This window comes from Scardinius erythrophthalmus, assembly GCF_964197995.2.
Source record: "Scardinius erythrophthalmus genome assembly, chromosome: 20".
Classification (NCBI taxonomy): domain Eukaryota; kingdom Metazoa; phylum Chordata; class Actinopteri; order Cypriniformes; family Leuciscidae; genus Scardinius; species Scardinius erythrophthalmus.
In genome coordinates, this window is record NC_138240.1 from 36483633 (window position 1) to 36551692 (window position 68060).

The 68060-nt window shown below is 41.0% G+C and overlaps 2 protein-coding genes across 2 annotated transcripts; both read left to right on the forward strand.

Moving 5' to 3' along the window:
- Positions 1 to 11728: 11728 nt before the first annotated feature.
- Positions 11729 to 26074, forward strand: LOC308680507 (N-acetyllactosaminide beta-1,3-N-acetylglucosaminyltransferase 3-like). The gene is made up of 2 exons (XM_081348644.1): positions 11729 to 11833; positions 24719 to 26074. The coding sequence occupies exon 2, from the start codon at positions 24727 to 24729 to the stop codon at positions 25879 to 25881; it is 1155 nt and encodes a 384-aa protein (XP_081204770.1). The 5' UTR covers positions 11729 to 11833; positions 24719 to 24726; the 3' UTR covers positions 25882 to 26074.
- Positions 26075 to 53431: 27357 nt separating this feature from the next.
- Positions 53432 to 65220, forward strand: LOC308680500 (zinc-binding protein A33-like). Its single transcript, XM_081348636.1, has 7 exons — positions 53432 to 53661; positions 54437 to 55243; positions 58472 to 58567; positions 58776 to 59006; positions 59084 to 59106; positions 59188 to 59306; positions 64213 to 65220. The coding sequence occupies exons 2-7, from the start codon at positions 54842 to 54844 to the stop codon at positions 64716 to 64718; spliced, it is 1377 nt and encodes a 458-aa protein (XP_081204762.1). The 5' UTR covers positions 53432 to 53661; positions 54437 to 54841; the 3' UTR covers positions 64719 to 65220.
- Positions 65221 to 68060: the final 2840 nt, after the last annotated feature.

Consider the following 68060-nt stretch of genomic DNA (forward strand, 5'->3'; position numbering starts at 1 on the left):
TAGAAGAGTCTCAATAAAGATAAATGCACAAACTGCATTCACATATGCACACACAGGATACACAAATGCACACACATGATTCATAAATACACACACAGGATACACAAATGCGCACAAAATTCACAAATGCACACACAGAATTTAAAAAGCACAGAAGATTCACAAATGCATACAAAATTCAGAAATGCACACAAAATTCAGAAATACACACACAATTCAGAAATGAAAACAAAATTTACAAATGCACACAAGATTCACAAATGCTCAGGACAAGATTCAGAAATGTATTTCTGATGCACACACAAATATATCTTGATTTACAAACTGCTTGCGGTCTGTGAACTTCACTGCATTTGTGTGTGAATTTTGAGACTCCCCTGACTTGGCTCGACACACAAATGCCTTGTTTTAGCCAATCACAAGAACGCACCCCACGTGGGGGATTGTTTACTTGTAAGCCAATCACATGAAGTGTGGGCGCGAGCGAGCGAGGTGGGTGGAGTTCTGCCAGTTGGTTGAGACCATTTTTTACAGTCTATGGTTGAGGCGGTGGGCCGGACCTCGAAATTACGAATTTAATACTTACCTCTCAGCTGTGTACGTTTTTTTTTTTTTTTTTTGCTGAGGCCATGTAATAAAATCGTATAAGTACTGCAGACATTGTTTCCAACTTTGTTGTTTGCACATTTGACGCAAAATGTCCTTACAAACTCTTACTTTTTTAAACCGGCAAGTAAGCAGGAGTACTAATCATAACGTTAGAAAACCTCCCGTTTCCTTGACAACCAATAAATAATGAACACAGTTTCTACAGCGGAGGCAAAGTAATCTTTGTCAGTGACCAAGAAGCTGCGTTCTTTAAATTTTAAACTGAAGTAAAAATTAGGTGTTTTATCCGTTTAGCCTCAAATGTAAAAAGCCCTGTAACTCCTTTCCCAGACAAGTTGGGCAAAGTCTGTTCAATGTAGCCTAGGCTACACACAAATTATTTTTATTAATGCAATGGACTGTTGCCTATGGCTTGCTCAGTTGGGGATATTTAATTTAATTAATCAATCAACAATAATATTGATCAGCATTACCAAACGTGGACGTTTTCCACTAGAAACAAACATTGATGTATTATTTTAATTTAATACTGTGAAGCTGCTTTGATACAATCTCTATTGTGAAAAGCGCTATATAAATAAACTTGACTTGACTGTAACGGCACAATGCACATCCGTATGTCATATTTTCCTAATGTCTGGTACTGTTAAACATGTTTTCACGTGAATGAATAATGATATGCAAGTGATGCATATGACATACCCCCAAAAAAAAAGGTTGTTGCTCAGAAGTCATTCTGAATAGACACATAACCAACATATATTTAGAAATCCAACCCTTGAGAGTTTACATTTCAAGTCTCAAAATTAATATTGATATATATATACACGCTTAAACACAAACAAAAACAACAAATATTAAGAATATATTTATTAAATGTATAAAAATTTTATGTGAATTTAGGATTGCAACTTATAACCACAACTAAAACATGGGGATTTTTTAAAGACAATCATCCCGCACATCCTATTCTATAATAAAATCAGCTAATCGAATATTTGAAAATCGTGCCTTATCCCTAATTAATATAGTATTATTGTGTAAGTGCATGACATGACAAGTAGCAAAGGCAGTGTAAGTGGGGTCAAATGTTCATAGCAAATTTAAAAATAAAACAATGTAGCAGCATCATAGTGTAAACTACCAGTGTATTTGTGCAAGAGTCAATCAGCTGCCCTTAGGTTACTGGAGGGTGGGGGTGGAAGGAAGAGGCTCTCTATGATTCCCCTATAGAAAGTTAAGAGGATGGATTTTTGGGAGATGAGCCTTCCTCGACTGTGGGAGGAAGTGCAGAGGCTTTTGGAATTTCTTGGCCAGGTTCTGTTGGTGGTGTCGATAGATCGAGATGGGTCATCTGTGATGTGGATACTAAGCAACTCTGTGATCTTGACCTGCTCCATCATGGTGCTGTTGATGTGATGATTGTCAACGATCACCTCTGTAGTCATTTGGGTGTGGAGAGATATGATGTTGTCCTGTCCGTGTTAGATAAACAACTGAATTATATTCAGATAAATAAACACAGAAAGCGCACATTACTAGATAATATTCAATCACATTTTTCATCTTGACATTTGTAGTAAGACTACTGCAGTTCTGACCACAAATAATTTTGTTAAATAGCTCAAAAACAGCCATCTTTAACTAAAATATTTTTCCACCATATTCCATCTTATACCTGTTCTGTTGTGTAGGTGAAGCCCAACCACTGACAGATGTACCATGCACAGAATTGTGTCATTGTATAAACTGACAATCAACCATAATTGGCTTAAATAACTCCATGACTACCACTATAAAGTTGATTTGAAATCATTCTTTATTTTGGTTTGCACTCTTTTTAGCTGATAATTAGTCTAGCTTACTTGTAGCCTAGGTAGCTTGCTGTAACCAACCTCGACATACCCTCCCGTTTACCCCGTGATTCTCCCTTAGTCAGACTTATTTCCTGCTGTCTTCCCGTTTAAAATTTTTCCCGTAATAATCCCGTATTTGAAAACTCTTTGCTTAGTTTATTGTGTATGTACCGAATTATTATTTTGGATTAGCCTAAGCAGCATACCATTATAGACCTAGCTTTACTGCTCCACTTACCAACATTCTTTCGTGGCTAACGTTACTGTTCTCATCAACAACAACCAGTGATGCGCGGGTTGATCCGAAATGAGTGGGTGCCTGCGGTTACGAGTCATCCAAAAATATTTTTAATGATATTCGGGTCGCGGTCGGTCGGATCGTTTGAAATAAAGATGCCAATTAAACCTTTGTAATTGATATAGTTCTAGACACAATTTTCTATGAATACGTTTTAAATTTAATTTACACTTTATTGGCTGAATAACTGGCGCGAAGATGACGCACGAGCTCAGTCTGCAGGTAGAGATGGAGGCGGCAAGAGAAAAGGTGAAGACTGGGGAGTGGAAGCTCCGCAAATACACAAATAGAAAGAGCAAAGGGTGGGAGACATTTGCCGAAATAATGAAAGATGATGACCAAAGTGCTGGTTTTGTCATGTGTAGGCTACTTCTTGCGATGCTATTTACACATTTGATAACCACAAAACTGGCACGACCAACCAGGCACGGCGCCAGGATTCCAGTTTTGGATAAGCCAGACCAATTGTGGGTGGGCCTTAAATTAAAAACGTTAAATAAAAATAAAATAAAAAAACGTTATCCAATCACGGAATAAAAAAATATTGACTAATATAGCCTACTGTTATATTATCTGTGCGTATACATAATATAGATTGTAATAGCTTGATGCTCTTTAAATATTGTGTTGCATTGTAAAAGTAAATCCGCGATCGCTCTCCATGGTTCTGACCAAAGAAGAGAGCTTTGGAATCTCCATTATGAATATACCTGGGCTGCATTTTCCGACAACATTGTCTCTTAGCGCGCTGCGATAACTTAACTAAAGGTATACTACCACTAAAGGTATATCATTGCTAGGCGTCTTCAGGGCTATCATCCACTCGCGAGGCAGAGGCGCTGAGAGGCAGAGGCGCTGGCGCCCTCCTAGCAACGGCGCTGTTTTTGGTAAAACATGATTTTGACGACTTCATTAAGTTTTGTTTTATAGAAAACTCTTTTTAAAAGATTTTCGTTTTGTATAAATTGTATCTTAATTTTGATCAATGTTTTATCAATCAATTGCCCGTATTTATTAAATAAGAAGCATATAGCAGACAAAATAAGGCGCTGGTACGCGATCACTGCATGTGAACTGGAGGGCGCCGAAACTCAACTTGTGCCTCACAGATTTGATAAATATAGGCTATATATTACAGAAAGCTTGAAATGTCTACTTTTAAACGAAAATATTCAAACCAAAATAAATAGGCTATACTCTCTGATTATGTAGGCTAATCCATATGAAATGTGCATTTCTCTCTGGCGTTCATGGCGAGTCGGCAATCTCCGCATTGTCAACTTCATATTTGCAGCGACACAGAAAACACCAGTTTATTACTAAACAATTAAATGTCTCCTTGCTAATTTAGACACATTCATAATCATTACTTCAACCGGTTCTTTGTGGCAAGCTTTAAGCGTGCGGTCATTACGCGTATTCCTGTAGGCTAGCCTTTAAGTAATTAATTTAATATAAAGGGGCGATTTGTCCACAAATGGCTTAAATGAACAACTAGTCGACAAGAAAAAAAAATAGTCGGAGGCAGCCCTTATTCCACATATTGTCGAACCAGCAGGCCATCTGGGTTGGGCGAGCGACCGTGAGCGGAGCGGAATATTCAGAAATGCGCTCTCCGCTCACGAGCTCTGATCGGAACAAACCCGAACCTGTCTGCTGAACTTGCGCAGAAACATCAAAATAGACAATGCCAGCTTTTTAAAATTGTTTTTAAAACTAAACATTTAGACTATTTTAGTTCAAATTATGAGCTTATATTGACGATTTTTTATAATTCTTGACAAAATTAGAATATTAAGTTATATTAATAGCTACGATGAGCATTATAGCTACTTAAAAAAAAATGCGGGTCAATATTTTCTTTTTCGTTTTTTGCGGTCCGAGTTGCGGGCGGGTTAGTTGAAAACGTCGGTCGGGTGCGGTTTGTTTATACATTGACCCGCGCATCACTGACGACAACACTCACGGCGAACTATAGCTTGCAGTCTTAAATACAACTTATATGAAAAGCATTAAGATATAGGGGTGTATAATCATTGTAAAACAAATCTTACCTTGACGTTGTCTTGCCGAGACACACCGGTCTCTTCACGTTGGGTTGTAGACTGTACTAGACTCAAAACTGACGCGACGTCGGTTCAACGAATAACGTGATTGGCCAAATCTATTCAACAAGGTAACAACACAAGCGTTGATTGGATCTCACTCCGGCCAACGTTTGTGATCAGCTAGCGAAATGAAATCTATTTTTATACTTTAATGTGCAACAATTGGCGTTGGAAACAATCATTAATCTTTTTGTGAATTATTCATACAGACAAAAATGAGCCACACAGCTGCTGAGTAACTGTCAAATCAAAAACTAAACGAGATAGACGGACTTGGCCCACCGCCTAAGAAGCCGGTCTAAACCAACTGGCAGAACTCCACCCACCTCGCTCTAGCGCTCGCGCCCACACTTCATGTGATTGGTTTACAAGTAAACAATCCCCCACGTGGGGTGCGTTCTTGTGATTGGCTAAAACAAGGGACGTATCTGATTGGTCACAGGTCATTCCCTGTTTAAAACAAGGCATTTGTGTGTCGAGCCAAGTCAGGGGAGTCTCAAAATTCACACACAAATGCAGTGAAGTTCACAGACCGCAAGCAGTTTGTAAATCAAGATATATTTGTGTGTGCATCAGAAATACATTTCTGAATCTTGTCCTGAGCATTTGTGAATCTTGTGTGCATTTGTAAATTTTGTTTTCATTTCTGAATTGTGTGTGTATTTCTGAATTTTGTGTGCATTTCTGAATTTTGTATGCATTTGTGAATCTTCTGTGCTTTTTAAATTCTGTGTGTGCATTTGTGAATTTTGTGCGCATTTGTGTATCCTGTGTGTGTATTTATGAATCATGTGTGTGCATTTGTGTATCCTGTGTGTGCATATGTGAATGCAGTTTGTGCATTTATCTTTATTGAGACTCTTCTAGCTCCATAGACGAACGGTGGTTTTAGCGTTTTTTTAACTCAAGCCGTCAAACTGATTTCATCTGAAAAGAAACGCCATTCCAGGCCGGAAGTAACTTTTCAGATTTTGATTAAAGATTACCACGGCAAAAAAATAAAATAAATAAATATGTGTATTAACTTGCACGGATTAATTGTTCACCACAAGACTAGTAATATGCGCTAACAAAGTAAATAGGGTCAGTTTTGATTTCATGTCGACTTTAAAGCACTTCACTCCCAGCTTGGTGCACAAACTATTCAGCTCATTTATGGGAATTTCTGTGATTCTGGAAACAGTCTTGTGAGAGGAATTCCACCTTGTGGAGGAGGTACCAGAACCTTTCTCCGGCTGACTTCATGCACTTGTTCTGATGCAAACGTTGATCGGCTTTGCCTTTGTCCAAAGAGCTGTGCATTTTGCTATAATCCTAAACACAGCTTTGGTGTTTGTACTGGAAGTTAAGTATTTCTCAGTATCACCTGTGGAAATTAGGTTGTTTGTATGTGATGCACACCTGTAGTGTGGAGGAAGAGTCAGCTGACCATCATCATTCTCAGCAGAGAGGGCTTCTGTTAAATCTGTATATGTGACACCCTCATCTTGCTTCTGCTCCTCCTCTTCATCAAACTCAGAAGTGACAGTCTGATATGTTTTGAACGCCTTGATGAAATTAGATGCATTGTCTGTTATTTGTTAAGAAATCCATCTGATGAGTGAATTTATTCTAATTCTGCAGCAATAACATCATAAGTGTGTCTGCCTCTCAATCTCTTACATGCTATTGCAGCTTTGTTACGATTCAAAGTGTCTCTGTTCATCCAGTGAAGTGTTACACCCATATAGCTTCTGTTATTTGCTGTCCAGATGTCAGCGGTAGTGGAAACGAAGTCTTCCTCTTCCAGTGCAGCCTTTAAGTTAAACCAACAAATAATTTTTATAGTGAGTATATATTCTGTTCTATTAACCAGATGCATTATTATTGAGACATACTGTAAATGTGAACTAACTAAAGGTATAGGGGCCACGGTCTTAATGTGGTCACATTTACCATTGCTCTGCAAAATTTCACGACCGGTATCCAGTTATTTGGGAAAAAGTTTGCCACGTTGCTTCAGCTCATTTTCACTAAATTCGCCAAGCTGACCAAGAGAAAGCTGCTTAGTGTTTCATACATCTCTACACTATTGACAAGTGAAATTTCTCTGGAATCTGGAATCAAGTATGCAGTGCTGAGAATGGAACACATACTTGCGCTACGTTCTGACCTAGGGGAAGTCTCTCTCTTCAATCCAACACAGAAGTGACAATTCATCGACTGACCACTAGAGACAGGCTGCAAAAGAGAACTTTACAGCAGAAAAAACGTTTACATGCTGGTACAGGTTTTGGTCTATATAGCTAATTTTACCCTTCATGACAACTGTGAGGGGGGTGATTTTTTTTTTTTATAACTCATCCATTATATTAAGCCGTAAAGTTCTGCATAATTAGGGGGGTGGCCACTTGAGTGACAGGTTGATTGCCGCTGATGTCACTACTAGCGTTTGTCTGCTGTCTGTTAGCGTCACATCACCTCAGCTAATCCGCCTCTTTTCCCATTTTCATTAATCCGGGAGTGACGCGCTGCCAAGATGGCGACGGCCGGCTCCGCCCACTTTGGCCTCCAAAATGGCTCTTCAGAATCCTACAGGTGACGTCACGGACACTAAGGCCAATATTTTTTTATAGTCTATTGTTCTGACGAGTCACAGGCGGTCAGTTCCGCGAACTGGTTCTTTCGGACAGTTCGTTTCAATGAACCAGTTCAAAAAAACGATTCACTGGTTAGTTTATGTAATCACGCAATGACATTACGCAATTCTCTGATTAAAGCACCCAATAATTACTTTCTAAAGCTAAAATTTCTAAAGCATATAAAGTGAATAAACATAAACCATGAGAAACCATAAAGCAGTGTTATTTTATCTGGTGTCTCTCTTCTCTTGTAGTTTAGAGGCTCAATCCCTGCGGCGGCTGTGAAGCTCCATCTACCCCTGTCCTGCCCGCTGTCAGCAGCTCTGGGTCCCATCATGCCTCACGGCATCACCAGCGGCCGTCGCCCGTCATCCAGCGGGGCGGATACCTGATGCCCACCGCCCCCTTCGCCGGGATGATGCCAGCCCCTGTGTATCCACACCAGTGGTCCGGTTTGCCCAGTCCGGTGGGAATGTTTGGCACGGCCGCTATGGTCCCGTATCAGACCATGGCCAGCCCGGCACTGCAGACATTTCCTCTGGTGGTCAAAAGCCCAGATGCCCCAATGTGCCCCAGCAAAGCCAGGACTGCATGAGCGCTTCAAACACTCTTCTGCATAAGGCTAATCAATGCACACTTGCAGATGGATAATCACGCAAACTCAAACTGACTGGGAGTTCCTGCAACACGTTTTAACTTGGCTTCAGGATCTAACCATAATCTCTCCTCAACGTCTGTGTGCTTTAGATCACTGTTGGATGGGAGACGCGTCTGTATGAAGCTTTTGAGCCTGTAAATATGAGGTGTGTGTGAGTTTGTGTGTGTGTGTGTGTGTGTGTGTGTGTGTGTGTGTGTGAATATGGGCATGAGAAAAAATGCAGACAGTATTTGTCACAGCCGGCTCTGAGCCGTGAAAAATGAGGGCGTGACGGACAATGAGGACTGGATGCAAGATGCAAGTAAAAGGCTTTATTAGCTGATGTAGACAACAACAGGTCAGGCGAACACAAACACAGCTGAAGACAGGTGACGCAGGGACTTTGACAGGCAACCCAGTGGTGGTGAATGGTGATCGGTGATCGGTGATCTCAGTGAAGCAATGCAGGAATCCAGGAAGACGACGAGGAACAAGAAGAATCCACAACAAGGAAGCCAGGAGACGAGCACGGAACAGGGAACACACACCGGGGAAGCCACAACAAACTGACAACATGAAACACATCACTTACTGAACATATAAAGGGACAAACAAGTGGTAACAGCTGGCGCTGCTAATCAGTGGTGATCAGCGGCCACGCCCACACACATACACTCACGAGATGAGAGAGAGACAGTGAATTCATGAACCGTGACAGAGGGAGGCAACGAGAAACAAAGCGAATTAAGAAGTATTTATTAACAAAAATAACGTTTACAACTCATAACTAAATAAGAGAAAACATCACTACAGAAAACATTCCGCTCGGAACATAAACGTAAATAAAGAATAAGCTATGTAATTAACACAAACACAAAATACACGCTCCAAAATACAGGCCTGCAAACATAAATTCCCAAACTAAACTAATGGTGCCTTCACGTGCTATGGTAATTATGGTAAATACCAAAAGCCGACGTGGAAAATGCACATGAACACCCCCTCATGTGGGATTTTCCACTGGGCAACTCGTAGAATATTTTGATGCACGAGTTGCCGAGATGAGATAACCTTTGACCTTTTCAAAATGGCGGAGAGCAACGCAAGAGTCGTGAATACTGGTAGCAGTTTTTGTAGCCTATACAATGTTGTGTCATTAACGATTGTAATATAATGCGTTAACACTCAATTTTCAACTTCGCCACCAATGTCGGCCATCTTGTCCGAAGACACAGGCTCGGCAGACGTGACGTGAACAGTCTCTGTGGCGGCCATCTTGTCCGAAGACACAGGCCCGGCAGACGTGACGTGAACAGTCTCTTTGGCGGCCATCTTGTCCGAAGACACAGGCCCGGCAGACGTGACGGATCGCTGGGGTGGTGCAGGCAGTGCGAGCAGCTCGGGCGGGGCCAGTAGAGCATGACACCTGGGCGGCGCGGGCAGAGCAAGACGCCTGGGCAGCGCGGGCAGAGCAAGACGCCTGGGCGGTGCGTCAGGGACGGCAATCACCTCCGGGATGGTCTCTGTGTTTGGAGCCACCGGACTCGGGACCACGGGACTCGGGACCACCGGAAACGGGTCCACCGGAACTGGGACCACCGGAACTGGCATGGAGGAAGTCTTCCTCCTCCTCCTCCGTTTCAGGACCTGAATCAGGCATGATTACAATCGACAGGTAAGGAGGCCTGGGAATGCCGTGAGGCATTCCTAGGAGAGGGGGTACTGTCACGGTTGAGTTATGCACTGTTTCCTCTGTGTCTCGTGTCATTGTTTGTTTTCATGTCTGTGAGTGTGCGTGAGTGGGCGTTGTCCCGCTCGCGTGATTGTTCAGTGCTCCAGCTGATAATCATCACACTCACTCCCCGCTCCAGCTGCCATCAATTCCCGCTCTCCATTTATACTCACTCATCTCTCCATTCCAGCGTCCATCCGTTGTTTGCCATCCTGTGTGTGTGTGTTGTGCCGTCTCATCCGGATCTTGTTCTTCCTGTGGATCGCGTTTTCTCTGTTCACCGCCCACGAGCACCGAGCACTGGGGATCTACGTATTCACCGCACCAGCGCACTTCATCACGTGACCATCGAAGTCCCTGCGAGAGTGAGCCTGATTGTCTTCCCCCTGAGAGTGTCTGTTTGCCTGTTTCCTGAGAGCGTCTGTTTGCCTGTTTCCTGAGAGCATCGGATCACCTGTCCCCGAGAGATCGTTCAGCATTGACTTTTGAGTGTTATTTCCTTTGAGCTTGCTGTTCGTAAATAAACACTTTTTACCTGCATTTGCTTCCAGTATTCTATCATGACACAAACTTGTGTTAACCCCATCTCTTTATGATGTTCTGATGCAGAGATATAGGTCTTGCAAAATGGTTGCTAGGGTACTCTGTTTGGTTGCTAGGGAGTGGCTTGGCAGCTGCCAATCATGAAACTCCAAAGGCTGCTTGTCAGTATTTATGATATAAACCAACTCCCATGCCTCTGTGACATTCAGAATAGAAGATATCCCTCTCGGATTTTGGTTGCTAAGGTGCTCGACAATGGTTGCTAGAGAGGGGCTAGGAAGTGTTGAGGTGATTCATGATTGGCCGTTTGCTGCCTTGAGTGAAACGAGACCACCCTCGTGTTTCTATGACAATTCAGGCCGGGGATATCCATTTGATCTCTTTCAATGGAAGTCTATGGGATTTGTTGCTAAGGTGCTCTAAATGGTTGCTAGGGCGTGGCTTGATAGCTTCACAATGATCCTGAGAGACTGATTGGTCGTCTGAATAAAATGAGGCCGCCCCCTTGTCTCTATGACACTGTGATCCAGAGCTACGTTCAATACAAAATCCCTATGCAATGTGTAGGACGGCCCATTTCATGGGCTGTCCAACACCATTGTAAGTCAATGGGAAACTTTGGGACGCTCCTGCCCCCCAGGGGTGCAACTTTTACCCCATTGTGAGGTATGTTCTTACAGAGCCTGTCAGCCTCTTCAAATGTGGCAAATCACATGTTTCTGTGAAATCCTTGCTCAGTGCTCAAAGTTCGTTGCAATGTTAAGTCATTGGGACTTTTTGGGGCGCTTTTTCGCCCCTGGGGCGGACACCGCCCCCGCCCCCGCCCCCCTCCCGATCGCTTATAAAAGTCATAGCACACCTCTCCTCAATGAGCCGGTCGATTTGACACCTCATTCATGGATCTGTGACAAACGGTGCGGGACGAGTTACGCGCCAAACTTTGTGTGGAATAATAATAAAAAGAAGAAGAATAAGTATGAGCAATAACAATAGTGATGCCTTGCTTTCAGCAAGCACCACTAATAATATATATATTTAGAAAAACAGTCAGAAATATGTGTTGCTTTTTTAGTCTCAGAAGAAATCAAATAATTTGTAAAAAAATATATATTAAAATTGAATGATAAAACTGTTTATATTATGGTATGATTCTTGCATGTAGCCTATATGTTAAATGGAAAGAAACCGTTTTTCAACTACATATATATATGACATTGATGGTGTTGGTCATCATGCTGTAGGTAGGCAGCACACCAGGGTTTGAGACCCTTTCCTCTAGATACAGCAGTAACACAGAGGCTCCTGTTTATTTCCTTGTTAGGAGGAGAGAGTTTGAGCAGTGAATACAGGGTGGGGATGGTTTTTGACATGAACAAAACCTAAAACAGACTTACTTGTTTAGGCGGTGTCCGAAGAAGTTAACGATCAGGTAAGATAAATATGGTTTCTATCTGCTTCGTTTAGATGTCTAAACTATTTACCCAATGCGACGACAAGAATGCATGCCACTGTTACTGTTTTATAGCTAAATCTAATTAGGGCTATTCTTAATTTTATGGTATGATTCTCTTATGTAGGCTATTGTGTGTCTTATTTAACAAAACAGTTTTGTTAATGAGAGGAAAAAACTTCGGTTGCCTCTATGACATTAATAGACCAAAAAATAATACTAATTATGTTTTGCTAGAATCCAGACACTGAAGTGCAACAACTTTGTTTTTTTAAAACTTCCTCTTTAACGATTTTACTTCTGCAATCCATTGCTTCTCAAACTACTCTACAGTAATGCTGTTTTAATGTGTTGTAGCCTACAGTTAAATAACTGATCTACCCTTAACTGAAAATTCTAGAAGAAAGCTTTCTTTAATCATTATTTACAGTTAGCTGGGAGATTCCTTTAAAAATGCATTTCTGAGCAAATGATTGATTAACTAAGTACGTAATTCAAACACCTAAAAATTAAGATGTTATTTAAATGTAGCCTGTACGCCAAAATAGTGTTTCCAGTTAAACAGAAGGAGAATGGTGGATTTTCCACACTTAGGCTACACAGCTCTCTGGAATGCGTTATTCTGATTTTCAGGTCGATATAAATTATTTATACCTTTTAAAAAAACACAAATTTAAACCCAGTTAACTTTCCGAGTTTGTCTGTTGTCAATATGACCAGTTGCATAAACAGAGCCACTATGTTAAGCCTGTCTTAATAAATATAGCAGGGGCGATTCTAGGATTTCAATATTGGGGGGGGGGGGGGGGGGGCTCAGCCACTTATTATAAAACATAATAATTTAATAGGTATTGTTTGTATACTAGGGTGGGCATGAACAATACAGTTCTACACTGAGTACACATCAAGTCAATCCCTGCATATTTAATACATTTTAAATCAATTTTTAATAACTAACTATTCATTAAGAATTTACAAACTTTATATTATTGTAATTGTATAGATTGCTAATTTTGTAGTGGTCTCTTATTATTAATTTTTTTTCATAGCTGAATATGTTTATAAATATACACACACCTTATGGGAAAATATAACCTATCTATCTAGAGACTGGGAATTTGAAAGTGAAAATTATACTGCATTCATGCTTTTTCATCATGGGAGAAAAAATGTAAAACATTTAAGAGTGTCATTATAGAGAATCCAAAACCAAGCATGAAGAGCAAATTAGTTATTGGCTGCTAGCTTTCATATATCATTTATAACGGTGTTATGTTTTCCCAAAACAAATGTAGGATTATTGATGATAAGCAATACTGAATGTTTGGCCTGTAATGTTCCCAAAATGTGCCCTGTAAACCTTTAATGTTGTAAACCGGAAATGCTGAGGTTCTCTTGTGTGCTATTGTTTGCTTGTGTAGTGCAGTGCATTTTTATTGTTGAGTTTCAACATTCCTCAAACCAAAGGTCTGCATGTAATCGAATATGAGACAGATGATCAACTCCAGCAATTTTGTTGACAAGAATTTAATGACATTAAGGTGTGTTCTGAAATTCTGAAAATTCCTCATGTTGTTTCAAACCTGACTTGAACTCGAATTACAGTTAGAGTCAGTCAGTTCAGTCAGTTGACAGACAGTTCTCAACACTTCCATATAGGCCTAGAAAAATGAGTAAGAGGATCCAGCCTCGAACTATAGCTTTGGATAGAGAAACATAGTATGTATAGTCATATGGATAATCAGTTGATGCCTTTCCCACAAGTTTTGAATAGGTTAACAGTACAGAAAATTGCAAATACCAAAAACAATAACAACAAAAACACACACATTAAGTATGCATATGCATTGTTGACATCAGACACTGCAGTTGTCTTTTACATGTCTCACACAGCTGTCATTATAAGGGCAGAATAAAATGAATGAGAATAAAGTTCAAAATGAAAAATCTCTTTCTACAAAATATAACTTCTAACTGTAATGATTTTCAATTCATGATATAATAAAAGTGGGACTGTTAATCCAACCCCCTTCAGTAGAACACAAAAGTAGATATTTTATATACACAATATATTATTAAAAACACAAACTTTTATAAAAATACACATCTACACATTATATAATCATAGTAATAAGAGAAACGGAGGAGCGACTGTAGTGAGGCGTTTGTGCAAAACTGCTGAAAAAGTGCGGGTGTTGAACCCTCTCACCGGGAAAAGTGTGGGTGTTAAAACACCCACATCCCCCACGGGTGCGACTTGAAGTGCAAGATGTGAGACAATTCAATTCAGAATGTGCATGCTGTCTATCAAGACGTTGGTTTTCGGAGCGGTCGCTTTGGATGTTTCGTTCATGTTTTACTTACATATACGATTTACAGGGTTGCCAACTTTGGGACTTTTGGTTGGAGTGAGACTCCGCGTAACCCTAACTCTAACCCTAATTTTAAAAACATCCGTCCTTTACTTATATAGCCTAAACCCTGATTTATGGGAAAAAAACGTTTTTTCAAAATGTACAATTAATTTATTGATTGCACTATAAAAAAATAAAGATAGAGGTGATTAAATAACAAACATGTAAAACAACAACATCAAAACAATAAAAAATCTCAAAACGATCTCGAAAAAAGATTTGTTCATTTTAATGAACGAGATCGAACAAACGAGTCAGTAAAATGATCCGAACTTCGCATCAAGTGACAGTCTGTTCCTGGTGTCAGTCTTGTTTAGGCCAATAACGTACTCGGTTACCTAATATAACCTCGGTTCTCTCTAGAAGAGGGAACAAGTATTGCGTAAGTTGCTTACGCTACGGGAAAGTCTTCTTTCTTCGAGATCTGAAGCCAAAAATCATCCTTAATTTTGTATTCATTGTCAACGCAGTGCGGCAGCCGGCAGACCATGGCAAGCTGTATAAGCGTGCTCTTTGGCTGCCCGGCGGCAACTGCTTAAGCCTACCAGTGAGCCCTGCGCTTCGCGCCCTCCACACCCTTCTAACCGTCAAGATGGGTGTGGCCAGTGTGCATATAAGCAAGGGCTCGTAGGCTGAATATCTGGTTTTCACAGTCTGAAGCGCAAAAGCTCGTGGCGCGACACGGCAGGTTACGCAATACTCGTTCCCTCTTCTAGAGAGAACCGAGGTTACATTAGGTAACCGAGTACGTTCTCTTACGAGAGGTTCTCTCGTATTGCGTAAGTTTAGCTTACGCTACGGGAACCCCTTGTCAACACCGTGTGCGCCGAGCATCAGTGCATGGAGATCGGGAGATTGGAGGGAAAGCATACAGTGGGAGGCTGGGCCAGGTCTGGGCCAGCGCGTCCTCGCTTTTCGAGAAGAACATCGGGCAGTGGGCAGTTGTCTTTTGACGCAAAGAGGTTGACTTTCGCCCTGCCGAATAGGCGCCAGAGTGACTGGACTGTCTGAGGGTCCAGAGACCATTCTCCCGGGGGAATGATGTCTCTGGACAGTCTGTCTGGGCCGACGTTCAGGTGGCCCAGCACGTGCGCAGCTCTCAGCGAGCGCAACGAGTGATGAGCCCACACGAGAAGGCGTTCTGTCAGCTTGCAGAGGTTCCTGGATCTGACACTGCCCTGTCTGTTCACACAGGATACCACGGACATGTTGTCCGAACGGACTAGCACGTGGTGATCCCATATGAGTGGGAGGAAGCGCTTGAGCGCGTTCTCGACCGCTATCATCTCCAAACAGTTTATGTGGAGGCATTTCTCCTGGTCTGACCACAGGCCGAAGACCGGTTTGCCCTCGAAAAGAGCGCCCCAACCTAAGTTGGATGCGTCCGTCGAGATAACTTTGCGGTGCGAGACGGCTCCCATTGTCACTCCCCGCTGGTACCAGTCGGCCGCTAACCAGGGCTTCAGTGCTGAAACGCAGCTCTGAGTCACTCTGATTCGAATGCTGCCGGAGGCCCAGGCTCTGTGAGGCACTCGGGCGTTCAACCAGCGTTGCAGCGGGCGCATACGTAACAGACCCAGCTGAAGCACTGCTGCAGCTGAAGCCATACAACCCAGCATCCTCTGAAATGTCTTGAGAGGTGCGGTGCTGCCCGACTGGTAAGACGCACGCGCTGTGTCGACAGGCGGGCCGTCATTGCCTAAGAGTCCAGTTCCATACCCAGGAAGGTTGACTGACTGGGCACTAATGAGCTCTTGGTCCAGTTGACCGTGAGACCCAGGCTTTCCAGGTGGCTGAGAAGCACTGTTCTGTGAGCGATAAGCTCTTCCTCTGACTGTGCTAGAATGAGCCAATCGTCCAGATAGTTCAGAATTCGCATTCCCTGACCCCTCAGGGGAGCGAGAGCTGTGTCCATGCACTTAGTGAATGTACGGGGTGCTAAAGACAGGCCGAACGGCAGGACGGTGTATTGATATACCTGACCGTCGAAGGCGAATCTCAAGAATGGCCTGTGACGGGGGAAGTATCTGGATCTGAAAGTAGGCATCCTTCAGATCGAGGGAAATAAACCAGTCTCTCGGGCGAATCTGCGCGAGGATCTGCCTGGTTGTGAGCATTTTGAACAGTCTTCTCATAAGAGCTTTGTTCAAATGTCTCAGATCTAAAATTGGTCTGAGAGCTCCATCCTTATTTGGAACGAGGAAATAACGGCTGTAAAAGCCTGACTCGCTCAGAGAAGGGGAAACCGGTTCTATAGCCCCTTGCACAGAAGTGTCGCTATTTCTGCTCGAAGTAGATGTGCTACTTCCCTATTCACTCTCGTCTCGGTTCGCGCTAGAAAGCGCGGGGGGCGGCAGGCGAACTGCAGAGTATAGCCATTTTTTACTGTGTTCAGCACCCATTCTGACGCGCCTGGAATAGCTTCCCACGCTTTCGCGTGTGCCGCCAGGGGCAGAATGGCCTCCAGGCTCTGATTGCTGCGTACCGCGGGCTCGAGAGCTAGATATGGAGGCACGGGCGCAGCGTGCGCACTCTCGGTGCTTAGATACGGCGGATCGCACACAGCGACAGCTGGCCGTTTTACACACAGTGTCCCGGTGGCTTTGGACGGGGAACCTATAGTGTGAGGCGCGGCGTCAGGGGCGAAATGTTCGTTAGTATGTGTGAGCGCCCGAGGGTTGGCACATGACTTACATTTAAAACATGACCGGTCGTAAGAGGCCGTGTGACAGAGCGGGCAGTGAGTAGGTGTGGGCACGGAGAAGTGGACACGTAACCTACTTTTAACACTCGAGCGGCTTCTGCCTGCTTTATGAGTGTGGGCTCTGTGAGAGACACGGGATTTATAGTGCTTGTGTGCAGGGGTGAACACAGAAACGTGGGCACATTCACTGCATTTGAAACACATACGGCGTGAGCTGTGCAACCAGACATTATGCTCATTTGAGATTTCTCTGGGTCGCCGTGAGAACGGTGGTTGCGCGCAGGCGAGCGGGTAGATATACCGGCTCGTTGACTGCGAGGTGAACATCTGCAGTAGCCGTGGCAACGGGGACTGACAGAGCGTGAAGCTTTGACGGTGGTCCAGCCGCAGCGGGACTTAACAGTCTTTTCTTCCCTCGTGTTTAGACGCTCATAAATACTAGAGCACCATGAGTAGGAGTGGTGCGAGAGGTGGGTTCGCTTTCAGTATGTAAGAAAAACTGGCCGCGAGCTCGGAGAAGCGAACAGCATAATTTTTTATCTGCCGCGAGAGCCGGGATCAAACTCGGATCTCTAGCGCAGAAACCTATGATTCCGCCACTGGACCACGGGGGAGAACACAATAGCTTTCGGTCAGCGCGAGCATATAAGAGAGATATATATATCGTCTCTCTCTGCGATCATGTTTGTTTGCAGGCGTGCGTGTATAAAAACAGGCTCGTTTACTGCAATAGTAATATTTCCAGCCGCCTGAACTTAAGAGGGGACTGAGAAATGTGTGAGAATTGGCGGTTTGTCCAGCCACAGCGGGACTAAAACACTCTCTCCTCTTTTCGCCGGTGAGTGAGGCGCGCGCGCTGAACATTGCTCGTGACCGTCCGCTCTGTCATCCCTTGTGAACGGCGCAATCTGCGCGGCCCAACAAGAGGGAGAGCGAGTTCGCTTTCTGTATGTAAGAAAAGCTGGCCGCGAGCTGGAGAAGCGAACAGCATACGTTTTTTATCTGCCGCGAGAGCCGGGATCGAACCCGGGTCTCTGGCGCGAAAACCTAAGATTCCACTATTGAACCACAGGGGAGAATACATTAGCTTTCAGTTAGAGCGAGCATATAAGAGAGAGCGTCAACATCTCTTGTGACGGCGTTCGCTTGCAGGCATGCGTGTATTTATAACAGGCTCGTATACTGCGATATGAACAATTCCAGTCGCCTGAACTTAAGAGGGGACTGAGAAATGTGTGACAAATGGAGGTAGGTCCGGCCACGGCGGGACGAAAACACTCTGTTCTCCTTTCGCCGGTGAGTGACGCGCGAGGACGGAGTAGCTTTCTTGTAACGTAAAGAGAGCTTCAAGACCGTCCACTTCTGCCATCCCTTGTGAGCGGCGCAGTAGCGCGGCTCAAACAGAGGGAGGGTGTCTATCTCATTCGCCTCATCCCCTGACGCGGCGGCGCGGGCGAGAGCCGGCGGTTGAGCGGCTGGGAGGGGGGGCGGAGAGGGCGAGAGAGAAGCTCGAGGGAGAGGTTCCGGCGAGCTCCTCAGTCACATCAGTCTCCGGTGGTCTCTGCGAGCGGCGCTTCTTCTTGCGTGGCCCGGCAGGGACAGGCGGAGCGACAGCTTGGTCGAAGACTTCAAGTCGAGCCCATAGGGTCGACATTGAAAGTTCTTCGCACTCGGGGCAGCCGCCTGTAGAGAGTGCGGTGGCGGCGTGCTCGCGGCCCAGGCAGAGAGCGCAGATGAGGTGGCGGTCTCCGTTGCTGAGCGGGGCGCGGCACGAGCCGCAGGAAAAACGAGGCATTTTGACAAAAACGCCTCGTGCTCTTTTAGAACAGTGAGAGAAAGTGTGTGTCGCAGGGCGAACACACACAGCAGTAATAAAAGGATATGTCGCCGGATAGCGTAGCAGGCACGGATGGCTGAAGGCGGCGAAGGCGGCCGGCTTCTTCAGGCGCTGTCCTAAGCTTGCTGGTCGCTGGTTTCAACGGCGGCGGCTCTCAAGATCCAGCGATGCGAAGAGCTTCGCTGAAGACAAGAAAATCAGATATTCAGCCTACGAGCCCTTGCTTATATGCACACTGGCCACACCCATCTTGACGGTTAGAAGGGTGTGGAGGGCGCGAAGCGCAGGGCTCACTGGTAGGCTTAAGCAGTTGCCGCCGGGCAGCCAAAGAGCACGCTTATACAGCTTGCCATGGTCTGCCGGCTGCCGCACTGCGTTGACAATAAATACAAAATTAAGGATAATTTTTGGCTTCAGATCTCGAAGAAAGAAGACTTTCCTGTAGCGTAAGCTAAACTTACGCAATACGAGAGAACCTCTCGTAAGAGAACTGAAAAGGTTCGCTCAGCATCCACATTTGACTGTGGCAGGCTAAACTCAATCTGGGCAACCTTTGATCATTTTTTTGATCATCACACAAAATGGGGGGAAAAGTTTTTGCACTTTAAAAAAAGCAAAAATGTTTTTCACAATTTTAATCACATTTCCTGCATTTACATACCTTTAGGGACTATGGTGATACAAAATCCAGGAAATAATCAAGTTGATTATAATGATAAATTCTGCCAAAAAGAATATAGTAGGCTACTAAACTATGTATAAGAAGAATATGTCTTTATTGTTTAATAGGGGCCAATTGCCAAGACTTGAGACAATCATTTTATAAAGTCAAAAATGTTCACCATTAATGTTTTGTGTGCAAATAAAATTTAAATAATGTGAGACTCAATTTCCACTGTAATATAGAAACAACATAAAGACAGTATATTTTAAACAATTGTTTAATGCCATTTTTTTTTATTAATAAAGGCCAGTATCACTGACTGTAGCTACTGATGTCTCCATGAAAAAGATTTTTTACTTTTGAAAATTATAACAACTTTCAATATAAGTGAACTTAAAACTTTCCTCACATAAACCCAAGAATAAATGTAATATTTACATGTGCCCTTCCTGTGTAAAAGGTATACAATATACAGAAATTATTAATTAAATTCGATTAATCCTTATTAAAGCTGCAAGCGTTCTGCTCAAGTCAAGAGCAGTGAGTGATTTTCTCTGTTCCCTTTGTTCTTTGGTTAACTTTACTGACTACAGAATTAGTGGCTGCTGTCACTTTAAAATCTGCCGCTGCTGACAGGCTCTCACGCATCTCATTTTCTCATTTACTCTTGTTCATTTAAGACTTTATGTAACTAATTTAAGACTGCTTATTGTTATGAGGATACTCGACAAAACTGACATTTTGGCATGTGTTATTGTTCGTTCAAGCGCGAAAGAGAACTGCCCAGCAAAACTGATTCTGACGCGCTGTCTGTGCGCTCGATACTGGCGCGAGTCTTTCTGTGCGTATGTGTGTGTGAGTGTGTGTGTCTGGACATTCACAGACAGCGCCATACCTGCTCATTATTATTATAACTTTCAGTGAGGTATTTTTAGTGTGTGCAAGCGACGTTCCTGGACGCGGCTGCGCGCATTGACGCAGGCAGGCTCTCCGTGTCCTGCTCGGTCCTGCTCCTCTGTGGCGATGGCGGCGTGCGGTTAAAAAACCATAACAAACTAATTATCTGCTTACCTTGATTGTCATCCAAACTTTCAAACGCGCATCAGTGGCTCCGACTCCGAACTCTCTCTGAACTTCTCACACGCAACTGACGTATCAGGTGCAACTGCAAGGTTGTCAGCGAATCAACGATCAGAGAACACTGCAGTGAGAACGTTATAGGCAGATATTACAGCTGTGGGCCTTAAACTCCTCTCCTGTAATTAATACGCAGTGGTCTAGTCGTCAACAGAAAATTAATGGATTGAGAGGGGAGAAAAATGGATTTTGGCGTGACATTTCTTGCGTGTGCGAGATTGATGCTGAAACCGTGAGAGTCACGCCAGATGCCTGAGAGTTGGCAACCCTGGATTTAGTTTGAATCCAAATAGCACGTGCTGATAGCCTGACAAGCCAGACCTACATCAAGATGTTAGGTCTGGCAACTCACCATAGACACGGCTCAATCCGACTTTCAAATTCCCTCTACAGCAATAGGCAGGCGCGTCGTTAGACATGGGCATCCGGGGCTTCAGCCCCTGATGTTTTTTTTTATAGCCCCGGATCTAAAAAAATTTAATTTATTTATAATTATTATCATTTTTTAATAATTTTGTATTTATTTAAAAAAATCGACCGGGTCTTTTAAACTATCCTTCGGAATCAATCATGTATTAAAGACGATTAAAATGTGTTCAAGCAGATCAAAGTTACTATGGTTACTCTCACACAGAGACGCACCACGTGAGCGATTTAGCTATCCAAGTTCATCTCCAGGATTTGCGCGCAACAGCAAACAATCTCACAGCAAAAAAAAAAAAAAAAGACGCAGTCAGCACTGCCGCACAGTCTTCTGTCTGACCAGATGTTGTCAGGCTATAGGCTATGCCAGTAAAACTCAGAAAAACTAACTTACTGTCGTGTCAGCCGTTTGCTCGCGGCGCGCACTCTTCAATCACGCGCAAATGCGGCGCGCCCTGCATCACGCAAAATAAACTACTAGCATGTAACGTCGTGTTCTGTCGTGAATTAATTATTGAAATAACCAAAAGGTAGATTAAAGCTGCATCAAAACTCTATGTCGGGGATTTTGTATTCCTTTGTAGACTACATAAATGTTACACATTTTGGCGTAGCCCTACTCATTTTTCATTATTAATCTTCTAATATTTTATCAATATTGCAAAGTCATCAAAACTGACTAAATATTTTGTGACCAAAAATGTGAAAAATAGGCCTACATCTAGCCTAAATGATCGTTCATGACATTCTTTTAACTATAAGCAACCCAATTTGTCTAGATCTGTATTATTTCATTTGTATAATGAGCTTAAATATTGCTGCGCAGTCGTGTGATTTAGTCCGCTTGATTAACACTATAACAATGTATTCCTATTTAACTCTGATATGTAGCCTATATATATAAGGTCCTCGAATGTGTTCGAATATTTCACCAGCATCAGTCTTTTCACAGTTTGTATCACTCCGCTTGTCTGTGTTTGCGCAACTTGCATCATTAAGCCAGTAGGTGGTGACAAGTGACTGTCTTTATGAGTGAACAATTGAAATTTAATTTAACTGATTTAATAGTGCCAAAAACATTGATTAACTCAAGAAAGAAACAAGTTGCTGAAACCAAACTTTAATGCTAAAAAGTTTACATCTATGCAAAATAATCCTCGAAAGATTTCTCATTTAAGGCCATTCCTGTTTGGAATATGTAATTGTGTATTGTCAGCTATGCAGAAACATTTTGCATTTCCATTTTCTAGTGTGGATCATTCATTTCAACATTTATCCTCATTCTCATGTTTAAGAATCTGTTATCTGCTTGACAAATCATTTATGTATACTGCCCACTGACATGCTTTTAAAGCTATTGTTATCAAAAAACGTTGGCCTTCAAACACCTTAAAATGCACATATGTAGGTCCGAGAAATCCAAATTTAGGTCCGAGAAATCCAAATTTTCTCGGGAGAGCATACCCCCGAACCCCCCTAACTACCTCACATTTTAATGTGTGTGTCTGTGTGGTAATATGGGCTGGTGTGGCAACAGTGCCAGGACTGAATTTTTCTGCCCCCTGCATATATAGGCCTAAAATATACATTATTCTATGTATCGAATCGTATCTTATTACCCACCCCCAGCCCCTGATGTTTCAGACTCAGCCCCTGATGTTTTTAAAACCTAGAAACGCCCCTGGCAATAGGACAGCGCTTCAACCAACCAACCAGAGCGTTTTCCCAACAGCGGAGCTAGTTGATAGATTCAACTTTTGCCATATCTGGCCGGCAAAACTACGAACACATCTTCCTTTTTTTAAGAATGACTTAAGTGCCGTTCTTTGCTCTTTTCTCAAAGAAAAACCTAACTCCAAGTCCTCCAGAGTCGCGGCCAAAGCCGATTCGAAAGATGTTTGCCAGCAGCAGCCATTCTTTGTTTTAAAGTGCAGGTAACCGTCGCAACTCTGTCGTCATTATGTTAAGCCCGCCCTCGCCTACTCTATAGACGACGTGATTGGCCTGACCCAGTTTAGGTTTTTGCAGCTCGAAAGTCAATGGAGAGTTGCTAGACTACCCTGGCTGCAAAATACATTTTGCTGCCGCTAGGGTGCGTCTAGATTTCTAGGCTAACGTGCTGAGTGAACGATCAGCAATCAAAAGCATTAAACAGAAGTGCTCTCTCTCTCTCTCTCTCTCTCTCTCTCTCTGTGCACTGATCAGCTCGTGCGTCACAGCTATAGACATTACCATTTCGTTTAATATTCCACTAATAAGATACATTTACTTCATAGACAGTCTTCTTTTTTATCCCCATTATATACCCTCTGTTGTCAGTGTTTCTTTGTCTGGACACAAACACTGTTTACAATCTGCCTGGTATACGCTGATTTCACGCAGCCGCCATTTTGAAATCGAAAGTGAGGCTCCGGTGGGAAAAAACCCGGAAGTAAAGATAAACAACAATGCCTTTGGACTACCAACCTGAAGCTGCTGCCGCGATTTACACTATTGGATGTTTATATCCAATACAGGATATGTATATAGTTCATTCCTGCTTCTTTTTTTACTTTTTGAATTATATAAAAAAAATATTTTATTTCTAAATAAATTTCACTGTATATAGTATAAAGTATGAAAGAAATGTATGTACAGTTTTAGAATTGACACAACATCATTAAACACAACAATACGCCATCGCATTCATGACTCTCCTGTGATTAAAGGCGACACTTCCGGTTTTCTTCCCACCGGAGCCTCGCTTTCGATTTCAAAATAACGGCTGCGTGAAATCAGCATATTGGTTGTTTGTATCTGAGCATTTTTATGAGTACAAGTACATGAGCTCAGTATTGGGCCTGATACCGTGCATCCTTATATATCATTAATTTCATTAATTCAGTTTCATGGACAGCCTCGAGTTAGTATTTTATAATTCGCTCCGTGCACGGCGACCGTTGACGTTCGAACTTGAGTGTGTGGGCCAGTACTTCCGGTGATCTGACAGCGAGAGCTAGAGACAACAGCGACCGAGGTCCATTACCACAGAGATATTTTTTCACAATGAGTGTTTTTAGGATTCAAGAGAGGTGACTTGCCTTTCAGAGGGTGACAGCCTCAGCACTTCATCGTTGTGTGCCGTTATGTACCATTTCGTCACGTTACAACAGAGAAGTCAGCTTTCATGCGTTCCCCGCCCGCTGACGCTGTGGTACGGGCTGAGTGGATGCAGAAGATCCGGAGGGATGACTCAACCCGACCAAATTTTTAAATGCATATAATTTTCAGTGTATTTCACCTGTGCGTTTCTATGCTTTCTATTACTGCATTTTTATTTATTTATTTTTATTTTTTTATTGCAGCATGAGTCAAATCATCTTCTGTTCGTGAACAGTTGTATTTCATTCATTAATCTGACTACGCATCCGTGCATTTAATTGCCATTGGCTCGTGTGATAGTAATATGGATCTTAGTAGTATTTTAAGTTATAATTGATTCTATAAGCAACTATAAAAGATAATTTTCGGCTGTCTTCGGCTCCCTGCACCGGGCGCAATGCGAAACCGGAAGTGTCTAACCGCACACTTGCTGACCCAAAATCCAAAATGGCGGCCACATGCAACTAGTCTATTAGGTCTGAAAAATCCTTATTGAGAGAACTTTTGTGTTCATACTGTGAATTGTGTCTCTTTTCCTAAACAGGTGCGAAGATGAGAATGAAAAAAGCAGAGAAAATAGCATTAATTCTCACAGCTGCTGTGTGTCTCTTCATTATTATGAACAAAAACGACACTGAAGACGACGTTATATCAAATAGCAAAGACACATATGAGATGCTCCGTCATCAAATCCACTTGCCCAGATCCAAAACTGTCCAGCCTTTGTCTTCACGTTGTCAGCAGAATATGTCGGCTTATAATGTGACTGGATTTTCTACTCTGCCAGGTCATATCCAAGATTTCTTGCTTTACCGTCACTGTAGGAATTTTCCCATGCTGCTCGACCTGCCTAATAAGTGTGGCGGACCCCTGAACTCTGCAGATGTCTTCCTTCTGCTGGTCATCAAGAGTTCTCCAGAAAACTATGAGCGGCGAGAAGTCCTGCGGAAAACATGGGCTAAGGAACGACTGTACAAAGGTGTGTGGATCCGTAGAGTCTTCATAATCGGACAAACGAAAACGGGCTTCGAGAAGAGCAGGTTGAATAAGCTATTGAAGCTGGAGAACAATGAGAACAAGGACATTTTACAGTGGGAATTCAATGATTCTTTCTTTAACCTCACACTGAAGCAGATCCTTTTCTTAGAGTGGATGGAAAGATGGTGCCCACAGGCTAGATTTCTCTTAAACGGGGACGATGACGTCTTTGCCAATACGTTTAACATGGTTGAGTACCTTCAAGGTCAAGAGGACAATGATGGAAGTAAACATCTCTTTACCGGGCACCTCATCCAGAACGTAGGGCCTATTAGACACTCTTCAAGTAAATACTTTGTCCCAGTGCAGGTTCAGGAGTCTGAGAGCTATCCTCCTTACTGTGGTGGAGGAGGCTTTCTTCTCTCAGGCTTCACGGCCAGAACAATCTACAACATGTCTCACTCTATAATTATATTGCCCATTGATGATGTTTACATGGGAATGTGTTTGGAAAAGGCTGGTCTCAAACCCACATCCCACTTTGGTGTAAGAACCGCTGGTCTTCATGTCCCAGCTGAGAACGTTGACACATTTCACCCTTGCTATTACAGAGAAATCATTTTAGTCCACAGATTTCTGCCACACATGATTTTTGTGATGTGGGATGAAATACAAAACCCACGTTTGCAATGTGGAAAAACAAATTCCTCTCTTCAGGGAAGCCCATAAACAAAAGAACATGGTGTGTGGTTCATTTTAAAGGGAAACATAATAGCTTGCTGGAATTGATGTAATCAATTTTGGTTTTAATCAATGAATTAACTTTTAATGTTTTACCATGTCACTTCTCAAGAAAATGATTTGGTGTATTGTATTGCACTTTAACGGAAATAAAAATGGTTGTTGACTCCTTTCTCAGCAGAAGAAGTTGGAGTCTTTATGGTCTTTATTCTTTCTTGTAAATGATTAGAGAGTGCTTATGGAGATAGAAATCTATATCTTTCCCTTTTTAAATCTAATTTTATCAGGATAGTTAATTAAGTGTAATATGAAGTGGCATACTCTATGCATTAAATGATTGCTGCAAAAGCAAATTAAGGTTTTTACACCTCTGAATGTTTTTAGATGTATGGTGCTGAACTGTAACAAAGTACAGCAGGATAGAATCTTTCCATCATTTCAGTTCTTTTGAATCAAAGCGGTACGCAAATTCAGATGGTTCATTTGAATTATTAATTTCGTGAATCACGAATCAGGGGTGCGTTTCCCGTACAACTATATAGCTCGCTGCTTAACTACCATAGTACGATGCATCGTTGGAGAAATCAACTAGCTAGTCACGACTGTTTCCCGAAACCGTATGTCGCAAAGTATCGTTCAACCACGTTGGTTTATGACGTCTCGCACGTAGTGGACTAATAACTTATTTTAATTAATCTGTTTGAGATCGAATTAACGCTAGATTTTGTCATATAAGTTACAGACATGGCATCTGAAGACCATTTCTAATTTTTCTCAGTTATTTTGCTTTATTACCAGACTCAATATTTGGCTCGTTCTTACATAGTAGAGCACGTTCGCACATGCGCAGTCTTCAAAAACGGTGCTTTAAATCTCTTGACAAACTAAAAGAAGTAAATTACATTTGTATGTATTCTAAATAAATATTACGGGTTGTACTGAATGTCAGCTTGCTTATTTTGCTAAAGATAAGGATTTATTCAGTCTATATCTCATGTAAACTAGAAACTCTGCTTCTAACGACAGCTCGAGAGCTGGCTTTCCAACCACACAAGTTTGCGATGCTGTTTGCGAATGTTCGTTGGAACGATGGTTTCGGGAAACACCAAATCGTTCAACTATGCTGATAATGACGGAACTTGCGACCATAGTTGGCTAACGATGCTTTCGGGAAACGCACCCCTGAATCGCAATATTCAATGGACCACGCGCAAGTCTTTTTAAAGAGAAGTGTCTGTTCAAGTAAGCTTTAATGTGTGTTTTCAAATTATAAATAGGACATCAATTATTTTGATAGGCTACGTTTTGACATGTGATAAAGTTTGTTAATGGGACAACTCTCTTGTTCTCTAGAAATGTTTGTATTAATAAAAGGTGAATACCAACTTCAAAGGTCAAATAGTTATAAAATGCTGTATCATTTGCATTTTTTCATGGTGTTGTGTAGATGTATCTTTATTCTCTTAGTTTGCTTTGTTGTTTTATGCACTAGAGATCCACTGAAGTAGGACTCACTCACTCACTGAATCATTCAGGGGTGCGTTTCCCGAAAGCATCGTTAGCCAACTATGGTCGCAATTTCCGTCGTTATCAGCATAGTTCAACGAGTCGTGTTTCCCGAAACCATCGTTCCAATCGTCCCTTAACGACAGCTCTCCACCTGTGGTTAGAAGCAGAGTTTCTAGTTTGCATGACATGTGGACTTAATAAATCCTTATCTTTAGCAAAATAAGCAAGCTGACATTCAATACAATCTGTATCTTTTATTTAGAATACATACAAATGTCATTTACGTCTTTTAGTTTGTTAAGAAATTTAAAGCACCGTTTTTGAAGACTGTGCATATGCGAACGTGCTCTACTAAGTAAGAACGAGCCTATGACTGAATCTGGAAATAAAGCGAAATAACTGAGAAAAATGAGAAATAGTCCTCAGATGCCATGCCTGTAATTTATATCAAAACATCTAGCATTAATTCGATCTCAAACAGTTTCATTAAAAGAATGTATTACTCCACCACGTGCATGACGTCATAAACCTACGTGGTTGAGCGACCACTTTGCGACAGTATGGTTTCGGGAAACAGTCGTGACTAGCTAGTTGGTTTCTTCAACGATGCATCGTACTATGGTAGTGAAGCATCGAGTTACGTTGCTGTACGGGAAACGCACCCCAGAGCAGTTCCCTTGAGTTTACTCTTACATACTTCAGCAGCACCTCACCATTGTCATAACCAGCTGTGCTGTTATTTATAAAATTACTTGTACTTTTCATATTGATTTAGTATCAATTAGCTAATACTTACATATTTTTCTTTACTTATTTGAGCCAAACTTAAGTCAGACTCCATCAATGCATCTTTATTTTTTATCTATGAAGATTGGATACATTATGCGACACGGAAGAACAATCAAAGATGGTAAAATATGAGGATTTTTGTTTTGTGCAACACAGTGTTACACTTTGTTCTTTCTTGGGTGGAGGATAAGATATTGCAATTTATGATAAACTAAATGACAGACCAGTGGTTCACCCGAATCTCGGCAGAACTTTGATCAATCAATTTTGCCAGGATCGGATGAACCATTATACTGTCATTTAATTTGTCATAAATTGCAATATCTTTTAAGCGATTTGACATATCGGCACAAAATTAGACAGGGATCATTCTCAACATGTCCTGAAGGTACCTGAGAAGTTTGAACTTAGCGCCACTTAGTGTTCCCAAAGTTCACAACATTTTAACATTAGAAAAAATATGAATACAAAATTTCTGATGTCAGCTCGGTCCAAAGATCATCTGAGCCAATTTTTGTAAGGATTAAACCAAATTTGAAGGAGTATAGGGGAAAAAAACTGAATACTGTTCTTTTCAAACTGGAAACTACTATAATGGGTGGAGTCTTATGTAAGATGTTGAATGTGATCAGCATGATGAGAGGAATCAGGTACGTTCAATTTAATTTCGGATTTCAAACTGTTTCAATTATGAATTTTGAACTGGTGGTGGCGCTGGTCCTAGAGACACCAAATTTGGTCAGATTACTATTCATTACCATCCTACAAGTGGACAAATTTTCATAATTTTCCTATAAGGTTCATAGGGATGCCATAGACTCCTATACGAGAGAAATAATAATAAAGAAAACCAACAACAATTCCAATAGGGACTACAGCCCATTCAGAACTGGGCCCCTAAAGACTCTGGGTGTTTCATTTTAGCAAAAGTGTACAGCCTGCAAAACCAAGGTTAAAACTAGTTTAGACTATAGACTTTTAATTAAAATAATGTCAGAACTTTTTGCAGGCTTTTTGTTAACACTTGACCATGAATAGGCTTTAGAAAACCAAGCCAAGCATTTAACTGCTTCACATCATGAGTTCCTCCCCCAAGTTTAAGTTACAGGAAAAAAGAGAAATTATTTATTCTCAGTGAACAATTTAGCCCCAAAAAAAAACATCAATGGAAAGCAGGTTTATTGTTTTGAAAAGCACAAATCTTCATCTCACTCCGTCCTATCAAAACCAGTTCTATAAAGCTCTTATGTAAAGCTATAGCAGGTATTGTATAAGAGAAGGCTGTAAAATGACAATGCACTTTTGACAAATTAGGGAAGTTGTGAACTTGGGATTTGCAAATGGATTATTCTTTTGAGGCAGATCTTTTCAAATAATGGCTTGATCCAGTTCACAAGCTAGTGATTTGTTCACGAATAGGACTTATTCGGTTCTCTATTTCATCTTACTGATTCATAAAATAACAAACATTTTGGCCTATTTCAGAAGATATATAACACAAGTCACAAGGATTTTTATGAATATTTTATGATGCTTGTGCATTTTTGCTGAAGCATGAAAGCCTCATTCATTGTATTTGCTGGAAAAGAGTAACCTGAACAAATCTTAACTTAACTGTAACAGTCTCTTGAGCAAGTTTGTAAAGTATTAACTCTGTTAGACAGGATTATGGGAAAAATATAACTCATTTCAGGTGATGCAAGTTGCTTGACTCTCAGACACATTCTGACTCCATGAAGTGTTGCCTGGCGTCTGTCTGTGCTGCATGCTCTGAGTTCACACTCTTTGTGATGCTAAGCAACTGCCTTGCTGACATCATTTGGTGTGGCTTCCTGAATTTTATTTTTGGGGGGGTCCCATCTTAAAATGAGGGGGCAACTAATATATATAGCTTAACACCTGCATACATTTAAAACAGTATATTTACTTCACCGTTTCAGCAGAACAGACATAACAGCCTACAACATAGCTCAGCGATTATAAAAAAGTGTCAATGATGTCATCATACTCAGAAAATACAGCACATATATATATATATATATATATATTAGGGCTGTCAATCGATTAAAATTTTTAATCGCGATTAATCGCATGGTTGTCATGAGTTAACTCGCGATTAATCGCATTTAATCGCACATTTTTTATTTGTTCTAAATATACCTTAAATTAATACTTTTCAAGTTTATAATACTCTAATCAACGTGGGCATTGATAAATATAGATGCTTTATGCAAATGTATGTTTATTATTGAAACCATAGTCAATATAGCATGAAGACGAGACATGTTTCAAAGGTCATAGATGTTTTTCAAAGAACTTGTTCATGTCTATTAGACACATGTAGAAAGAAAAAAGAAATACCAGGTTCCCATTACTTCTCTTTCTTTGCACTGAGCAATTTACTAACACAAACATGTTTAGATTTTTGCATGACATGCAGGGCAGCTCTTCTGAAAATGCTAAATGTACATTTAGCATTTATTATTACATTGTAGTTTGTCTCTCTCTGTGCCCATTTTGATGAAGCTAAATTCTCAATACATTCTCAATAAAACGTATATTTTACTGTTTCTGTTGTCAAACAACGGAATGAATTTGAAATGGTGACTGAAACGCGACCAAATAAACATAACCAGCTCTCCCTTCCAAGACGTTAATCTGCACAAAAATTCTGATAATCGAGCCGTCGTCTGGTGAAATCAAATACACATAAGCTAAAGACAATATCCGTGCTCTGATTTCGGCTATATTTGTAAAATTAGAGAAGCAACATAATATCTGTGTTTAACTGAATTAAAGCGCTGCTCCTCCGCGTGAGACGCAGAGAGCGAGAGAGAGAGAGAGAGAGAGAGATAGAGAGAGAGAGCGAGAGAGAGAGAGGCGCGCGCGCGTGCTGGGAGAGCAGTACCGGCGGTACCGGTATATTCTCAGAAACTAAATAAGGTTTGGGCGCTTTGTTGAAGGGAAAAAAATCGCTAAAAGGGTCTGCAATGTGGCTAAGTTAGCAACACTGTGTATCTGCATTTCTCCAACTAGGTTTTGGGCCACGGGTCAAACAGAAAATACGCGCTGCGTTAATCGTCCGTTAAAAAAATTAGTGCCGTTAATATGATTTTGCGTTAACGCGTTATTAACGCGCTAAATTTGACAGCCCTAATATATATATATGTGGTCATCATTGGTTGTGAAGGCGGTTCATTAATAGCAGACAAGTCATTGGGCATTGTGCCGATCTGTGTCGTGAAGTCTCACTGCTACACTCCTGTGATGAAATAGGCCTGTGCGTTTCTGTGTCCTGAGAAGCCTCAGGTGCCGCTTCACTCGCTGTCGCCTCGTAGTAAGCTGAAGCAGACTCAGATGTAGATGGCACATTTTCTTAGCCTGGTTAAAACCAGACCATTCTCAGAAGTAACTGAGTTATGGTCTGGCAAAGCATCATTAATAACTCATTTCCAAAGGGGCGTTACCAACGGACGTCACTCAAATGCCTCTGGGCGCAACTGGATAGACCTAAAACCAATCGGAGCGATCGTCATCGTGTAAAGCCATATGCTGCGTCCCAATTCGCCTAAGTTACACTACGCCATAAAAGTATGTACTCTTTTTGTGAAGAAAAGGTATTTACTTTTTTGAATGTGTAGCAAAAAAGTAGGCAAGCTTTGGGACATACGACTTCGTCATCTTTATCGGACGGATCTGTCGCGTGCATCCTGTCACATAAACTGCCCTGTCAATCATCTTGTCACAGTTAAAATCCTCTATTAAATCTAATTTAATTTCCTACCGTTTCGGAGAGAAATGTAGTAGCACGTTCATCTGCCAGTGGGTCTTTCATGGAGACTGTCCTCATGTGTTTGCAATTTGAATATAATAATGCATTTAAAAGTTGGTGCGATTCACCAACAGACGTTGCTCAAATGCCTCTGGGCGCAATTGGATAGACCTAAAATCAGAGCGATTGTCATCGTGTAAAGCCCGCCTCAACGTTTCTGATTGGTGCCTCGATTTGGACGGATTAGAAATGGGCTCTATGCCAGACTACTTGCAGAGCAAATCTAAATTTGCCGGAAGTTTGTCTGGGTTTTCCCAGGCTACCGATTATATTTATCAGTGTGTTGTATATCAGGCAGGGACACGTTTGTGTGCAGTTTGTTTTGTAATTTCACCGGAACGAATAGAGAGTCTCTCCACATTGAAGCGCGCGTCCGAGTGAAGAAACAAACAAACACAGTATCCGCGCCACTGATCGCAGCGGCAACGAGCACTTTGATCACTTGATTTCAGAAACAACACATTTCAGCGCTAGACTGAACAAACGAACGAAATGAATGCTCTGCTAGTTAACTGGAGATGTTTTGTTTATTTGTATTGGTACATCCGTGCCGCCGGCTGCCCTTAACTTAAATTATTATTTTTTAACGAAAAATTCGGGCGCCACTGCGCCAGACAGTTTTCTAAAACTGACAAAAATCAAACAACCCAGGATAGCAAAGAAAACCACTGATTACACACAAAAAACAAGTATTTCAAAACAAGTTTCAATTTAACTGGAATTTATTACATAATGTCCATAAACATTATTTAAAAAAAAGTACTTATTTTGAAAAAGTAAAACCAACCAAACAAACAGTAAATAAATAAATAGATAGATATAGTTCTTAACGTAACAGTTAAATTTCACAGTTCAAAATCAGTGTTCACACAATCGCATAAACGCTATAAACGAAAACCCAGGTCATACTGGTCACACTCTAGCTGGGCATCAACACTGGCAGATTCGTGTGTCCATATTCACGCTAAACAATTTTGGCGGACAGAATCGCAAACTGGAGAGTGTAGTTGGACCTCGCCTGGCTCCAGGAAGGAAGTTTAATGGCCTTGGTCTCGTTTGAGAGTGAATCGCTCACCAACAACAGCCAGTCTTTAAGGTGCGTCGCTATGGAATCGCCAGACTCCACGTCGCATCAGACAGCGTGCGCGGAAAGCCTCATTTCAAACAAACGCCGTTGGTGACATCATCTGATATTCATCAATAGTCAGTAAACGTCACTCCTGTAGATCTGGATCTTCCTGCTTTCATCATGTTTCCAATATTTAATCCATATCACATGAGTAAGAGTGCTGTTGATCTGAATATCAGTACGGTGGCTGTGATTGGGCCGTGATGATCACATGACTGATATCCAGCACTACAGTAACACTCAGATCAATAAACAAGAAGTTTTCATTTATATTCCACTTCACACAATTAGACCGATTAGAGACCGTTTTAGCATTCATGTTTTCAGGATAATTGACATTTACCTGATTATTTCAGTCAATGTTTGTTTATTAATTTCTTAACTATTTGCATCTTAGTTATATATGATTACATATCATATTTTTTTCTTGTATTACATCAAATCACTGAAGCAGTAAATTCTGCACATTCTCAGTGTTTGAGGTGAAATGATCATTTGTTCATTGGAATAAATGGATGTAAAAGGTTCTTGCTGATGATCCCTTGGACTATGTGTTTTAAATAGGACCGTGACGTCGCCCGGTATGGCGCAGCCGGAGCCCCACCCTGGATCCAGGCCTGGGATTGGGGCTCGTATGCGAGCGCCTGGTGGCCGGGCCTTCCCCCACGGGGTCCGGCCGGGCTCAGCCCGAAGGAGCGACGTGGGGCCGCCTTCCCGTGGGCTCACCACCTGCAGGAGGGGCCGTAAGGGGCCGGTGCTGAGAGGATCGGGCGGCAGTCGAAGGCAGGGACCTCGGCAACCTGATCCCTGGACACGGAAGCTAGCTCTAGGGACGTTGAACGTCACCTCGCTGGTGGGGAAGGAGCCTGAGATTGTGTGTGAGGTTGAGAGGTTCCGACTAGAGATAGTTGGGATCACCTCTACGCACGGCTTGGGCTCTGGAACCACACTCCTCGAGAGAGGATGGACTCTTCACTACTCTGGAGTTGCCCATGGTGAGAGGCGGCGGGCTGGTGTGGGTTTGCTTATAGCCCCCCAGCTCAGCCGCCATGTGTTGGAGTTCACCCCGGTGAACGAGAGGGTCGTTTCCCTGCGCCTACGGGTCGGGGATAGGTCTCTCACTGTCGTGTGTGCCTACGGGCCAAACGGCAGTGCAGAGTACCCGGCCTTCTTGGGGTCTCTGGGAGGGGTGCTGGAAAGTGCTCCAACTGGGGACTCCGTCGTTCTACTGGGGGACTTCAATGCCCACGTGGGCAACGACAGTGACACCTGGAGGGGCGTGATTGGGAGGAACGGCCCCCCTGATCTTAACCCGAGTGGTGTTCAGTTATTGGACTTCTGTGCTAGTTACAGTTTGTCCATAACGAACACCATGTTCAAGCATAAGGGTGTCCATCAGTACACGTGGCACCAGGACACCCTAGGCCGTAGGTCGATGATCAACTTTGTGGTCGTTTCATCTGACCTGCGGCCGTATGTCTTGGACACTCGGGTAAAGAGAGGGGCGGAGCTGTCAACTGATCACCACCTGGTGGTGAGTTGGATCCGATGGCGGGGGAGGAAGCTGGACAGACTCGGCAGACCCAAGCGTACTGTGAGGGTCTGCTGGGAACGTTTGGCCGAGTCCCCTGTCAGAGAGATCTTCAACTCCCACCTCCGGCAGAGCTTCGACCAGATCCCGAGGGAGGCTGGAGATATTGAGTCCGAGTGGACCATGTTCTCCACCTCCATTGTCGAAGCGGCCGCTCGGAGCTGTGGCCGTAAGGTCTCTGGTGCCTGTCGAGGCGGCAATTCCCGAACCCGGTGGTGGACACCGGAAGTAAGGGATGCCGTCAAGCTGAAGAAGGAGTCCTATCGGGCCTGGTTGGCTTGCGGGACTCCTGAGGCAGCTGACGGGTACCGGCAGGCCAAGCGAACTGCAGCCCGGGTGGTTGTGGAGGCAAAAACTCTGGCCTGGGAGGAGTTTGGTGAGGCCATGGAGAAAGACTATCGGCTGGCCTCGAAGAGATTCTGGCAAACCGTCCGGCGCCTCAGGAGAGGGAAGCAGTGCCCTACCAACGCTGTTTACAGAGCTGTTGACTTCAACTGGGGATGTTGTTGGACGGTGGAAGAAATACTTCGAGGATCTCCTCAATCCCGCCGTCATGTCTTCCATTGAGGAAGCAGAGGCTGAGGGCTCAGAGGTGGACTCGTCCATCACCCGGGCTGAAGTCACAGAGGTAGTCAAGAAACTCCTCGGTGGCAAGGCACCGGGGATGGATGAGATCCGCCCTGAGTACCTCAAGTCTCTGGATGTTGTGGGGCTGTCTTGGCTGACACGTCTCTGCAGCATCGCATGGCGGTCGGGGACAGAAGCTCGGTCACTCGGGAGGAGCTCAGAGTAGAGCCGCTGCTCCTCCACATCGAGAGGGGTCAGCTGAGGTGGCTCGGGCATCTGTTTCGGATGCCTCCTGGACGCCTTCCCGGGAAGGTGTTCCGGGCGCGTCCCACTGGGAGGAGACCCCGGGGAAGACCTAGGTCACGCTGGAGAGACTATGTCTCCCGGCTGGCCTGGGAACGCCTCGGTGTCCCCCCGGAAGAGCTGGAGGAAGTGTCCGGGGAGAGGGAAGTCTGGGCATCTCTGCTTAGACTGCTGCCCCCGCGACCCGGCCCCGGATAAGCGGAGGAAGATGGATGGATGGATGGATGGATGTTTGGGATGATAATTAGGGTTTAAGTCATGGAAACAATACTTTACAGACGTAACATGTTTATTTTACCTTTCTTTTTGGCAGTATTGGAAACTCCTTCATTCTTCCTTCGTTTGACAGACGCACATTTGTAGTTTGACGAGCGTCAGAAATTTTCAAGGCGCTGTTTTTCTCATCCATTTTGAAACAACATGTTATTATATGTTACATTTATAATATTAAAAATTATAAATTTGCTGAGGAAGCATGTGAAACCTGAGGGAGCGGTGCTAGCAGACCAAACACATCGCTTGCGTCCGCGTAGAGTTGACGCGTTGTTACATTTTTGGAGAGGTTTTTTTACTGTGAACTCGTTCATTCTGGTGTCTGTGAACACCACGCTCTCTCAGTTTAACTTCGTTCAATAGAGTGCCAGATTTATAGAACCTTTCAGACGAAAACCCGGCTAAAACACACCGTAAACCAGCCTTAATATGTAGCGGAAAAAACACCAAATCTGGCAACACCAGCCACCAGTGTCCACTGACTCTCTTGTTCGATCTCGTTTACAGGGGCGTAATTTGTGGGGGGGGTTGGGGTTGGGGGGGAGATACCCCCCCCCCAATATTTAATATTTATACCATGATCACATGAAAAATATGCAGACATTTTTTTTAAACTATATTAAACATTACAACCCCCCCAATGTTCAAACCAAATCTACGCCCTTGCTCGTTCATGAAAATGAACAAATCTTTTTTCGAGTCATTTTGTTCATTTAAAGGTATAGCGGAGGATTTTCACAAATTTTAGAAAAGAACCGCCCTCTCCACTTTTTGAAAAAATACACATGCGCAACACTCTACCTGCTCCTAGAGGGAACGCCTATTAAACGTGTGCACGCTCTGTTTACAAGTTAGTCAGGTTCACTATATATTTTTGTGGGAATTTTTGAGGGATTTGCTAAACTATACATTTTTGGAAAGGTTATTGTATAAGGAGTCAGAAAATCAATGTTTGCATTTGCCCAGATGTCTATGTGGCGGCCATATTGAATTTTTAAAAAATAGCCGCCGTAAAACTTTAATTTGTAATATCTCGGCTTCTGAATAAGCTGGAATTTTGATTTTAACTGCTAAACCCACATTTTCAGGGTCAGGGAATCCAATGGTGCTAGTTACAAAGTTACAAGACTTTGCCACATTAACCCATAGATGCATAAGTGGGTCAAAAATGACCCGGTGTGGTTGTTTTCTTGCAATATCATTGTAATGAAAAATTGTTCGCATTTAATATTTCATGTTCCTCAAAAACCATGTTTTTTTATCATCCCATTGAAATACATCCACAATTTGGGTAAAAAGACTTAACATCACAAGCAGTTGGTCAGATATCTCTGACCATTTATTGAAGAGTTTAAAATTCGCTAATGTAAAACATGGATGTTCGGGAACTATCGACATGATAAAGCAACCTTTTTAGTTAGACAGTTTCTCATAATCATCATCGCTATCATACATCACGGCTTGGGAAGCGTCATCATTCTGGCACTGGCTGCTGCACTGACACATGTCAGTACAGGCTAAGTCCTTAGCTCTGTAGGAGCACCTCCCAGAAGAGCAGTCAGATTTACACTTGCTTTGAACCAACTCAAGGATGGCCTTTGGGGCTGGGAGGACCTCTGTGGTCACTGGTTTGAGCATGCGAGTGTTTGAAGTATCCGTTTTGCAGAGGATCTAGCTGTGGATCCTGCAGAGCAATGGCTGCCTGTTAGCCTGGCTCCGCCCTCCTACGTACTTTTGCTCAATTTTAATTTTCCTTCAGTACTCCGTCTGGGTTTGCGGTATATTCTTGGGTTTTCTCCGGCCAAATTTTTGGCGGTCCAATCAGCGAACAGAGGGAGTGGCTGAGAACGATGACGTTGAGGTGCGCTAGTTTGAGTTGTAGACATACGTCACGACCAAACGTTAGCCAATAGTTTTAAACTTCAACAGAGTACCCGCCTTCAAGGAAGTTAACGCTTGTCAATGGAGAGTGGCCAGACTCTCTGTACAAATAAAATTTACGAGAGTCTGGTAAGACCAGGCTAGCTGCCTGTGCCCATACTCTTGTTTGGGCATGGACTCTCAAGATGTGCTGCAAGTGTTGGAGGGAGCTATTCACTTTCTGCCCTATGTTTGCAGAAGAGATGCCATCACTTATCCAGTGGATTTGTATGGGATTGTGTGAATGGCAATGAAGAACCAGATGTTGAGGGGTCTGGCTCAGCCATTTCTGTGCTTCTTCTTTTCTGTCCACGCTTTTTGGCAGTGTAGTGTTCTGTAGCTAAAGCAGATGCATTGTGGTCTCTTGCACATTGTATTTCAACCTTATTAGTTGCACTTGCGTGACAGGAGCGATGCCAGACTGCCTTCTCTGTGCACACTATTTCTGGTGTTCAGTTTTGCAGTCGCCTTTGTACTTGGACATAGTTCCCATCATTCAAACTGGCCCTCTCTTGAACTACCTGAAGAATGAGACCATATAGGACTCTAATCTAGGGTGTTAGACCAGGACTCCTTTCTTTTTATCATCAGACTGGCAGAAAATGCACTGCTTCCAGCTAATGGACTCCTCAGCTTGACATACCCCTTCTTAAATATATCTTAAAAATATATCTAAATTACGGCATATGCTCTCATTGACAAATGCGGAACAATTAGTTCATGCATTTATGACATCAAGGCTAGATTATTGTAATGCTCTACTGGGTGGTTGCCCTGCACGCTTAATAAACAAACTCCAGCTGGACCTAAATGTCGCAGTTTGAGTTCTTACTAGAACCAGGAAGCATGACCATATTAGCCCAGTTCTGCCAAGACTGCATTGGCTCCCTATTAAACATCGTATAAATTTTTAAAATAGCGCTTATTACTTACTTAAAGCACTAAAGGCTGCATAGATTAGGTCAACGGGAACCGGGAACACTTCCCATAAATCCTGATGTACTTGTACATACAGTAGCCTAATATTAGCTAGCTAGTTTAGCTAGTGTTAGCTTACAATAAAGTAGGCTAATTTGTAGGGGAAAAAATACTCTTTCAAACAATCGTCATTTATGACACTGACACACATTATACAGTAATGTTAGCAACCTCTTAGCAGCAGTCATAAATGTATATGTTGTTGGAATATGACATTCTGAGGTAAAAAATTAAGATAATATGCTACTTACTATACATGTACCAGATACTCTGTAAAACAATATTCTTGAGGGATGACACAGCTGATATAATATGTTGTGTGTTCCAAAATGTATGTATGTATGAATATGTTGTTGAAATGTATAACATATTTTCTGAGGTAAAATGAAAATAATGCTTACTATACATGTGTTAGATGCTCTGTAGTCTGATATAGCAAGTCTGAGGAAGGGCAATTGGCTCAAAACATCACTGCAAATAAAATCTTTCAACAGGAACTACTTTGTGTGTGGATCACTCTCAGAATCCTTTCTAGTAGGTTTGCAATGTGCATGTCTTTGTAATTCCCAAAATAAATATTAAATGTTTTAATGAGTGATATAAAAAATATTTTTTTGAAGAACAGCTGGAATATGAAATCATAACTTTTCATTACAAAGATATTGCAAGGAAACAACCACATTTTCCTACTCATTTTTTTCCTACTCATGCATCGAAGGGTCAATATGGTAAAGTGTAACTAGCACCATTGGATTCCTGGACCCTTACAGTGTGAGTTTAGCAGTAAAAATCAACATTCCAGTTTATTCAGAAGTCAAGAAATTACAATTTTACATTTTACAGCGGCCATTATTTTAACTTCAATATGGCCGCCATATAGACATCTGAGCAAATGCAAACATTGATTTTCTGCCTCCTTATACAATAACCTTTCCAAAAATGTATAGTTTAACAAATCCCCAAAAAATTCCCACAACGGTTAAAATCTGAATATAATGAACCTGACTAAGTTGCAAGATCGCTAATCATAGCTTACATTAACTTTTACTAGCAGTGATTTTAAATGGATTTCTCCAAATAGCATGTCAAACTTTACCTGTCGAGTAGAAACTTCGCTACTGAGGCATCAGTGGGAATAAGCCCAACCTGTGCTTTTAGCGCACGCCAGCGTGTGAAATATTCTCCTAAAAAAAACTCTGGCCTTGTTTCTTTCTTCAAAGGCCTTTATCTTCTTGTCATACAATTCGTAGACACTTTTTCTCTTACGACCCTCAGACATTTTGAAAAAAAAAAAAAAAAAAAAAACCCCGGCGAGATTGGCAAGCTTCAATGAATGGCTGAAACCGTAGCTCACCCATAGACAGCTCGCCACACATAATACACCTGATAGTGCGCATGCGCAGAAAGGACTAGCACGTACGACGGCCTTACGTAAACATATCACCAGAATGATTGACAATTAGGAGGACCAATAGTCTTGATGATCCACCCGGAAAAAGAAAATCCTCCGCTATACCTTTAAAGGGGGGGTGAAATGCTATTTCATGCATACTGAGTTTTTTACACTGTTAAAGAGTTGGATTCCCATGCTAAACATGGACAAAGTTTCAAAAATTTAATTGCACGTTTGAAGGAGTATTTCTGTGCCAAAAATTGTCCTTCCGGTTTGTCACAAGTTTCGGAAAGTTTTTTTCGAGTATGGGTATGTGTGACGTCAGATGTAACAGAATTTCCTAATACGGGTCCTAAGGGCACTTCTCCGGTAAGATCGCGGGCGCGCGCGCACTCGTAGACCAGAGCAAGAGAGCGAAAGCAGTACACCCATCAAAGCGCTATGCCCGGCTTTTGGGAAGCCAATGTCAGCAAAGAAGTGTGTTTTTGGTTGCCAGGGCAAGACAACCCTGCACAGATTCCCAAAGAACCCGGCGTTAAGGCACCAGTGGATGGAGTTTGTTTTCCTGAGCATAAACGGAGTTGTGTAAGACTGTTGTTCTCTGCATTTTGAAAGATGATTGTTTTATAAACAAAGCCCAGATCGACGGATTTGCAGATCGTCTAATGCTTAAGGATCGAGCAGTCACAATGATAAAGGTTCGGTGAGTAAAACTGCTTCTAATCTATTGTCTCTGTGTGTTGTTACTAGCTCGGCGCATTAGCACAGCTTTAGCTTCGCCCACACGGCCCGCCTCCTGCCGCTCGTTTTTTTTCCGGAAAGACTCGGTACATCCTATCTTTCTTAAAATAAAACTAAAGACTTTTTGGAGATATGAAGGATGCAATACTATTTTTTATTTATTTATTTATTTATTCGGGACAGTGCACATTAATGGACAATCAAACATTTCTGTAGACTGTAAATGAGCCAGGTTATAGCATAAATGCTAATTTTCACCTGTAGTCCCGAGGCAGGAAAATAACATTATACAAGATAATACAACATAAAAGAATGACAGTACAATATCAAGCACAAAACACATTAGCACACAATCAGGCAGATTACGTTATATCAATACAATTATTTAAAATGAGTACATAATTGTGAAATTTTAAGAAATTGTTTAAGATGCTTTTTGAATATGCAGTAAGTGGGACATTCTCTAGTAATTGTTGGAATGCTATTCCAAAAATTACCCCCTTTGACAGATAAAACAGTTTGACCAAAGTTAGTTTTTCTATGTGGGATTTCTATGTCTCCTCTAAATGAAGCTCTGGTACAACGACCTCTGTCAGACCTTGGTTTGATAAATAGAGAGAGTGAAGGTGGGGCTAATCCATGAAAAACCTTATAAATTAAACAGCTATATTTAAAATTAATAAAATGTTCAAAATTGAGCAAATTGTATTTTTCTAAAATATTACACTGATGGTATGACAGAGGTTTTTGAAGTATTTTTATAGATTTTTTAAATAACTTTTCTATGGGTTTTAAAATTGTGTTTCCAGGTAGTGATGCAATAATCTATGTGCGAAAATATCATTGAATGTAAGAACATTTTAGCGGAATTAATTGTCATTGATGGTCTAATTTGTTTAAAATTATGTAGATTGAATTAAATTCTGTTCGCTGTAAGTTTGATGTGTTTTTTAAATGAAAGTGTTGAGTCCAGTGTTACCCCGAGGTACTTGAACTCCTCTACAATATCAAGTTCCACTTCCCCCAGGAACACATTGGACCGCTCTAGTTTTATGGGTTACTACTTTATATACTTCTCCTATACTACTCTATAGGTACTCAAGATTAACAGGAGATTGAGTGAAAATGAGCATTTCACCCCCCCTTTAAGGGGCTTTAAATGTTATACTATTAACTGGCAAATTCCCAGAACACATCCACCTACGCAATCTTGATCATATTCTGAATTAAGAAATCATTATAATGCAGTCAAAAATCGTTTATAGGGAACATAAATAATTACTTTACCTTCCGAGTCTTTCGTTCATGAACGACTCATCACTTACGTTACAAATCAAAACAAAAAGCAGCAATCGTATGATCATTTAAATGACTTTTATGACAAGGTCGGTGAGGATGGGAAAAATCTGACGCATAGCTTCAGTGTTAAAACTGATAAAATAATTGTCTGTGGCTCTATATGGGCGGTGGCAATCATTTTGAAAAATAATATATCGCAGCCACATGGAAAAAAAGAACTATGAACTAGTTCATTTTTGGAACTGTGAACTTACTTCAAAATTTTGAGTATGAACTATGAACTGAACTAGTTCATTTTAAAATTTGTGAACTGAACTTTGAACTAGTTCATGTAGAAAGTGAACTTTCCCAACACTGTTGTGTGGTAACAAATCACTTTTTGTCAAGGAATGCGTGGATCAAAATATTATTTTTGTTTGTGATTTATTCAGTGCTCAAGGAGACCTTCTTTCTTCTTTATGTCTCTGAAAGATGCTGTAATTTCAGTAAGAGATTTTAATAAGGTGACTAAAAGTATTCCTGTCAGTTTAAGAACCTTGCAGAGTCGGCGCCAGGGCAGATCTACTGGAGGGGCATTGGGTCATCGGCGGGGGGGCACTGACGTTTGACAAATATTTTGACGCAGTGGCGACATCATAGTCCAACACAGCACAAATGCTATATAAAACTAAACACGTTTATTATAATTATTATTATTATTATTACAATTACATGGCTTGGTTGAATTCTAATATATAACGCGGTCTGTTATTTCTTGATAACAGCCGCTGCTAAGTATAACGTTAACACACCATTGCCATGAAAAACAGAGCGTTGCTATGGACGCAGGACTTAACCGTAGAGACGGAACGGATTATTTTCTTTAGCGGAAGCAATACAATAGTTTTTAAATAAATAAACTCCTTTTTAAATCAATATTTTGTGTCAAATTATTGATTTATTTTGTTGGTAGCCATGTAATACAACCGCCTCGCTCTACATGATCCCTTACATATCTTCTTACAGGCAGCCAAGTATACACAAATGCAGATATTACTACACATTAATTGCGCAGATATTAACATAAATAAATACATAATCTCTGTATTACATACATACTACATTACATACATAGTCTCCAATACCATCTCTGCTGTTCTTCTTCGTGCAAATTTTTTTATTCCCCAAACTACTTCAGAGGACACTAACGTTAACAACTCGCTGGCAGACAAGACAGACCAGCTTTTGATATGAAACAAAGTCTCATTTGGTAATTTCAAACACTTCAACTTTCAAATTTGGTAATTTTTTAAAGAAAAGTAAACAATACCGTTTTGTGGCTCTTGAATGTGTCGGACAGATCGCTGTAGAGCCTCAGTTAAAGCTGCTCGTGAACCAACCATCTCTACCTTATAGTTAATTTATATTTATAGCATCAAATAAACATGAATGAATATAAAAAGGAATGTTGTTTTGACCATGGAAAGACGTTTGTTGCCTAGTGCCTACCCTCCGTTTTTCAAGTTCAAATCCTCATGTTAATCTACTATGATTGGTCAGATCGCCTGTCAAACAAACTGCTGTTTGAATACACCAAACACTGATCCCTAAAACTACCCGTCATTGTAACCTTAACCAATAAAATAAGCTGCAGGGCGGGATTTCTGCTTAACTGGTTTGCGCCCAGTGGGATTTTTTAAAAATATTTTTATAGAAAGATTAAAAATACGGGAGAAATTCGGGGAAATATTTAAACGGGATGATAGCGGGATAGTAAGGTAAAATACGGGAGAATCCCGGGAAAAACGGGAGGGTTGACAGGTATGGGTAGGAGGGGCATCAATAACCGCTAGGGGGGGCACGGCCCTCGAATGCCCCACCACAGCGCCGACGCTGGAACCTTGATTAAAGCGCATTTAAATACCTGCAGTAAGAAGGGCGCCATCTGCTGGAAAACAATTTATAAACTTCAGAGGATAGACCCTCTGTCCCAGGTGACTTTTAACAGTTCTGAACACTGACTGACTTCTGCCAGGGATAAGGGGAGGTCACAAAAATCCCTTTCTGAGTTGTCGAGCTTAGGGGTATTATGTAGAGAATTAAGGAATATCGAAGAATCATTGTCAGCATATTCTGATGTATAAAGCTTTTTATAAAATGAAGAACAAAAATCAGATATTAAATGTTGATCATCACTTATAGAGTTGCCAATTTTTAATTCATTAATAGTATTCATCTTTACGTGATACTTTTCCAGTTTGAAGAAGTATGAGGAATTTTGTTCCTCTTCTAACCACTGTTTCCGAGACCTTATAAAAAGCTCCTTCTGCCTTCCTTTTATATATTTTATCCAGGCTCTCTTGTAAGTTAAGCATTTCTATTTTTTCCTCCTCTGTTAAGACGTCTGGGGAAATTATTAAGTTTCCAGTAATTGGCTTTATAATCATTATCTGAAAATAATTTAATAGAAATGAATACTGCTTTATGATCGGACAGTGAAGAATGTTAACTGAGATAGAAGATAGGATCGACACAACCTCTCCTCTTTTGCTGATCCGGAACAATCAAGAGTTTTTGCCAAGTACTATAGATCCTAGTTTCAACCTTTGGCTGGCTAATGGTATATGTAGGATAGGTGTATGGGGCGACGTTTGTAAAGCGGCTCACGCTGAAAATAACAGCAACATTTTGTCACATTTAGCTTCAAACAATGTTTAAAAAACTGGTATTTTTAGATTTAGCATTTAGATTTAACATTTAGATTTAGATTTAACATTTAGATTTAGCATTTAGATTTAGATTTAACATTTAGATTTAGATTTAGATTTAGATTTAGATTTAGATTTAACATTTAACGTTTAGGTGTAACATTTAATATTTAGATTTAACTATTTAAAATATCTCTAAGTTGACAAATATTGTTGTAAATGTGCTAAAAAGTGACCGTCAAAAATTCATACCAGTTTTTTAAACATTGTTTGAAGCTAAATGTGACAAAATGGTGCTGTTATTTTCAGCGTTAGCCGCTTTACAAACGGCGCTCCATATAGGTGACTTATTTGAGGGAGGGTTCACTATTACCCTTTGATATTATAGCCTCAAAATATAATTTACCTGAGCAACATTTTTTTAGATTCTTGCAAATTAGAGATTATATATTCAGAAACACTACACTTCCTTCCAAATATTCATTTTCAGTAATCGAGAGGATACTTTTAAACCCTTATTGGAAAGTTTTTCTTTCTTCAAAGCAAGAACCAGGAGAAATTGGGATCATGTTCAAGAAGTTATTCTTAATTGAGGACTTCGCGTTGACGTGGCTGCAGTTCTTCCAAAATCTAACTCTAATACAGTATTCAGTATAATTATACTTCTCAAAGAGGGGAGGGATTACATAGAGGTGGAGTCTCTGAACAAGATATGTAAATTAAGTGGGAACACACCCTACTCTGAGAGCGCTACCAGTCCAATTAAATCAGCATAACTTATTCACATGCTGATACTGGCCAGGAACTCCGGTTCCAAGAGCCATCCCAGAGCCATTACAGACAAAAGGTGAAAGTCAATCAACCTAACGATTCAACGTCTGGGCTCCGAAAGGTGAGAATCTCAGTGATCTGACTCATTTAAAACACAATAGAGAAAACAGGTCTGGCAGGAAAGGAGACTCTTGCTGGAGACTCAATAATCATCTGAAATCAGTCTACTAAACTTTATCAGTTTATATAGGCTTACTATTGCAGTGGAAAAAGTAAATTAAACATTTAATAAATTTGTAATACAACACCCTCCTACACAAAAGTTGATCTCCTTCTTCTACAAAGCCCTGTGCTCCTATGGTACAGTTAATACCTGGCACCTCAGATTAACTTGGGAAAGAGAGTTTGGGCTGGATATCTCGGGGAATGAATGGGAGATGGTCTGGTCTCTAGCCAATAGGCTTTCAGTTTGCGATAGAGCAAGAGCCATTCAGCTTAGGATTCTCCACAGACTACATATTACGCCTCTTCTAAGACACAAATACAATCCAGCTCACTCGCCACTTTGCCCCAAATGTAAATCTGACATAGGAGATTATGTTCACTGTGTATGGGATTGTCATGTGATCCAATTGTCCCGAATGTTGGTTGTAGTTCCAATCAGAGCTCCACTGGGGGCGCTCGCCATGAGTGCAAAATGAATGGGAGTCTACGGGGCTAGACGGCTAAATTTGTCTCCCTCACCTGATTGCCGTTGAGAAATCTCAGATTTGATTGTAGGTTTTGCAAGTTCAGCATAGGTTATAGATCGAAAGTGGAATGAACGAGTACTTATTTCTTTTCGATTTCTTACAGGTTGAGTTGTTGTTGCCCATAACACGCTAGCATTATGCTAATGGCGTCAGCATTCTGACATCATTGACATTTTGAAAGACTTTTTAAAGCAAATAAGTGACTCCAAAAAATCTAACACCAAGCAATGTGTAATTTCTTTGCATCCCCTTTTGAAAACAACATTCAAATTACTAGACAAAAAATTATGAATAAAATAAAATGATATGAATAAAAATTAAAATAATTCAGCCAGCGCACATACCTGTATTTACATCCTGTTTTCGGTCGAAGTCCATAGTATTCGATTGTCGAGTTCACGCGCATAGGTTTAGTACCTGGGATCACGCGCGTGAACTCGACAATCGATTACGTGGACTTCGACCGAAAACAGGATGTAAATACAGGTATGAGCGATGGCTGAATTATTATCATTTTTATTCATATCTTTCACATCTACTGCAGTCATATTCACACGCGTTCACTCCGAAGGAATCACTCACATTGGCTGTGCACTTGTAATGACACATCAAGGATGTTAAGAGGCTAAAAGCAGGTTTAAAACTTGACCCATTGAAGTCAACAGCAAATGCAAATTTTAAAAAGAGGATAACACGGTGTGGGCAACACCGATTTTTGTCATTGTTCTCTGTACTGACAGCACTCCAAATTGACAAAAAAATTTGCTCAATGTTAAAATTGACCGGAGTTCTCCTTTAAGCCTTGGTTATACTTTCGCCTGGCACCGCAGCGCGAGTCTCCGCAGACTGCGCGCGCGCCTCCGCAAACGGACGAGGCGTTTATACTTGACGCGCTCGCCGTTGTACTATTCTTTGAACCGACAGGGGGCGACTCGGAGTAATTCTCCTCTAAACCACCAGGAATCGGCGGTGAAGAAGTAGTTTGCCAGAACAACAACAACAGTGAGAACATGGCGCCTCTGGACATGCTGAATGCTGAAGAAGAGTTGTTGTGTTTGTTGATATTACCTAAAAGACGAAGGAGGAGAAGAAGATGGTATGTCCGCCCTTTACACACCACTCGGCAAAGAGATGGAGAGTACAGTGCTCTTATCAAAGAAATGCGTGCAGTGGACGAGCAAATGAACTTTGGCTACTTTCGAATGTCTGCTCAAGGGTTCGACGACTTGCTACACCGTATCAAACCTTATTTGGACCATAAAAGAACCCACAGCAGCCCAGTAAGTATGCAAGAGAGACCGGCTGTCACGCTTCGCATACTTTCATCTGGAAGTTCCCAAAAGTGTGTTGCCTCCAGCTACAAATTGGGATCGACCACAGTCTCAGTGATAGTGAGTGAGATCTGTCAAGCAATCTGGACTGCTTTAAAAAGTGTTTTTTTCTCGCTACCAAAAGGCAACGAGTGGCTTGACATCAAGAATGAATTTTGGAGAGTGTGGAACTTTACCAACTGTTTGGGGTGTGTGGATGGGAAACACTTCCTAATCAAGGCACCCCCAGATTGTCATGGAACACACGACAGCGCCTCCTCCTGGTTTCACTAGGTCCCTCTCTCCTGCATACTAGGACTGCATTTCCCTCATCACCTCATTATGATTTCATCCGTTTCACCTGTGCACCCTCAGCTCCCCTTTATCTGGACTGTTCTGTTCTGCTCTGATTTGTGAAGTCTTGTTTTACCAAACCTCTGTCTCAGTTTGTATCTCCTGCGTCTCAGTGTTTTTGACTTGATCTGGTGTATTTGAACTTGGACTCTGAACTCGGTTGTGAACCTTTGCTGCCTGCCTCTGACTATTGCTTGTTTGACTATGATTCTGGATTGCCCTTTGTCATCTTTTGAGTTTGTTATCTTCTCTAATAAATATCTGCAAATGGATCCGACCGTCTCTGCCTCTCCGTCACACAAATGCTGGAAGTGACTTTTTCAACTATAAAGGAAACCACTCCATTATTCTAATGGCAGTCTGTGATGCCAAGTATCATTTCACCATGGTGGACATTGGCTCGTATGGACGTGAAAGTGATGGTGGGATTTTCAAGGACAGTATTTTTGGTTCCAAGCTTCTTAACAGCACTCTTGAACTCCCACAGCCTGAAAACCTGCCAGGCACCAACATCAAACTGCCACATGTGTTCCTGAGAGATGCTGCGTTTCCACTCCATGTGAACCTGGTGCGCCCATATCCAGGTAAAGACAAAATCAAATTGTGCCATAAACTAATATAACATGTATTTGATGTGAACAATGTAAGAAAGAACATTATCTTAAATCTGTGCACTTGTTTGTTTTACAGGTGTTAACTTGGATGAAGTGTACAATTACAGACACTCACAGGTCAGGCGAGTCATCGAGAACACTTTTGGTATCCTTGCTGCTCGCTGGAGGATTCTTGGACGGCAAATGGAGTTTCATCCTGAGAAAGCTGTGGATGTTGTGAAGGCTTGTGTGGCTCTTCACAATATGTTAACCCTCACTGATGCTGCAACATCTCCTGCATCCAAGTACATTCCTCAAAATTTTGCAGATGGTACCACAGCAACGGGGGAACAGATGCCAGGAGAATGGAGAAGGCTTGTGTCTGGGGACAACAGCTTGATTGCAGCAGGAAGAATGTCATCTGCATGAGCATCCCGGGCTGCAGTTGCACTGAGAAATGACCTGAAGTCATTTTTTAACACACAACAGGGACTTGTACCCAGGCGGGCAGGGTTTTCTATTATTTTGAAGGTAACCCTGGGCGCCGCCATTGGCTAGCGTACCCCCACCTGTTGTTAGCATCCCATTGACTCCCATTCATTTTGGCGTCACTTTGACAGCGAATATCTTCACATCTGAGGCGTTTAAAGACTTCATTTGTCCATTATTTATTTCTAAAGAAACACGAAAATGTATAAAAGGCTTCATTACCTTGTAGCTTCCATTATGGCCCCGTAGAAGCAATTTTTGTAAAATTAGGCTAACGATTGCGTCATAACCACGCGACTCTCTGTCGCACAGTAGAGAGATTACCGTAAGGACGGGAGGAGAAGCTCGCGGGCAATCAGGGGGACGTGGAGGCAAAGTGAAAAAAATAATTAATCAGAATACATAGCAATAGTTTCTCCTGCTCCAAGATCATGGACAGCTCCTACTCACACTCTCCGTCTCTGCAAGTTTCGGAAGGGAATGATTCAGATTTCTCTCGGCACAGATACTAGAAGACAGACGGATTGCTCACGTCACATCTACGTCGTCAAGCTCAGTGTGAGTCTGTGCAGTCGCTCGACCCCCAGGAAGTGAGAGCTTCTATTTGGCTTCACTTGTCTTCGTTGAATCCAATGGGGTCGCTGTGTCCAGTTTATATACTGTCTACAGGTGCTGGTCATATAATTAGAATATCATCAAAAAGTTGATTTATTTCAGTAATTCCGTTAAAAAAGTGAAACTTGTACATTATATAGACTCATTACATGCAAAGTGAGATATCTCAAGCCTTTATTTTTTATAATTTTGATGATTATGGCTTACAGCTTATGAAAACCACAAAATCAAAATCTCAGAAAATTAGAATATTACATGAAATCACACAGTAATTACACAGTGATACCATGGTCATTGAACCAGGTTTTGGTTATTTTGGCAGTGTGGGCTGGTGCAAATCCTGCTGGAAAATGAAGTCAGCATCTCCATAAAGCTTGTCTGCTGAAGGAAGCATGAAGTGCTCTGGAAATGTCCTGGTAGACGGCTGCGTTGAGTGGACAGCACAGTGGACCAACACCAGCCGATGACATGGCTCCCCAAACCAACACAGACTGTGGAAACTTCACACTGGACTTCAAGCATCTTGGATTGTGTGCCTCTCCATTCTTCCTCCAGACTCTGGGACCTTGGTTTCCAAATGAGATGCAAAATTTGCTCTCATCAGAAAAGAGGACTTTGGTCCACTGTGCTTTATTAAATCCAGAGTCAACACAGCCGTCTACCAGGACATGTTCAGAGCACGTCATGCTTCCTTCATTTTCCAGCAGGATTTGCACCTGCCCACACTGCCAAAAGAACCAAAACCTGGTTCAATGACCATGGGTTACTGTGTAATTACTGTGTGATTTCATGTAATATTCTAATTTTCTGAGATTTTGTGGTTTTCATAAGCTGTAAGCCATAATCATCAAAATTATAACAAATAAAGGCTTGAGATAATTTTATGACCAGCACCTCTATGCTTGTACCTTGGCAGGACTCTGTGGTCAGAAGGGGCCGTCTACAGTGAAGTTGCAATAGCAACAAAGTAATTGAACAGTGTTGATGTTGTCTTGTGTTTGTTTTGTGTTTTACAATACCTATTTTCTATTTACATGTATATGTTATTACAACATTTGTAATAAAGCAATAAATCGTAACGCACAGGTTGTGTTTTCATTCTTGTTATATAAACTATCAAAATGCTCAAAGACCAATCACTGATTTGAAATGAGAACAAAATATGATGTTGAGAAGATATACATAGAACTCTTTTGATATTTAGCATCTTGTAAATGTAATGTCATTTAGTGTCAATTCACCTTATTAACGGATTGGTAACAATTTACAGTGCAGTTTCACTTGTTGACATTAATGTACAGTAGTCAACATTTGAAGTGAAGCAAAACCTTTCATCAAAGTTATACGTGAATTATGAACAATACCTGTTGTTGTCTTAGGACAACTTTGATAAACTTCAGATCCACTTCAAATGTTGACTACTGTACACTGTAAAAAAAATTGTTGAAAAAATGCAGTTGTTTGCCAGTAACTTACTGTAGATTTAAATTGATGTTATTTACTGGCAAGTTTGTTCAAAGTTAAATGAACATTAAACATTAACAAGTCTTTGTCTTTATAGAATAAAACTATAAAATAACAACCTAATGCCAAGCATTCTGGGAACCAGAAATCTTCATCAACCTTTTTCTGTTTTATTCCTTCAGATTTTGGTTCCCAGAATGCTTTGCATGAGGCTGTTATTTTAGTTTTATTCTGTAAAGATAAAGACTTGTTAATGTTTAATGTTCATTTAACTTTGAACAAACTGTTGCCAGTAAATAACATCAATTTAAATCTACAGTAAGTTACTGGCAAGCAGCTGCATAAGTAATACTGTAATTTCTACAGATTTGTTTACAGTGTAGACATGCGTTACCTTTTTACTCTTTGGCAATGTTAATGAAAATACATTTAGTTTGTTAATATTAGTTCACAGTAACTGAGTTTGTATTATTAATTGCTGAAATTAATATAAAAAAGAGTAATTAATGCAGTAGGTTTATTGTACTTTTACTGCATATAAACTAGTTAAAAAATGTAATCCTTACTGCAGTGTTTAAACCTTTAATTTCATCATCAGGGCTTATTTCTGCTATTGTGGGCTTATTTAGTAAATGTAAGCAGTTACTTTAGACAAGTGCAAATGGGGTACTTAATGCAAATGTGGTCCTATTCACAAAATGAGTGGCTTTTATGGTCGCCCATCAATGCAAATTTCTCTATGCATAGAGACAAAAGGATGAGGTTTATCACTGTCTGTCACTGCAGCCATTATGTTTATTTGTGAAGACACTGATGAATGGTACACAAAAGAAAGTCTTTAGATTTTGTTTTTATTTCACAGCAAACTATATATACAAATCTCTTTTGTAGGGTTAGGTTAGGGTTCTAATTTTAAATAATACAGGTTACATACAAAAAAAACTTTACACACATTACAAACAAAGTACTTAAGTCTTGGGCAGAAAATGCAAAAAAGTCTATGCATCGTTGTCCCTCAGTGCTTCAAAAAGGACCTGATTCAGCTTGAACTTTACATCAAGCTTCTTCCTTTCGCAAGCATGTCAGCCATAACCAAAGCAAATCTGTAGTCTTCATTGTCCTGTTGCATGCTCTCTTCGTCCAGCCTCTCCAATCTCTTTAGCAGGGCGTCTTCAGTGTTCCGTTTTCTTTTACAGGATGAAGTACATGCACTGGAAGGGATGCTGTGGATTGTCTCTCGGTGAAGGTGTTTGTAGGGAGGGCAAAGATGGAGTAGGAGATGGTGGAATCTGCAATGTTACAGGAAGTGGGGAGATGGGAGGTGGTGATGGCGCTGGTGAGGAGCAGTTCGAGCTGAGGTTGTTGTCTCTGGTGTTCCAGAACAGTCTCTTGAAGGTGGTGAAGAAGATGAAGATGTTCCATGTGACACTGTGGCCATGGAGATGCTTGTTCCTTGTGTCTGATCTGATCTGCTTTGGAGTTCGTGTTATCTTCCTCCTAAAAAATGCAATATGTAAAAAATAATTAAAAACACAGTCTTTGAAAACAAAATTTAATGCTACAAAAATATAGAATGCATATTTATAAACACAATGTACTTAAGTTCGTCAGGCACGTTACTAGCTACATGTTCAACATTGTAAATGTATTACTTTTCTAATAACATTTTATTAATTAAATAATGCTCTTTTCCTTCAAACAAATAACAGTTGCAAAAGTGTTACAGTGTATCATATAATTATGTCAGAACAAACCGAAATTAAATTACCTCCCCAAAAAATGTGAGTAATACCTTGCTTTACTTTTGAAAAGAGAAAAAGTAGTTAAACAAAAATATTGCTCACCTCAACTTCCACATTGGAATCGGTTTCATGGTGCTTTACAAACTGGAACAGCCAACCAAGTTCGTTTAATATCGAAGGATTGTTCTTCTTGTATCCACCTGGGTCGCCACTTCTTCCATGGACTTTTTTCTTAGCTTTGACAAACTTGTCTCTCAGATTTTTTCCATACTTTTCGTCAAAAAAACTTCTTCCTTCCCCAACGTCTTTGCAATTTCTCTCCAGGAATTATGTGCCATCTGACAAAGTCGCCTCGAAGTCGTTCATCTTCGGATGCGGCGCCGCGCGCAAAATGTCGCGCAAATTGGGTCTTGCGAAACCCAACGCGCACGACCGCCCACACCGCAATGACGTCATTTTTGCCGCGCGCACCTTCGCGCTCGCGTCGAGTATAAACCAGGCTTGACTGTACAGTATGTAGGAATTTAGATCAAACTTTGACCTGTGGAGGGCAGGAATACGCTCGATCAGCAGCGTCTACACTGCCGGAATCCTACAAGAAGAAGAAGAAGAAGAAGAAGAAGCCATCACATAGCGTTCTTCTCTTCATTTTCTTGTTTGTTTACAGGTAACTGCAAATTATAACGCAAAACACACTTTTGATTTAAGTATAAACACTGTTAATATAATACGAACGAGTTGCATGTGTTTAAAGCTGATATTTTATACTTTAGTAAAAGTTGTCATGAGTTCAGTGCGGTTAGCATTAGCATTAGTGCTCCACGATTAGCGCGAAATAACGCCACATAAATGGTTAACGTAGAAATAATATCCGTATCTATAAGAGATAATATTGTTTAGCGTTATGAATTATATTTATTTACATACGTGGTCATTTAATCTGTGGTGATGTCTGTAAACTGTGTGTTATGTTACATTTGAGTGAATGTATTTGAAGAGTGAATTTCATATGTCTCGTCATTCAAAGTAATACATCAGACAACGAACTGAGTATGTTCTCCACTGAGAATATGGATTGTATTCTAAATGTATTTTTACATCATTCTCATGTTATTATTTAGATAAAGGTTAAATACTAGTGAAAATTATATATATATATAAATTTATATTTATATATATATATATATATATATATATATATATATATATATATATATATTATTGATTAGTGTCACTTTGGCAATTGTAAATGCTGAATATGCAAAATGTTTAAAGTTGTTAATGTTAAGGCATTACTATGCAAAAGTCATACATGTGTTGACCATGTAATGTGCTGAACGGTTGTAATATGCATATACTTTTATTGATTCATTCGTAGTAAATGCAGAGACGAGAAGCCATCACATTAGCGTTCTTCTCTTCATTTTCTTGTTTATTTACAGGAGTACTAGATGAACGGCCATTAAACGTAAAGAAGAAGGCGGACCGTCCGCTCTAGGGCACATCTCTAACCGGCATGCATCTCGCGGTGATCACTGGCGATCGGTTCTGCACAGATCTCAAACAAGCCTAAGGGCATGACAATTTTGGACTGGAACGCAGCACAGCACAGGAAGACACTGATTTGTTATTTCTCTTTTCTTTTATGCTGACTTTGTCTCGACAAAAGCAATAAAGAATCAGCGATCAGTGGAGTACGAAGGGGAAAACTTTACAGAACAATTTGATAAGTTTGTTTCTGAACAAGTTTGTTTCTGATCTTTGTGATTCTCATGGTGATTTATTTTTGAAACCGTCGTTCAGAAAGTGAAAGTAAAGTTTAGATTGCTGGAGCTCAAACAGTGAAAATGGCTTCACTAAATGTCTCTGAAGAAGAACTTTCTTGTCCTGTGTGTCGTGAAATCTTCAAGGCTCCTGTTATTTTATCCTGTAGTCACAGTTTCTGTAAAGAGTGTCTTCAAAAGTTCTGGAGAATCAAGAAATCTCAGGAGTGTCCTGTCTGCAGGAAAAGAGCCTCAAGAGGTCCTCCTCCAATTAATCTTGCGTTAAAAAACTTGTGTGAGTCGTTCCTGAAGGAGAGAAATGAGAGGCGTTCATCAGGGTCTGAGGAGATCTGCAGTTTACACAGTGAGGAACTCAAACTCTTCTGTCTGGAGGACAAACAGCCTGTGTGTTTAGTGTGCAGAGATTCAAAACAACATGACAATCATAAATTCAGACCCATCAGTGAAGTGGTTTCATCATATAAGGTAAGACAAATGTTTCTTGATTCACATGTAAAGAACCATAACGAGTCATAAACACAGATCATTCCGGTTACTAACGTAACTTCGGTTCCCTGAGATCATAAGCAACGTTTTATGGGGAAAACGTTTTTCCCCAAATACTGAAGCCTGACACATGTGTGCACCTGCACAGACACATTGCTTTTGAGTCCGCCAAGCCGGACAGGGCCGACTGCCTATTTAAGTCGTGCTAAAATAAAATTTTGTCTGAATTTTTCTACTAATTAGCGGAAACATCGACTTGCATACAGTAGCACGACAAATTACGCAATGCTCGTTTCTCGTTATCTCGGAAACCAGTACGTTAGTAACTGGAACGTTACCTTTTGATATGGTTCACTCGCCTTGCGTATGTAACTGACACTGTACTCGATGCGTCCACACGAGCGTGAAGGTGCGCGCGGCAAAAATTACATCATTGTGGTGTAGGTGGTCGTGCGCGTTGGGTGCGCAAGACCCCGGGCGTTTCTCAATATGCGTTCTTGTCTGTACTTGTGTTCTTGTGGACTTGTGAAACGTCATCAGTCGCTGCCCAAGTACTGTCCCAATACACAAGTTTGCATTTTGGCAAGAACGGTTAAAAATTCTGGAAGTGTTCTTGACACGCCCATTTTACCGAGGATGCATCGGTTGCTGTGAACTTGACGGTAGAAATATCCCAGCATTCATTTAGGCATTCGAGGAAGGAGAAGGCAGGTCAATACAAGTCGTTTTTCTACTATTTTGTACGCTATTTCATCACTAAATTCACTTCTGAGAACATTTGATGCGAGAAATAAACTGTAGATTTCAAATATTGGCATTTTTACAAAAATTTATGGCGAATCGAAAATGTGCTCAAACGTTTTCGGAAGTGAGAATCTCCATAAGCGTTGCTTTATTGTTATGAATATACATTATATTGTAGTGTACAGTTGTAGAGTAATCCCTTGAGCTGAGGGTAGGCTTGGGCGATAAAGCCTGGCTGTTATCAATAATTCTCGTTATGTTTGGGGACTGCAGACGGCGTCTGTGCGAGGGTATTATTGCGCAATAACAGCAAGAACACATCGTCTCAAACTGTCATCAGCGTTCTGTGCGCTCGTCACCTTGTGAGTTCATTTTTCCAAGAACAACTAGCAAGAGCGTGTCGGGTCGGGCCGATATTTCCCGCAACTGTCCTCGGGCCGGGTCGGGTCGGGCCCTTGATAAAGCACGTCACATGTCATGCGCAGCGTCTCGTGCACTCGCACTCGCAGTCTCGCACGCGTGACACATCACACCTGCTGTGCGTGCTGTAGCATATATTCTGTAGCTTGCTTGAAGAAGCAAAGAAAAAAAAATAAAACAGGAGAATTAACTTTGAGCAAGTTTGGAGGAAAATCGGAGGTATGGAAACATTTTAAATAGTCGTGGGGAGTGACAACATATGTGTTGGCTTTGTCTCGTGCATTAAATGCAGCACGCTGCCATGACAGCAAAAAAAAAACAAAAAAAAAAACGGGGACTTCGACGATGAACAGACACATGAAGTGTGTCTTGCCATGACAGAAATTATGATAGTAGTCAGCCTCAGCCCTCGATGTCCTCTTTTGTTACTTTTCCGATCCATTCAATTATTTCTGAATAAACAAACAACGCAGTTTACATGCTTCTTCCTTGTCGCATTATTCATTAAGATAATAATTAATAAATGCATGCACAATTGTGAATATGATAAATGTTACAGATATGTTTTATATGCACAAAAAATGCCTTTTAACGTGCAAAATTCAGAATTAAATGAATGTGCTGCAATTTGTTCAAAAAGAGAGTCTGTACGTGTTTTAGCCATTGAATAAGCACATTTAGTTTCAAGTTTGTTAAGTTTTGTTTTGAAGAAAGCTTTTCTTTAAAGTGAATTTCGTTTAGTATAAATTGTATTTTGATTTTAATACATTTCTCATCAACCAATTGCCTGGATTTATAGGCCTAAAAAGCAATTTACCAGACATCACGACATGGAGTCGCGGGCGCGCCGCGGTCACTTACACCATTTGAAACTCGCGCTGTCACCGAATTTTCAAATGCACATCTTGCTTGTTGCTCACACACACATATTATGTTGAAATAACAATATGTTGAAGTAACATTATTAATAATAATTAATCTTTAAGAATATTTGATTGAATGCTGAATGTTGTGCTTGTCCAATTTAATAAAATTAAAACTTTAGTTGTGATAATAAAATAATTGAATATTTAATATTGAGTGGCCAATTTTTGCTCATTTATTAATAGTATTTATATTATATAACTGCGCAGCTCCCCCCTGTAGCCTAAATGAGCACAGCAGCACCTGCGTTAAAAAAATTCTGGCGCCGCCCCTGGTTTTAACGGCCGACATATTAAAAATGGTCGGGTTTAAATCGGGCTCGGGCTCATAATTACAGTGAACGTGTCGGGCCGGGCCGGGCTCGGACACAACGGGCTCGGGCTCGGGTAGGGTCGGGCTTGATCTAAGCTCTAAGAAACACCCCCCATTTCGCTTGCCGCTTTTTTTGTAACAGCACGTGCGGCTCCACATCCGAAGATGCACGACTTAGAGCCAAATCTGGCCGAGCTCGAACTCTTCACCACACCGGCACCCAGTTTGCACGTCTAAATTAGCTGCTTAAATTTAAAAAAAAATTGTATACAATAGCATAAAAAGTATTTTTAATGAACAAAGATCCATGTTTAATAAAAATGTTAAGGAAACATAATGAAATGTTTAGCGAAATAAGAAAATATGTAAGAGATCGTTAATTTAGTTTTGTTGTATACACATTCTCATATCCATATATTTTGTTTTATTGTCTCGAATAATAATCTAAGTGTTTACTGGGTTTTACACAATTCTCTTTGTATTGTGGTATTGGTGGTGGTGTACTAAAATAAACATGTCACGTGTGTATAGCTTTCTTCTTCTCACCGCTGATTCCTGATGGTTTAGAGGACAATTACTCGAGTCGCCCCCTATCATTTCAAAGTACAACGGCGAGCGCGTCAAGTATAAACGTCTCGTCCGTTTGGGGAGGTGCGCGCGCAGTCTGCGGAGACTCGCGCTGTGGAGCCAGGCGACAATATAAACAAGCCCTTACGCATTTCAATAGCGCCGTGTTACTACTTTTTCACTGTATTGTCTTCTCTTCACTGTAATCTGGTGTTTTAATATATTTTTGTTCAATTCTAGGAGGAGCTCAATACAGCACTGAAGTCCTTACAAGAGAAACTTAAACGCAATGAAAAAATGAAAGCAGAGTTTGAGAAAACAGTTCAACACATCAAGGTGAGGAAACAGAGACGAGAGTCATTTTCATTACAGCTGTTGATCACTATATACAGTTATGATTTGATATAATGATTCCAGTTTATTATTTCTGTAAATGACTAGCAGCAATCTGCTTCTGGATCCGTTTTATGTCGGGTATCCGAGTTTATCTTGGATATTAATGATGTCGATTGAGATGATTGAAGTGAATGTGCTTTGATTTCAGTCTCAAGCTGAGCACACAGAGCGTCAGATTAAACAGCAGTTTGAGAAGCTTCATCAGTTTCTCAGAGATGAAGAAGAAGCTACAGTCACTGCACTGAGGGAGGAAGAGGAGCAGAAGAAGCAGAGGATGAAGGAGAAGCTGGAGGAGATGAACACACACATCTCAGCTCTTTCACACACAATCAAAGACATGGAGGAGATGATGAAAGCCAATGACGTCTGCTTTCTGAAGGTCTGATTTCAGATCATTGGTTGATCATTGGTTGATTGATTGAGTTCTTGATGATAAATGGTGTGTTTGTTCTGCAGGAGTTTCCAGTCTCAATGGAAAGGTGAGTGATCTGCTCCTGTCTCTGGTCTCTCTGGTTCTGATCCAAAGCCACTGCAGTTCTGACTCCTGAATGTTCTTCCAGAGTCCAGAGCTCACAGCCGGATCCACAGATGGCTTCTGGAGCTTTGATTCATGTGCCACGATACTTGGGCAACCTGCCGTTCAGAGTCTGGAAGAAGATGCAGGACATCGTCCAAAACAGTGAGTCTGACAGCAGGAGATCTGAGCTGGACATGATGGATGGGTGGAGAGTTAGAGGCTCAAGTAGCCTGATTAAAGGAGAACTCCGGTCAATTTAAAAAATTTTAATGTGAAAGATATGGATAAAAATTTTTATCCATATCTTTCGCATCTACTGCAGTCAGATTCACTCGTGTTCACTCTGAAGGAATCACTCACATTAGCTGTGCACTTGTAATGACACATCAAGGATGTTAAGAGGCTAAGAGCAGGTTTAAAACTTGCCCTAATGAAGTCAACAGGGTGCAAATTTTAAAAAGAGGATAACATGATGTAGGCAACACCGATTTTTGTCGCTGTTCTCTGTATTGACAGCACTCCAAATTTACAAAAAAAATGAGCTCAATGTTAAAATTGACCGGAGTTCTCCTTTAAACGTCAATAACAAAAAAATAAAAATAAAAAAAATAACTAGGGAATCACTAAAATGAGAGAATGATTCTGATTGTATTAAATTTAGCCTATTGTAAGTTGCGATCGATAGTGGATAAGTAGGCTATTACTGACGGTAACAAGGTTGCGCTGGTTAGGCTCGCTCGAGGAGAAATCCAAACAAATGTAAACTCAGTTTAAACTCTGTTAACCCTCTGAGGTCGACAAACGCGCCGGCGCGTTTTGCTGCATTTTCTCCACATTGTAGCACTATAAACTTAAATTTCTCCGTCATTTATGGTCATACAGAAAAAAGAAATATAAAAAAAGAATCTGTGGTATTTCTACTTTTGTATGTGTCCACTTCCAATCAAATCAAAACATTGTGCTTTTGTAAAATAAAGAAAATAAACAGGGTGTGCGTTCTGCCTCTCCGTCGCGGTGAACTTTTTTTTCTTGAGCACGTCTATAAACTGAAACAAAACTCAGCGAATACTTGTCACACATTTATGAGCCATACACCTTTATAAACATTTAAGTGTGTACTTTTAAATGATCGGATTCAAAACGAAAACAAATATTCTCTGTTTAAGTAATTTGTATAAAACCAACAAGATGTCCAGCTTCTCAAACGCTTCCTAATTATTTTTTAATTTACCACGCCCACTCGCGCAAAAGATATTCACATGCAAATCTCCACATGGAACGCGATCACCCTCATTACCTCAACAACAAAACACTTCACTTCACTTTTTCGTCGAGTTTGAAAGAGCTTAGATTGGATTTACATCAGAAGAAGAAGAACGATATTTGAAGACAAGAAAGATAAGGTAAGAAATTCTTACATATTAGTTTGCTATTGTTGCATAAATTTCACATTGCAGTTGAACTGTTGCTAGATATATGGTGAATATTATAATATTTAGACCCGTGTTTACTGTTACTGTGTTTGTGGATATCTGCTCAAACGTAGATATGTATATGGTAGGCCTAACCATAATGTTTTATATTTGAGCGCGATCGCGTTTGAATGTATCATATTTTTGATCGCGATCGCGTTTGAATGTATCATATTTTGGAAAAGCAAAACGCTCCAAACGGCTTCATGTTTTTACTATTATCTCATTTCATATCATCATAACGAATGGAAACATTTGAAGTAACATGATAATCAATATATTTTTCTCTAGCTTAGTTGTTACTGAAATCTTTTTGAAAATATATATAGGCTGCTATATTGTTATTATTTTATGCAGCACTGCGCATAGCCTATACCTACAAGGCACAACAAAACTGGTGTTCATTATATAATATATTGTTGGAAACATTTGTGTGAGTGTGTGTATTCTGTGAATTTTAAAAAGCAATTTTAACAAGAAAAATCTAAAATGTATTCCCAAAATCGTGCAGGCCTTTCTCTTGATATCAGTATGTTCACTTTTTTTTTTTTTCAGGGCCCAGATGCCACTGAGTCCTGCTGACTTCAACATTCACAGTACATGTCTCTGTACATGAACATGGTAAAGTGAAAATCAAACACCTTAGAAAATGAAAGGTATGTACAATGTTTTTAGGAATGGCACAAAGGTCTCTTTCTTCAATAAGTGCTTTTTTGTTGTGTATCTTTGGATTATGTTGTGTTGTAAATAAATCCAAACAATTTTAAAAGCCATTCTTTTTTAAATCTCCTCATTCTTTGTGCAAGGGTGGTCAGAATGATGGGCCCTGATAAGCTCCTAATAGGGCCATTAGGGAGGTTCTTTGTCTTTCTCAGGTGTGGAAAGCTTTCATATTAATGAGATGATCCGCCCCTTCGCATATTGCTTTATCACACAAAACACGTCGTAAATTTTTTAAATCAATATATTGTCTTCTCTGAATGAGCAGTCAGGGTGATTCTCACATAGTTTTAGAGCAAATATTCTAGGCTACGTCATACAATTTTCAAAAGTCTTGTGAAGAAATAATCAGTAGGGGTTTCATGACCTTATTTCAGTGAGAATTTATTTTTGTATTTTCACAAACCACGCATAAATGTCATTATCTCAAAACTACAAACTTTTACATACATGCTGCTGATATATTATTGTAGCAGAGTTTGTGCTGAATACAGTGTAATTAGACTTTAGCCATGAAAATGTCACAAGTAACAGAAATAACCACAAATGTCAGAGCATGTCAGAACACCTCCAGGACCCAGAAAACAGCTCAGACCCCAGAGGGTTAACAACATACTGCCAGTGCCAAAATTCAAAATGTGTTTTAATATTTTTAACATATGATACAGTTTAGCAACCTCACACGACGAGTGCTGTTTTCTTGAGTACCATCACGACTGGAAATGTGACATTGCTTTTGATACAACAGTTCAATAAACAGTTCAAATTAAGTCACTTACATTTTAGACACAATATTGACTTTTTGTTCTGTTTCAGCAGCGAAAATAGTTCCAAACAAAGATCACAGCAGAACCGTAACGCATCTCACAGCAACACTTGACCGTGTTTTCATTACTGAATGATTCAGCGTTTTGAACGAACTGGCTGAGTCAAAGATTCAATGCCCCATTCATAAACATCTGTCTCATGAATCAGAATGAACTCATGAATGAATCAGTTGTTTGAACGAATCGTTTGAATGAATGACTCAATGACTCGCTCATTAAGACGGTCACCTGCCGCCTCCTACTGGCGGTTTACTTTCATGTTTAAAACTATCATTCTTTCCTACTTTTCTTATTTGTATATTCAAAAATATTTAAACCGATCTCATATTCATAACATTATTTAATGCAGTTGTAAATTTTCAGTGCAAATGATTTAATTTGATCAGCCCTTCCTTGGGTAACAACAGCCCTATATTATCTTATTAGGCTATTCCAATTTAATCTATTGATAAAATTTAAAACTAAAGAAGCAGCATACATTTAATAAGATTTTTTTGTTTTGGGGTGGGGTGGGGTGGGGGGGATGCCCTTTAAAGGTGCAGATATGACAATATGCAGATTTAAATATATCAGAGCTGAATGAACACCGATGAGGATATTTCTTCAGAATAAATTATATTTACTGCTCACACACACCAAAAAAATTCCGGACAAGCAACTTTTTTACTCGGACAAGTGAATGACAGATTTAAACAAATTATTTACTTTTAGCTTCTGACCAAGGCTGTATCTCAATACTAGTTTTACTTGATCTTAGTGCTGCGTTCGATACTATAGATCACACAATACTCTTAGATCGACTACAAAATTATACTGGTGTTCAAGGACAAGCATTAAGCTGTTTCAGATCATACTTAACTGACCGATACCATTTTGGCTATTTAAATGGAGAAAAATCGACCATAACTCCAGTAAACTATGGAGTGCCGCAGGGATCTGTGTTAGGCCCTCTATTATTCTCAATATATATGCTGCCACTTGGAAATATTATAAGGAAACATGGAATTAGTTTCCATTGTTATGCTGATGACACTCAAATCTATATTTCATCACGGCCAGATGAAAACGCTAAATTATCCAAATTGACAGAGTGTGTTAAAGATATAAAAGATTGGATGACGTGCAGTTTTCTTTTATTAAATCCAGATAAGACAGAGGTACTAATCATCGGTTCAAAAAACCGCCCACAAAACCTCTCACAATACAACTTTAACATAGTAGGATGTCCTGTTACTTCATCCTCTACAGTAAAGGACCTGGGTGTTATACTAGACTGCAACCTGTCTTTTGAAAATCATATTTCATATGTTACAAGAACAGCCTTTTTCCACCTTAGAAACATTGCTAAGCTACGTAATATGCTATCAGTTTCTGATGCAGAAAAGTTAGTTCATGCGTTCATGACCTCGAACTTTAGGGCTTTTCAGTGCATTCATTACTATTTTAATATGAGGTGAGACGTCGCTATTAAAGGATAAGCTTCCAGCACTTCGCCCACCAGAACCGTTTTCGGAACCGAAACCTAGGAATTTCACACGGTTCCGGTATTTTTTCAAAAACAGTACCGGTTCTGGGTTCCCAACCCTAAGAACAACTGAAACTCAACTCGACACTACAAAAAAAAAAACATAATTGACAATGACAATAATTAATGATCACAATTAAACATTAGTGTAATATGTATGATGGGTGTGACAGTGTCACACTTATACCTTATAGTAAGTAGTAAGTGGTGCTTTGCATACCCCTCCCAGCCCCCCCCCCCACACCCCCAAAAAAGGGCTGCTGCTTGATGTTGTGTTGGTAGTAAGAAATATTGTGGAGGTGGTAAAAAAGGTAGTAAATTCATCTCTATGATTCCTGCATATACCCTGATGTTGCTAACATGATGAACAATTAACATTTTTTTTAACATGATGTTAACACAATTACCATGTTCTTAGCATTATGCTAACATGATTATCATTTTGCAAACATGCCTTTAACAAAATGTTAACACGATTAGCTTGTTGCTAGCATTATGCTAACACGATTGTGATGTCTCATCAGCTCCTGTGATTCTGGATCCAAACACTGCAGATTCAAGTCTCGTCGTGTCTGATGATCTGACCAGTGTGAGATACAGCTCATATAAACCTGTTCCTGATAATCCAGAGAGATTTGACTGTTATGACTGTGTTCTGGGTTCAGAGGGTTTTAACTCAGGAACACACTGCTGGGATGTGGAGGTTAAACAGAGTTCAGACTGGACTGTTGGAGTAACTACAGCATCAAACCAGAGGAAGGGACGTGTTTTCTTCAACACTGATGTCTGGAGTGTGGAGTATCTTGATTTTTATTTTGAGGAGGATGTGCCTTTAGATTCTGTTTTTCTTGTTAAACAGAAGCTTGATCGTGTGAGAGTGAATCTGGACTATGACGGAGGAACGGTGTCGTTCTCTGATCCTGTAACTAACACACATCTACACACATTCACAACCACCTTCACTCACACACTCTTTCCCTTCTTCTGTTGTTGTGACTCTCTGAGGATCTTACCGGTCAATAGTCAGTAAACGTCACTCCTGTAGATCTGGATCTTCCTGCTTTCATCATGTTTCCAATATTTAATCCATATCACATGAGTAAGAGTGCTGTTGATCTGAATATCAGTACGGTGGCTGTGATTGGGCCGTGATGATCACATGACTGATATCCAGCACTACAGCAACACTCAGATCAATAAACAAGAAGTTTTCATTTATATTCCACTTCACACAATTAGACCGATTAGAGACCGTTTTAGCATTCATGTTTTCAGGATAATTGACATTTACCCGATTATTTCAGTCAATGTGTGTTTATTAATTTCTAAACTTTTGTACATCATAATTATATATGATTATATATCATTTTTTCTTGTATTGCATCAAATCTCTGAAGCAGTAAATTCTGCACATTCTCAGTGTTTGAGGTGAAATGATCATTTGTTCATTGGAATAAATGGATGTAAAAGGTTTTTGCTGATGATCCCTTGAACTATGTGTTTTAAAAAAATAAAATGTGATTTAATGCTCAGAGTGAAAGATGAAATGTTTGGGATGATAATTAGGGTTTAAGTCATGGAAACAATACTTGTTCAGAATGAGTGGGAACCCAAAATGTTTATTTGTGTTTCGCCAGTGAAATAGATATAAAAGAATCCAAAATAAAGTAATAAATAGAAGTATAAGAAAACTTGAACAAGAAAGACTTGCTGATGTAAAATCAGTCCTCAGTCCCTGTGAGCAGCTTTACTGACATCTAGAGGTCAAACTGAGCAACTGACTCAAAATCGCAATGGCTTCATTACAACATGACAGTCGACAATAATAAGAAACAGCTAAAAAAGGGATTTGCTCACCATCCTAATGTTTCACAGCTGGAGGATTTATTTAATTGTGTGAAGAAGGGGTCATTAGCCAAGTTTCCATCCACATTTTGTGCTGTTTTGTTATCAACAAAGTGAATATGCTGGAAAAAACCATTACGAAATTTGCCATATCCAGCCTGTTTCCATTCAATTGGCCTTTTACCGATAAGATGGTGTGCGTGATGACGTCACGAATGACGAAAGCGATTTGTCGCATATGTTTTGGTGTATCGCACAAAAAAAATCTGCCCTTGAGCCGTTTCCATAGTTGTTTTCTTTTTAAATATCACAAATTCTACCTTTTGGGGCTCCACAAGTCACCACACCAAACAAACAAACAAACCAAAAAAAAAAAAAATGGAGAGAGTATTCAGGCAGTTTATTGAAATTTGCCAGCTTACTGTCATTTTAGTTTCACAAATAATTGCAAGTATCCGAAATATGAGAAGACGACGGCAGAATAAAGCAGTTGCTCATCTGATAGGGCTCAAACTAACTACCCTTATGCGACGAAGCCCAAGGGTCTGGGAGAGACCACTAACTGCGACGAAGCCCAAGGGTCTGGGAGAGACCACGCAATAAGGCGTTCTGGGAGGAAGTGGTGGAGAGACACTTTACAGAAAGTCTCTGGCTGCAACATTTTAGAATGACACGGCCGACGTTTGAGATGCTGAGTGGATTCATTGGTCCTGATGTTGCGCCCATCCCAGGTTGCCACCGACCACCGGTTCCGACACGAAAGCCGATTGCCATCGCCCTGCACAAGCTGGCAACCTGCGCCGAGTATAGAGTAGTGGGCCAAACTTTCGGGGTTAGTAAAACAACCGTCCATCGATGTATATATGCTGTATGCACATCTATTAAAGAAAAATGAATGCGGCGTTATATCAGGCTGCCAAATGTAGCGGAGGCCAATGAAACTCCATACCGTAATTCCTTGGCGCATCTTGTGCCACAGGTTTACAGTGCGCTGGATGGCACGCACATCCCAATTCTTCCCCCGACAGAAGGCTACCGCGATTACATTAATGGCAAAGGATGGCCATCTATTAGCCTGACTTCGTCATACTCATATTCTAGTCAGAAAACTCTGCACTCAATTGGATAGACCTACAACCAATCAGAGCAACGGAGTAAATGACACATGTCCTTCATTCATATTTTCAACCAACAAAATGTCGCGGGCGCGGCTCTCTGTTCCTCTTTTAAAATGAATGCGCTGTCGATATCTTCTATGACTTCTATAAGGGAGGAGTACGTACAAATAATCAATCCAATATCAACTTGTCATCAAATAATACCATGTCTAACGTTACCGAGGAAGCATATTCACTCTGTCAACTTACCTAACACTCCTTGACAGTTTTTCAGCATCCCTCGGTCCCTCCACCACCCCGAATCCTCACTCTTGTCTTGTTCTCTCACAACCAGGAACACAGGGGGAGTATGGCTACCGAGCCCACAGCCCTCTCCTCGGACAGCATGTCATATACGCATTTATTCTATCTTACTTATTTGTGTGAACTCATGACATCTCATATAGCCTACCCATTTATTCTATCTGACTTATTTGTAAATGTAAACTCGTGAAATCTCAATTCTCCAGCAGCAGTCGTCTTTGTTGTAAACTAATTCAAATCAAGCGCTCTTGGTGACGTAACCGCAGACCATCTGTCCATCATCGATTAAAGCCCGCCCTGGCAATTTGATTGGCTCGGCCTTCTGGGAGACGAGCATAATTACTCCTCAATGGATCGAGTCCAGACCGAACTTCCCGACCAAAAAATGTTGTGGGCGGGGTTCGGGCTGGCACCCAGGCTAGCCATCTATTGTTCTCCAGGCACTTGTTGATGACAGGTGCATGATACGAGACGTGTGTGTTGGCACTCCTGGGAGTGCCCATGACGCATGTTTGCAGCCTCAGATCTGTACAGGTAAGCCTAACCATACAACATGCTTAACCAGGCCCAAAATAGCTTTACACACAATAAAATATCTTTCAAAGTTGTGCACTGTAAAAAATATTAATTAATCTAATTGTATTTGACAAAAGATTTGGAGGTGCTGTATTTGGCCTCGGATTTGGAGGTGCTGATTCTCATCCCAGCCGCTTCACACTCGCCTGCAAACCATCCCAGTGAATGCTGAAGGTTCTGGTCTGATGGGGCCAGCATGACAACATCATCCTCAAAAAGCAGAGACGAAATCGTGTGGTCCCCAAACCTGACACCCTCCAGCCCCTGGCATGCACCTAGAAATTCTGTCCATAAAAATTATGAACAAAACTGGCGACAAAGGGCAGCCCTGCCGGAGTCCAACATGCACCGGGAAACAGTCTGACTTATTGCAGGCAATGCGAACCAAGCTCCTGCTCCGGTCGTACAGGGACCGGACAGCCCTTAGCAAAGGGCCCCGGACCCCATACTCCCAGAGCACCCTTCACAGGACACCGCGAGGGACACGGTTGAATGCCTTCTCCAAATCTAGGTCGGATACTCTACACTGC

What these genes read in the sequence shown, in the direction of transcription:
- LOC308680507 (XM_081348644.1), top strand. Translation starts at nt 24,727, where the DNA reads ATGAGAATGAAAAAAGCAGAGAAAATAGCATTAATTCTCACAGCTGCT.
- LOC308680500 (XM_081348636.1), top strand. Translation starts at nt 54,842, where the DNA reads ATGGCTTCACTAAATGTCTCTGAAGAAGAACTTTCTTGTCCTGTGTGT. An exon ending in ATGACGTCTGCTTTCTGAAG is followed by an intron (nt 59,007 to 59,083) that starts GTCTGATTTCAG and finishes TTTGTTCTGCAG; the next exon opens with GAGTTTCCAGTCTCAATGGA. An exon ending in GCAGGACATCGTCCAAAACA is followed by an intron (nt 59,307 to 64,212) that starts GTGAGTCTGACA and finishes ATGTCTCATCAG; the next exon opens with CTCCTGTGATTCTGGATCCA.